Source organism: Stegodyphus dumicola, chromosome 5, assembly GCF_044657685.1.
Source record: "Stegodyphus dumicola isolate Sdum_Otavi_A_Nest chromosome 5, ASM4465768v1".
Lineage (NCBI taxonomy): Eukaryota > Metazoa > Arthropoda > Arachnida > Araneae > Eresidae > Stegodyphus > Stegodyphus dumicola.
This window is the reverse complement of record NC_140772.1, coordinates 232,034,040-232,100,170: the sequence shown is the minus strand read 5'-3', so window position 1 is coordinate 232,100,170 and position 66,131 is coordinate 232,034,040. Positions and strand designations below refer to the sequence as shown.

The 66,131-nt window shown below is 33.8% G+C and overlaps 1 protein-coding gene across 1 annotated transcript; it reads left to right on the top strand.

Moving 5' to 3' along the window:
* The first annotated feature begins 10,186 nt into the window (after positions 1 to 10,186).
* On the top strand, positions 10,187 to 34,875 carry LOC118189634 (frizzled-5-like). The gene has a single exon (XM_085817769.1). It carries the CDS (start codon positions 11,149 to 11,151, stop codon positions 12,955 to 12,957), a length of 1,809 nt encoding a protein of 602 aa, XP_085673895.1. The 5' UTR covers positions 10,187 to 11,148; the 3' UTR covers positions 12,958 to 34,875.
* Positions 34,876 to 66,131: the final 31,256 nt, after the last annotated feature.

The window sequence follows — 66,131 nt, the reverse complement described above, 5'->3', positions numbered from 1 at the left end:
CCTTTCAGTTGATGCCTTTAAATCTCTTTGTTGGTTAACGGAAAGAAGGAGGAAATCGTGTATTTAAGATGTTATTTCTGGCTTTTCAGTGTTTTAAGCAACTTGTAAACAATTGCTAACTTTAATTTTATCAATTAAAATAGCTGGCTCCTATGATCTGACGCCTTTGTTTGGGTTACAACTTGACCATTCCTACCTGTGAACTACCTCTTCCAGAATAATATAGTTATGTGTGAATGTTTAATCGAAAAAAAAAAAAAAAAAAAAAAAAAAATATCCAGCAAATAACGGATAGCTCTTGAAAATTTTAAGCTGCGCCCCCCCCCCCTGGTTAAGAGCTGCTGCGCCCGTTGCGAATGCCATTTTCACCTCGCCCCAGTTACGAAGCTGAGAAATACTGTCGCATTTCTTTGCACCCCTATTTTATGAAATTTTATAGAATTTTTCTAGGACGATAAATTCTATACATTTTCATTATCCGATTCATTTGTTTGAACACCGTGTTCTGCATTTAAGGAAGGCAGCTTTTAATTTCTTTCAAGAACGGAATTCTATAAAATAATCTCTTAAACTGATTTTGTAAGCAATCGCAATAAATAGGCTATTACGATAACTTTTTCAGAAAGCTGTAAAAATTATGTTTTGAAATAATCTACCATTAATTAGATGCAAAACTTTTTTTGGGGGTGGAGAGGGTTCTAGTAATTTTCTTTTCATTTCTGTCTTCTTAATAGGGAAAAGTCTAAGGAAATGAAACCAAATGCTAAATGACAGCTTCCATCTATTTTTTTATTAATCGGCTTTGCTTATTAAAAACATTAGCATTCTTATTTAAATTAGTAGCTTGGATAATTTTATTATTTCAGAATAATTAGTAGTTAAAATAAAACTACGGTTCTAAGAAGCAATCCCTTTTCTGGAGACGTTTTGTGGGAGGGAAATGCATCCTAGATGCGAAGAAATAGTATTAAAGATATAGTATTAAAGATATTTCATTTAACTGATGCAAGAGATGTATGCTAGTTTCAATTTTTATTTCATTAGTATTAATCTTTCTTAATGTTAAATTTAAATTTATGGAAAGAAATACATAGCTTTTGAAAGGCGGTGATATGGGCTATCCTTCTTCAGACCACATGATTTTGAAGTTACTGTTAGGCGTAAACGAAAGTTGAAATATTTCAGTTAATACAATTTTTTTCAAATGAATTTTTACGAATTTTGTGAAGAACATAATTACATTCTATATTGTGTGTTTCAATTTAAATTTTATATTACCTATAAGGTTGTTATATTTGATATTTCCATTTTATTTAATATGTAGCATCTCTGGTTGGCACTCCTCGGAAATTATTGCTGTTTATATTACAAAGTGACTATTGTTCATACTGAAGTTTGAACTATTGTTCATACTGAAATATTTAAATTTCAGTATGAACTATGCAATTCAGATTAAACACTTTGTTGCTTTTTCTCTTTAAACTGATTATCTATTGCATTAAAATAATAATGTAACTGTGTTTCTTATTTCTGATTGATTATTCCATGTCATGAGTGTTCAATAGTAATAAGAGTTAAATTGACTCTGTTCCATTTTATTTGACATTTGACTTCACTCAGCATTACATCGATGCTCTCATTGATTGAATTTCGAATATTATTATTGACGTAAGTATAAATTAGTAGTATGGGCAGTAACAGGTACAGGTAGAAGCTAGACCGGCACCTCCGTAGTACCACAGGCAATTGAGGTATTGCTGAGCTTAACTAACTGTTAAATTTTCGACCCCAATTTTGAGGGAGAACACCCCGGGGAGATCCGAGGTTCTCCCCTCCTCTTTTTTTACCATCAACCCCTTGAGAGGACTTTCCGACATATCTTATTTGTGGTATTAATAGTGTACACAAATCATACTGACAAGAGACTGTCCTTGAAAAGTTCAACAACCGATGCTTCCAAAAATCTAAATGTATGAACAAATGTCCTTTCTAATGTGTAATAAGCAAGTCTTTGGAGATCCCGTCCATCAGCATTGCGTAGAAAAATGAATTAAATTTAAAAAACTGAAATATATTTTAGTAATATATGGAGATGAATAAGCATTAGGTATGACAAATATCCAGTCCTAGTCTTTGGATATGTATAAGAACGTCTCTGATTTTGGCCCTAAGTTGTCTGTTTTTCATTGGGTATTTGTTAAATGGTATTAGATGGTTGTTAGGCTTAATCAGATGTTTACCGTCTGTTAGATTACAATAAAAAATGTAATGATCAGGCTCACCCCTTTCGCCACATATGCAGAGATCCGGGGAAACATACCTCTGTCACGGAAGTAGGTGGGGAAAGGACCATGCTCTGTGATATATTGATTCAGAACATGGCCATAGTGCAGTGTCTCTTCGTCAGTTCTTGGGAAGAAATCGTGGACTCTTCTGCCTAGCAATGCAGAATTTCATTCTTCTTGCCACTTTCAGTCGACAATTGTATTCAGTGTAAATTTTATATGGGACTTGGGCCACGGGATATGAATCACTTCACTGTTGATGTTAGTCGTTGCGTCCCTTGCAAGGAGATCAGCCGTCTCGTTGCCGTTGTTCCCGTTGTGGGCTTTCACCCAATTGAGGAAAAACTAGATTTCTGGGTGGGCACTTATTTACAGGAATATATAATTATAATAACATTATATAATATTTTAGCGCTAACTGTGCACTTACAAATACAATTTTATGCAGAAGGCTGAAATGCCTTAGAATTATATAACAATATATAAATTATATAACAATAATAACATTATATAACATTTTCGCGCTTACTCAGAAATACGATTTTATGCAGAAAGGCTGAAATATTTTAGAACCCCCTTTTATTCCAATAAAGTAATTACCTAAACTTTGCAATGCAATTCACCAGACTCGATACTTTAGGCTATATATTATCCTTACCATTGTTATTAATGAGAAAAATACGAAATAGACGAGGAAAATTGCAAACATTATAATTCAATAGACGTGTCTTTGAAATTTTTAAATATTTATAATATAAATTGAGCTTCGATATTTCTTCGGTCCATAGACACTTAAGTGCACTTTTTGCAAAGAAAGTTACTGTACACTGCAAAGTTACTGTTGCATATTAATACGTGTCTTTTGAATGATTGCTTCTCATTTTTATCAGTGTTAGTTACGATTAGAGACAAAGGATCAGTGTTGGTACACGATTTAAATGGAACATAACTCCCGTTTAATCCATAACTGAACTAGAACTAAACTATTAGAGAAAGAAATGCCGACATCCAATACCTAGATTAGGGAAAGACCCCCTGGAGAAGCAATTGGGCATAGCCTAATGGAGCAATTAGGATTGGTCGTAGCATTCGCGTGCTTACGACTTGCTACGATTATATCTTTTCCCAACACGGACTCGGAATAAAGGCCCGTTTCCACTGCTGCGTATGCGTTGCGGTGCGTATGCGTTTCTCCAATCAGCGAGCGAATTCACTTTGATTGACATCTGCAATCCGGTCGGTATGCGGTGACGGATGACATACGGATGGAGTTCAACAATGTTCAACTTCTATCCGTATGTCTGCGAATGCGTTGGGGTCACGTGGTGAAAAAGGAGCAATCAGGTGCAGTCACTAAAAATTATTGGCGGCAGAAGTAGCGATGAACGCTCGCTAATAAGGAAAGAATGTTTTGCTAAAAAATACTTATTTCTGAATTAACATTATAGCGAGAAATATGCGTGCTGAAAAAGACAGCAATCAGCTGAATTTAGTTAAAAAAAGATAAGAAAAACAAGATAACTGCAACTACAGTACTTGTTCGTTCAAGAAATTCAGTTCAAGGAAATCAGCGGCAAAAATTATAATTCCAAGTCCATGAAATAGCAAAATTTGTTCTGATAATCATATTTTAGTTCTGCATACTTATTTAGCTTTAATGAAAATAAATGTCTAACTATATCAAACTGCTATAGCAAATTAGATATGATTAAAAGATTTGCTATTTTTTCTTTTGAAACAGGTAAAAACTAAAAACGTTGATTATAAATTAAATTTGATAGCCTTTTAAATACTCCAGTTCATTGAAGAGTATGTTAAATTTGTATTTCCCTTTATAAATATATCTTTTTGGATAACATATATTTGTAAGCACATGAAATATACTTTTAGCAGCCCGTTTAACTTCAATCCGAACGCCACTTTAAAAGATAATGATTTTTGTAAAAATTGTACTAGAAGCTGAAGAACAAACTCTGGTAAATTTTTCAGACGATAGCACACTGAAATAGGACCAAAAAACTTAAGTTTTAAGAATTGATTTAGTTGATGATGTATATAAGCCAAAATATGCATGAGACTCACGTGCAATCCTAGCTTAGTGGTAAAGTTGAAGGTAAGGATGTTCATTTTTTTTTTTTTTGGAGTCGTGAGTTCGAATCCCATACGCTTTTTGCACCCTGTCTGCAACTTTCTTACCTTTTTATTCCAATTTGATCTATATTCGTGTTTTATAATTAATTTCTATTATTATATGCATTAAATATATTGTTTTATTTATGCTCTTATTTATTTAAATTTTTCCCGCAAAAAAGTTTGAAAATTATATAATACTAATTTAAAGCATATCCTGTACATATATACTTGAATTTAACAAACATTCTCTATTCGTAAAAAGCAAATTTAAAGTGAATTAAATTTAAATGAAATTTAATGCAAACAAAGAAATGATTAATTATTGCTGCGAACTAATCTACAATATCCTTTAAATTCTGAGAGCATATGTAAATCACGTGCAAGTATCAAAATCCATGAATAAATATACAATTCCAAAATTTATTAATCCTAAAAAATTTATAAAAATGCATTAGTGAATAATGGGATAGATTGTTAATCCTTAAAAAATTATAAAAATGCATAAGTGAATAATAGGATAGCTTATTAATCCTAAAAAATTTATAAAAATGTATAAATGAATAATAGGATAGATTTAATCCTAAAAAATTTATAAAAGTGCATAAGTGAATAATAGGATAAATAAATTTTTGGAATTATATATTTATTCATGGATTTTGATACTTGCACTTGATTTACATATGCTCTCAGAATTTAAATGATATTGTATATTAGTTCGCAGCAATAATTAATCCTTTATTTGTTTGCATTAAATTTCATTTAAATTTAATTAACTTTTAATTTGCTTTTTACGAATAGAAAATGTTTGTTAAATTCAAATTTCATTCCTTGCAGCAATGGCGCAAGAGAATTATTTAAATTTAATTTATTTTGAATTCCTGCAGATATATATATATATATTTTCGTTTCACTTTTATGTGAATGTATATACATGTGCTCAGACTTTGGGATGTTTACGACTCTAAACTTTCATTCCAATTAACATGAGACAGTATTAATGCCCTAAACATTTTTTTAACAAAAAATTACTATAATAATTGCTTTTAAATTCAGTCCTCTCCAGCAGAAGCGCAGAAATTAATTAATTAAATATTTCCATTTTCTTTACCTAATGTGTGTATATATAAAGAGAAAAATCTTATTTTTATAACTTCTATAAAAAGAGATATGAATTTAAAATGTTTAAATTAAAAATAATATTTTATGGATTATGCATAAAATATAACTGCCCATAGTGCATTTTAAAACAAACGAGATTTCTAATAAATTATCCAGCTATGACCCTGAAGTCAGCGGTATACAAGCATAGCAAATTTTGCGTAAATATCGTGAACCTTTCTTTACAGTTGCTCTGTACTTTTAAAGTACCAACTATTTTTTAATCCCTTTAACTTTTTTATTTTATTTATTTATTTGTTTACTTTTTCACTAACAGTACATTTTAGTTAGTAATATATATATTATTTCATAGTATTTAAGGCTTCTAGAAACACAATTTTTTTTTTTTTTTTTTTTTTAAATTTACTTAATCTTCTATGGAATTAGTGATGTTCATAATATGTATTATAACCTTACTTATGTAAAAATTGCTAGCGTACTTTACTTTCGCAGTTCATAAGCAGAAATAAAAATTTCCAATAACATGGAAATTTAGTAAACAAAACTTTTCTGCGTTTTACGTAAGGATCCATATCAAATCCAAAACAAACAATACTCGCTTAAGCGGGAAAAATTCAGATGTTCAGCGTCTTAACTCGCGAACTGTTTGTTTGGCGTCAAAATATTACAGTGACACCTAGCGGTGGAAAATGAAAATATTTTACGGATACGCAGCAGTGGAAACGCTTGTACGGATGCCGTAGGCGTGTCTTCAATTGACGCAACGCGTTCGTACGCAGTAGTGGAAACGAGCCTTAAGAGACGAAGAAATAAAGGATCGTTACGCTTGTAACTACAAAGTAGCCTGTCAATCATCCTCCACTGCACTCTCGGCAGGAACATGGCCAAAGAGTGTTTCCAGCCTTTATTAATAATATTTTAATTATAAATTCGACATTACCGAAGAGAAAAGGTCTGCTGTTTTCAAATTACCGCCTCAGATTAATCTCTCCTTTTGAATAGATGTATGCGAGGTGGATGAATCGATTTATTCGTGTCTTCCTCTTATTCATATTAATATTTGTTCAACCGTTCAGTGACTTACATTTCGCAAATGGTCGCCGAAATCTTTCGACATCACACCCTGTGACATTTGTATAAATAGTCCAACTAAAATAATTCTTCGAAGTATTACTAAAGTTATTGCAGCTTTTACTAATATAAAAAGATCTACCATGATAAATATAATTATTATAACTATGTTAAAATTATAATTAAATGACGTAGATCTCGTTTTAAATTTTTTTAAATAAACTTAACACTACAATCTCGTATTTTAGTTTCGGGTCTAGAACAGTTAAGCGACCCAGCGGCAAAATCTTTGGAACCGCGTTTAAATCCTAGTGAATACGTTGCTTGCATGAAATATTTCGTGATACACCCTGCACCACGTGTAACGCGAATATCAGCCAGTTTCTCTTAAAATGTATTCTACGAAGGCATTCTTCACCTTAATTAGATAGTGCTCACGATAGCTCACTCACGATCACTAGTGCTAACACTAGCTTACGAGTGCTTTGCCGGGTTTTAAAATAATACAGACCAGAATATCTAGACGAATGTACGGTGGACAAAATCTAGACTAGTGTACAATATATATGAAGTTTATATTTTCGAGACTGCCAACACAACTACATAGAAGGTAACTCAGAAAAAATGAAACTGATTTGCACATTTGGTGTAAAGTAACTGCTTATGTTAGAAGAACGAAGGAAATTATCAATGAGCAGATGAAATATAGATGAAATTTGTTGTGAAACTACTAAAATAAACATCGGTCTGACAGCTGTATTGGTCATCATCACTACCAGTAACTTTACACTTCGCGTCTCTGGCGTTGTGTGTGTACATTTCATCTCAATACCCGCAAGAGTTACGAGACAGCATCCGAACAGGTAGGACAGGAAGAAGTGGGCAGGACATAAAATTTGACCACTGGTTGTACTAGTATAGTCTCACTGCACGAACTGCATAACTCGGCCAGTGGTTTGGTGGGAAAAAAAAATAGGGAACCGATGCGACGGTTCCACAACTCCCTGTCCCTACCATTTAGCCTCTCCAGAGGTCTTTCAGCTTGCAAGTATTTTAAGTGCTCCCATGTCGCACAGGTACTATACACTTACAAACATTCACGTCTTCTCCGGGGTTCGGACCCCTGCTTAACAATAGTGGCAATAGCAGTGGATTTTCTGAAAAGTACACGGTAAGAATTTGATAACTTTGTGCATATATGGCATGGCACAGCTGACTCCTCAATAACAAATTTTTAAATATTTACAATGTAAATTCAGCTTTGATATTTCTTCGGTCCATACACCATACTTTGATATTCAGTTCCATAGACACTTAAGTGCACTTTTTGCAAAGAAAGTTACTGTACACTGCAAAGTTACTGTTGCATATTAATATGCAAAGTAGTATTTTAGGAATGATTCATTCGTTTCCTTGCAAAAATTAAAATTGACAAGTACTTTACTTGCTTTTATGAGAAAATATTTGTTCTAATAAAGCATAAAAATTTGGAAAAATGAATAAAGTAATTATTCAGATATGTTTTTCAGGTTTAATTTTAATGAAGGTGCTAGGAAGCCCAAACAAAGAAGTTACTTGTCGAATTATTATAAAAAATTCATAGATTAATTAAAATGTAATTTTAATTCATATTTTTATAGCGAACTCTGAAAAATTCTCATTCATATAAAACTTAAAAGAGATTTTATTAACAGATTTTATTGCAATGTAATGTTGCGCGCTTCCAACCTGCATGCAACAATAGTGGTGACTGCTAAGAACTGGAAAGTAGACAAAGTCTTGAGAAGGGTTTAAATCCCTTTTTATTCAACTTTAGAAATTACAAATGCGTGCTCTTGACGCTCACAAACTACGCCGACCCGGCGGTAAAATAAAAATAAGAAACTAAAAAAAGAATAATAACAAGTGACTAACTACGAGGCTCTCTAAACGTAACTAACCTCACCGCGTTCTAAGATACCGCTGATAATTCAGCAAACTTCTGAATATTACGTTGAAAGATTAACAAACTGCCGAGGCAAGCACACAGGCCGAAACGCGTGGTTCTTCAATTTCTAACTAGTCACCTCCACGCTCGTGAAGCAAGAAAGGACACTTTCGAACTCGTTTCCCTTCTATTTAACTCAGAATACTTCCGCTGACAATATGAATCCTTGCGCGTTCTACTAAAATTTACATACTCTGGCATTGGCAATTCCAGGGGAAGTAAGGCTTGAGAGGAAAGATAGTTTAAACTTAAAATAAATGTTAGTTAAAATAAATATAAACCCTACAGCATAAATTTCAATTTTTAGCTAACATATTGCATGTCAAAATAGGCAGGGCCGGATTTAGACTTCATGAGGCCCTAAGCTATTTGAAATATGGGGCCCTTATATTTTAATACTATATTTATACCATATTTAAATTTTTTTGGGGGGGTGGCCCTAAGATATAGCTTGTGTAGCTTCTACGCGAATCAGGTAACAAACACGATTAGGGAGCATTGCACTTTGCCCTTTTTCTTATATCTATAAATTTTATCTGCGTCTGATGTGCGCTATTTTATTTTTATTCCCCTTCTCTGTATTTATACCTAAAGTACAAATGAAAAATAATTAGATCAAGTGATATAGCATATTACGCACGCTTACGCAAAAATCTAATAATATTAAAACATATATATATTAAATATTTGCCGCCCAACCGATATAGCGGTTAGCGTCGATGACTGACGTGCCGAATGGCTCGGGGTGGAATCCCGGAGAAAGCATGGAAGTTTGTAAATGTACAGTGTCCGTGCAGCATGGAGCACTCTAACATAGCAGCATGGAGGCACTCTAAACATACGGCGAGCCGAAAGTCCTATCGAGAGATTGGCTGTAGATGAAGAGGGGTGGGAGACCCCTCGGACCCGTCCCCCCGGGGTGCTCTCCATGAAAATTGGGGGTGAAACTGAGCTAAATCGCACTGCACTTACAAGGTGTTCAAGGCTGTTGCCAACGGCAGGCATAAACTTGCACTTTTTGCCACGAGGAATTCTACAGGTCAGACAAGCGAGCATTAGCAACAACAACAGCAATTGATTTTTTTTAAATTTATTTTAAACTATCTGATAAGCATTTTTTTTTTTCCATAATTTTGAATTTCATAAAATTCTCAAACTTTCCAGACAGCATTCTGTTAAAAGAGAAATCTCTGTTAATCGCGTATTACATTTGGATTTAGAGCGAGTCGTTTCCACGAATACAGCATTTGGATTTAAAAAGAAAGCAATATTTGTAAAAATTTACAAATTGGCACTGATAGTTTCATTGCATCTTTAATGCATGATTTCTTTCAATAAAATTTCAAAAAATATCTGCGTCTTTTATGGGCCTAAAATAATTAGGATTTCCTCGAATTATGATGGTTTTTTAGCTCGTTAATTCCTACTATTTAACTTTTTTTAAAGCAAATGTTTATATAGTTTAATTATTTAAACTATTCCATGTAATGTGCTGTTATACAAATAAATGTAAAGGGTATTTATTGATAAACTGGCTGCATAAAATATTTAATGGCAAATGGCACCAACAGGGCTTACGAAATTTGTAATTCTAATCATTTATAGAAAGTAGTAATTTGAAGAGCGAACTGGGTAAAGCAAGTCTTCTAGGTTAATCTAAACCTCAATAATTTAAAACAAATAAGCAGAAAAGAAATTCTTGCAAGGAATTGACCGAATAATCGAGGATTGTGGCTGACCCCTTGAAGTCGGAGCAATCTGAGAGTAACAACCGACTTTAACACCTGCGAAGCCGCAATAATTGCGCTTTGCCGAATGGAAGAGCGCTTTTCCCAGTCGTCGCAAAAAACTGCTTTATTTGCTGCCGCTACGCTATATTGTCCTCACATTTTGTCACGTTTTTCTTCTCTCTCGCCAGGTGTCCCTCCTATCCGACGCTTCCATCCAGAGTTGTGACCTCATTGGATGCCGCTCCTCATGACGTCAGACGCAGAGCTCGCAGAAGCACACGCCAGCTTGGGATGCAGACTTCGTCTCCGAAGTGTCGCGACTGCTGTGCTGCAGGTAGTCTCGGAATCGGAAAAAAAACTAAAACGCCTCGGCGTGTCAGATCTCGGAATTCTGCTATTGAGAAATGATTTTAGTTATAACATGCATTTGATAGAATACAGCACTGCTTTGATTTAATGTGGACTAATTGTGGTGACTGAAATATCTTCATTAGTGACATTTTCCTTTTGCACATAGACATTCATTAATGCTATCATATAGTGCAGATACGGTTCAGATGGATTACCACTTTTGTGATTCACCGTACACGAAACTAAATGCTTCAAAAACAACAGGTTTCGGCTGATCGTCATTAATTAAGCCACATAACTGTCTCATATATGTTACTTTCATCGCGGAGCAAAATAGCAGTGCATTCATGATATGTGCAAATCGGACTAAATGAAATCCAGTGTTATTGAATTTACATACACTGTAGAAGTTAGAAAACAACTTGTGCTGTACAAACAGATTTGTTTGTGTAATTTCTTCAGGTAGGGAAAAATGGAGAGCTTTTTAACTCTGCATATTCTTCTTGTGCTTCTGTCTGTAGTTTCGGTATTGTGCCAGCAAGAACGTTGTGAAGAAATCACCATTCCAATGTGCCGTGGCATCGGTTACAATTACACTTCTATGCCAAATAAATTTCATCATGATACTCAGGACGAAGCAGGCTTAGAAGTTCACCAGTTTTGGCCACTAGTCGAGATACATTGCTCGGACGATCTTCTTTTCTTCTTGTGTTCCTTGTATGTCCCAATTTGCATCGAGGATTACCAGGGCCAGTTGCCTGCATGCTCTTCGGTATGCGATCGTGCTAGAGCAGGTTGTGCTCCTATCATGCACAAGTACGGATTTGTTTGGCCGGAGAGAATGAACTGTGATGACTTTCCTCGTTACGGCGATCAAGAGCATTTGTGCATGGACGCAAAAGAAGGTGCAGGTCCAGAGAATGGAGAGTACAGCAGCAAACAAGAAACAAAACCAGTGCGTAGGCCTCCTTCATATAGGGGTCGCAATTCGAAGTCAAGAGATAGGCATGATTCTGTATCTCCTGGAGGAAACGTTGGTCTTCCGCCGGGTGAAACTGTACCCGCGGGGGTTGACTCGGAGTGCAGTTGCGAGTGCCGTTTTCCTATGGTGCCACTAGTGGATGCAACTGACCGGAGATTGTATAATAATGTAGCGACAGGTGGAGTACCGCACTGCGCTAGGCCCTGCCGTGGTACGTTCTTTAGCAAAGATGAACAGACTTTCGCCGCTTTCTGGATTGGACTTTGGGCCATCTTTTGCTGCGTTTCAGCTAGCATGACAGTCTTAACTTTCCTTATAGATCCTACCCGATTCCGTTATCCCGAACGTCCTATCATTTTCCTGTCCGGTTGCTACCTCATGGTGTCCGTGGGTTACCTGGTAAGGCTGGGTCTCGGCCACGAGGCAGTGGCTTGTGACGGGCCTATAGTCCGGTATCACACGACAGGCCGCCCGCCAGCTTGTACCATTGTCTTCCTATTAATTTATTTTTTCGGAATGGCCAGTTCCCTCTGGTGGGTGATACTGACATTAACCTGGCTGCTGGCAGCAGGACTGAAGTGGGGAAATGAGGCTATTGCTGGATATTCGCAGTATTTTCACCTTGCAGCTTGGTTGGTGCCAACAGGTAAATCTATTGCTGTTTTGGCCATGGGGGCGGTTGATGGCGACCCAGTAGCGGGTGTATGCTCCGTTGGAAACCAGAACGTCGACTATTTGAGATGGTTTGTAATTATGCCTCTCTGCGCCTACTTGCTCTTGGGTACCTCTTTCCTCCTCGCAGGCTTCGTCTCACTGTTTCGTATCCGCAATGTGATCCGACAGCAAGCACGGGCCAAAGCGGACAAACTGGAGAAGCTGATGATCCGAATCGGTGTCTTCTCCGTCCTGTATACGGTACCAGCTACCATTGTGATCGGCTGCCACTTTTACGAGCAGCATTTCCGAGAAAGATGGGACCATCGCCATAATTGTCCCTGTGAATCGGACACAGCACGACCAGACTATTCGGTTTTCATGCTCAAATATTTCATGTGTTTAGTAGTAGGTATAACTTCTGGGTTCTGGATAACATCAGTGAAAACCCTGGAATCCTGGAGGCAACGACTGTGCCGACGACGTGGACAGCGTGGTGGCCCCGGCTCTACGTCACAAAGAACGGGGACGCCGGGAGGTGCCGATGCCCTGTATGGGCCTAGAACGTTTAAACCTCTCAGTCCAGCCAGCCATGTGGGGCACGTGCCCTCCAGTTGCAAACAGGTGCCCTTGTCGCACGTGTGACTGACGTTTTACTCACCGATACATGATGTTCTCTTCGAACTGCGACTGTGGGAGGTAAAGCTTTAGTTCCCTATGTCTTATGAAGACAGTCTATCGATTCTTGTGTATCTTTTGAATCTATGTTTTAGCATTTGTAGTTCTTTTTATGTACATATATACATACATACATATATATATGTTTATATATAAAAGGGAGTAACAAGTGGTATTAGAAGATTTTATAGAAGCCTGAAAGTTTTTTTTTTTTTCTTTCTTTTTAGTTTTTATGTACATTATTTGTAGCTATGGTTGCGTTTCAATATGTTTATTAATTCTTTATATGTTTGACTTAAAAATTTCTTTATTTCTATTTTGATTAAGTGCAATTTTGACCTTTTCTTTATCCCTCCTCTCCTTAATAGCTTGCAAGCAAGTGTTCCTGAAAAGTCGCTTGCTATCGAAATAAGAATTTTTGTAAACTTTGATATCGTTACCATCTTTAAACACAAGCTTTTTTAGCTGACCTGTTATCAGTTAGTATGCAATAGATTCCAATTCACGCAATCATAATCTTAAACTTCTTTTTGTTTGCATATAATATGTTCTTGCATGGAGTAAATATTACTCATTAGTCAAAACAATTTCAATGTTCTGCTGGGGCATTTTCCTTTTCCAAGTTTAATATTAAGCTAGGCTTTTAATTATTAAGCTAAAAATCCGAAAATTCAGACAAACTTTTTTTCTTCTTTTTTATTTCTAATTTTACACTATACTTATTACTATTACTACTTACACTATATTTATAATTACTACATAAAAAAAAAAAAAAAAAAAAATCTTGTAGCAGCTTTATACATCGTAATGAGTAGATTTCATGAAATTGTTTTAGAGATAAATTGCTTTTAATTCTCCTGAAAAGAGTTTATTTAACACTTATTAAAATATTATGAATTTCACATAACGTTAATCCTAATTTTTCATGTAGCATTTTAAGGATTTTTCACAGAATTCTTTAAAATATTCTTTTCTGGTTTTAAACATTGCGTAATTTATTCTTTTATCTTTCGAAGCAGTTTATAGATGTATTTCAGCTTTTATGAAATTAGAAAAACAATTCTGTACCTATCAAGGAATGAAAAGAAGAAAAAAAAAAGTTTATTCTTAAAGCTGGAGTGTAAGCATATGTTTCGAGGGCACCGCAATGGATTTTTATCTGAACGGTTATTAACCAATTAACTGCCATGATCCCCATATGGGGATTTGACTTACTAGCGGAAATTTGGTAACTTTAATTAGTTTGGCAACAATGGTTACTTTTTTCCATTGTTGTTTAAAGCTTTCTCTAGCTTTTGCATGAGTTGTTGAGTAATAGTTGTTAAATTAGTGAACTGGAGAGTATTATTGAGAAGAAGTGAAATTTTTGTGAGTTTTAAGATTTCAACATTTTCAAAACTCGGTAGGTCATATTATTGTATTGTTGTATTTATGTACTAATGGTTCTCTAATGGTTTTAGAATTATATTAAGAATTTAATATATATTAATATTTTAATTCTCTCTTAGAATTTAATACACTAACATTTTTTAATAAATATTTAATTCTCTTAGAATTTAATATACTAATATTCTTTAACAAAATATTAATGTTCTTCATATTTTATAATCCTAATTTTTCATGTAGTATTTTAAGTATATTCCACAAAAATTGTTTAAATATTCTTTTTGGTTTTAAACATGACCTAATTTATTCTTGCTTTCAAAGTAGTTTTTAGATGTATATAGTTTTAAATGTATAATTTTTAGGTAACTATTTATTGTCAACATGAATTTTATTTTCCGGTGAGGGCTACTCGAATGGCGATCTCCATTCCGAGCTCATGGCAGATTCCCTCTATATACCATTTATATTCCAATATACAGTCTCTATGTCAATCTAGACACCCAGAAATAAATGTAAATTGAGAGAAAAATTTGGCAGTTAATGGGTCAATATTATTATCAAAATTAGCATATTTTTTATAGATATTAACTTAACTATTCTGTACATTACAGTGCTGAAAGTTAATTTGTTGTTCATTGCATAAAATTGCATGCGCTGTTTAATATTGTTTTGCAGAAGAATTCAGTTTGAAGCCTGGGTATGTAAATATATCTTTAAACAAAATCATTTCTTTAAGGTATAAGTGCAGTTTTATTTTGAAATAAAACTAAGAAACTTTAGTGATTGGAAAGAAGTTTATTAACAGTTTTAATGTATTGAAAATGTATTTTAAACGTGTGCAGTTATAGAATTTAATATTATTTTCTGTGAAGTTTATTATATTTTATAAAGTTTATAAATCACAGAACTAGTCAGTAATTCATAAAACTTTTCATTCACGACGGCAAAAGGAAAAATTCTGAATGCCACTTGTTCCTCTTTTCATGCACAGATGATTTTATGAACGTAAAGTCTTGGGAAACAAGGATATAAAAACGCCATTTCTCTTTCATACATTAGATTTAGATTTAAGGACTGACTATCAGACTTGTGTATAATAAAGTTGTTCATCTTTTCTTGACTTATGCAAATGCGATGTTTAGGCGTCTCCAAGTGCCATAGTAAAGCGATTCAATTTTCGCCTGTACCTACACAAATTGTGACATACGTATGTCTTCTATTGTTTCCCAAGATTTTTACTAAACAAAAGAATATTAAGAGCAAGAATTTTGTGTCATAGTGAATCTAGAAATATCAGCAATTTCGCATATTACTCTATTGCTGTGTATCTCGGCACCTAACTTTATACGTATCTTCTATGGAAACACTCTAGAAGATGCTGAACTCTTCGGGACACAGTTCACGGATTTCACAAATCCCCCTACCCCTGCTTCCCAGTAATGGAAAAAAAAAAAGCGTATATGAAGTATTATCAGAGAATGATTTGCGGAATTTTTTTATAACATGAACAATTTCTTTTTTGAGATACACGTCTCTACATACTGGAAGTCAATACTAGCAATCGCATTATACATGATGCATTTGTGTAATTTAGAGTATTTAAAATCACATTGAATTAAAATGCATAATTATGATTTTTATGTTTTTTTCCGTCCCAGGCGACATTCATTATCCTCTTTCCCGTATGTGGAGACTGTGTTTAAGAAAGATTTCTGTTAATGAAATTTGTTTACAACCGTTTTACTCTTTTTGCATAACTATTTGTTTTAGTCAATTGTTTATTTTACTTCAATTATTATATTAGTAACTTTTTAATGATTTATTTTACTAAATTATTATTTTAATAAATAACACTAAATTATCATTAAAAATAATCAATTTTATAAATACAAAAAATTATATGTGAAAAATTAATGCTATGTCATAACATATTTTAAGAGTCGTAAATAACTGCTCAAAAATGGAAATTTTCAGTTTAAATATTTGAAAAATTTTACTTACCATATATATTTGATTCTAAAATGCTGTCAGTTGAAAGACGCACTTTTATTTACAGTACCACCGACAGGGAGGATAAAAGAAAGCGATAAGATACATATAGCAAATATTTTTGTTATAAAAAACGTTGATTTATTGAAAACAATAGTATATTAAATTATAATCAGAAAACTTTTCATAAATCATCTCCAAGGAACAGAAATTCAATTAAAACCATGAATAAAAAATTTTTTAGTCAATATTTTAATTAGAATTTAAAATTAGTATTTAAAAAACATGTATTGCTTTAAAAACATAAAAGTCTGTAATGAAAAATCCTTAATCACAAAAATCAAAAGTAAAGCAATACTGAAAATTATTTCGATAGAAAGTGCGTCTGAGAATCGAAGAAATATACACAGGATGTTCACACACTTTTGTAACGATTTTGCAAAGATTTATATTTAAACAAACCTTAGAATTTTACTTTTTAATATGTTCAAGCTGAAGCTCTTTTGTTGAACTATCATATTACATATTGATTTCCAAGATAAATGTCCTTTTCTTAAAACATCGAGGTTGGTTTTATTTCACTGCTCCTTCCCAATCTTCCAGAGTCCATCCAATGTTTTGGGTTCATAAAGAGCTTGTTTTAAAAAATCAGATGCACAGTAATCCATAGGAATCAGGGGACTTGGGTGGATGCATTTGAAGAGAATAGCTTATATTCCGGTTTCACTTAGTTTTAAATCAGATTTTATAATTTTGTTCACAGTTACTACAGATATATTTAAAGATTTGAGCTGGATTTTCCTTTAAAACACGAGATGCGAGTTCAGATTTAATAAGATTTATACGTACCTTGCATGTTGGGTATGCATTTTTTGCCTTTTCCCTCGTCAGATGTACACTTTGACGTTTCTTTCCTTTCATATTAATTATGTAACTCATTTTACGTGTAAAAATATTAAAAAACCATGATTTTTATATCTTTGTTTAATAATTGACTAAGAGTATTTCTCTTCGGACCGGCAAAAATGTAGCCTACGACCCATTGTTTATTTTTCAACAACATAAAAAAAAAAGAAAATTTTTTATACTGCAGACGAAAATTAAACCTCATTCCAATTAGATGCCAGTCACGTTTGTATTTTAAAATTAACATTTGAATTATTAAAAATCAAAATCTTTACAAAAATGTGTGAACACCCTATGTAGTATTGTGTCATACCTTCGTATACGAAGGCAGTAATTTTCCTTGTTAATAGATAGGCTAATAGATTTCATACAATCTCTGAAACTTTAAGTTAGTTCATGATGGCGGTATAATGGTTCCTAAAGAACTCCTTTAATAAAAAGCTGTCGAAAACTTATGCCGTACTTAATTGCGCTTCATGTCACTACGCGCATGCGCCAGCCACAAACAAAAGAGTGCCAAAACTCGTTTTCGCCTCTTTTGATCGGTCATAGTTTGATTAATATGCTCTGAATTCTGTACTATACTCAGCAAATCATTCTCTGTACGTACCGATGCACGCGCTGTACGTTTCCATGTTCTAACACTCATTTTTTGCTTAAAGAGAGCTCTTCGAAACCACGATATACGTATATTATTCATTTCGCAAGAAGAGATGTGTTAGTTGTTGTAAATAGACTTTTTTGCTACATATCTCCATCGTAGATATGAAGTCAGCATATGCCGTTGCTGTCTTTTTACATATCACGTCCTCTCTGTTGTCCATTCACTAGATGTTTGCTCACGATTTCTTTCGCTGTCCAGGGTGCTCCATGCGCGGGTTTGACCGCTAGACTCACCCTCGAAAGTCTATTTAAACCTTAATGCTGTCAACAGTAGTTTATAAAGCAATTCGGTTACTATTCTCAGGTCAACCTGTCTTTCCAATTTATAACAATAATGCTACTTTTACTGGAGGATTATAATCTAAATTTCCTGTAAATGACACTAGCACCGGGGGGGGGGAGGATAAAATGAAAAATAATACATTTAATGGAGAAATTTGAATTCGATACCCCCCCCGGTGGATGATAAACTGAAAATTTGTTAACTCTTAATCTGTAAATGTTATTTTAGTTACTTGGTGTTTTATTTATTTCGAGTAATTTTATCTAATCTCATGACTATTCCTGAATTTATCCATTTTAAAAAATAAAAAAATATTTTTATAAGTAATGAAAAATTATCAACGTTATCAGTCCTATAAGATATATCTGTTTTTTGCAAGCTTGAATTTAAAATATCCTAACAATATATTAAACTTCTATGACAAAAAAATACCCCCTAAAGAATATTTCAATAAAAATTTATTTGAATTCGTACAATCACTTTAACATGGAAAGAATTTTTGTTTCGTTAGCACTTTCGTATAGACAATCACTCACTTAACCGAAATGTATCAAAATTTCTCATATATTTGGTATTATTTTCTCACAAATATATAAATGATTGTATTTAAAGTTGTTTGAGTAATTCCCTTTCTCACATTTCAATAATTATTTTTACGGCCCTAAAAGTTTCTCAGTTGATGTTGTTCGGGGAAATCTAATCCCCTTTTTCATATTTCAATAAATATGTTTACAGTCCTAAAAATTTCTAAAATCCACGAAGCTAATAGTTTTTTTTTTTTTTTTTTTTTTTTAAGGTAAGCTGTAAAAGTTATAAATTTTCTACATATGAAATACAGTCTTATTCTTGTAATAGTCAGTACTTTTATTTAACTATTAAAACAGAATCTTGAAAAAATTAACAGTCTACTCTGTTTTTAACCCCCCTCCTCCCCCCTCCAAAAACACATTCAGTCAGTAATGATACTGAGCAGTCAAACAAAACTTTTGTTACACAAAGTATGTTATGTCACAAAGTATGTTATGTCAAACAAACTATGTAAACTTATGTTTGAAATTTATATGTATAGTATTTTAAGTCTACCATTTAATTATAAAAAATTTGGATGTTTTGATGCAACTATTTTCCAGCTCATTTGTAATGATATCATAAATGGTTTTTGAAATATGTCAGAAAGTTTAAGAAGGGTGAATATAGCATACTGAATTATTTGATCAACAAGAGTTTGTACACGTGCTTCCTCTTCTGGCAGGAATTCAAAATTATTTGCCATAAAAGCTTTTATAATGTTGAAGATACTAAATTTAACAATCACAAATTTTATTTCAAGTATTGTAATTTATATTTTCGAGTGTTTATATCTCGACACGATTCATCTCCAGTTAGTAACTACCAATGTAAGACTTTCGAATTTACGTCTAGAGGACAGCTCGTGCCGACGTATCAAAGAAACCAACCGAATTATGAAAAGCTTCGATGATGCCATACATTTCTATATATTTTGTACAAAGTGTTAACCGATGCTTGTGTATCGAGAAATGATTTGTTGTCTATTCATTGTAGTACGAGCTTTTTGTCTCACGTGTATTGTTAGCCGTTTTCTCATTCATTCTCTGTGTTGTACAGTCAAATGATTATTTAAGCTTGTTCCTGTACGTTTTAGTCATCAAAGAGATCTATTGAAATATATATATATATATATTATATTTACTTGTGAAATTATTTGGTCTGATATATATTGCTTAAGTTATTTCAGATTTTGTTTTTTATATTCTTCAGTGATTCAACAGATGAAACAGTTAAATATGTGTAATTATATAAATATAGCTGTGTGTATACTTATAAATATTGGTTAAATGTTTTGGTAAGTTCATGTTGTTGTAACAGTTCTTAGTGAGTTACAAATTTCGGCAATATTAAAAAAGAAAACAGTTTTACAAATCTGTTAAATTATTATTTTTTTTTCGTCCTTCACACATCGGTGCGAGTTTGCATCTATTTGTACAATGTAATTTATATGTGTTTTTCGTAACAATCATTTTTCGGACAATATTTACTAAATATGAGCTTTTTACATTTCATTAATTATACAAGACATTCAGAATTACAGTGACCCGAAATTTAGGCAAATGTTTGATAAAAACCACTTCTCATTATTTACAGTGTTAGGACATTGTTCATTGTTTTTTCCAGTTTCTTAAATCTTTCAGGATAATGTATGTGCTACAGTTGAAAGAAAACGCCCAACTGGTTAATACTTTTAAACCTGTTAAGTAAAATTCCTACGTATCGGAACTAATTATACGTCACTAATTAACAAATTTATAAATATGCTTGAGGCCATACTAAACCTATGTGAAATATGTTGTAGAATCATTAGGTTATTTTGATGCTGGAGACGTGAAAAATGAGCAGTGTGCTCGCCGGACTCGAACAAATACTCGACTCGATCTCTCGAATACGCGCCGAGTGTGCTACCGTTACACCAGGAAGGCATACAGAAAGGAGGAAGAAAATATCTCATATATTTCCTTTTTAAAGGGCGACTGAGGATTAAGGTACCAACCTCCAAATCCTGGTAGTGAAAAATCACCATCCACCACCTTTTAGTTCGGGCGCCACTGCAGAGTCATTAGATTTTTTATTTTTTGAAAACGAGCAGTACCCTTGCCGGGACTTGAACCTGGACCTCTAGAATACGCGCCGAGTGTGCTAACCGTCACACCACAAAGGAGGGGGAAGAAAACACCTTATAATGTGACAAAAAGTACCTAGTGAGTTCTGTTCTATTTCAATATAATAAAATTCGCTATGAGCTGCGTAATTCAGTTGTTACAAGTTTTCAAAATGTTTCATGGAATGACGAATAATCCTGTTTACCACGGCTTCTAAAGTTCATTTTACTCTCATTCCTTATAATAAAGATAAAATTTGTTAAGAGCTACAACTTAGGTATGGTAAATCTTCGAAGATTTGTTAAAAATTAAAAAGCGTAAGACTTAAAAAATCTTACAAATATTCTACAGTGAATTATAAACACAGCGAACAAATATTCTACATCTTTAAGGAATGCTTATTATTCTTTGTAAAGATAAAATTCTGGTTAACTGATTAGTCTTACGAAATAAAAGTTTCAGACATTTCTGCCGTCTTTCGTTTTACGTACATCCAAATTCAAGAAACCTTGTTAATGTATCAAAATGAAATACTTTCCTTTCTCGCATTGCAGTTATTAGAGATTAAATCAGGTTAATTGCACAATACTGCTTTCTTAATCATCTCGGAGTAATTATGTGTTGCTAATTTGCTCGCTGCTTTATTTATCAGAATGGCAACACATTAAAAAAATTTAAATCCCCTAGAGGAGTATACTAAGCGTTAGAAATATAATCCCCATGAAGCAGATAATTTCCCTTCCGTTTAGAATTAACATAAACTTTGATAATCCAGAACTTAACACAGCTGTTAGTATAATAACAAAAATGAACGAAGCGTCGCTATTTTGCGAGAAAACGTCTCACACCCCAATCTTTCCTAAAGTTTTATAGCATTCAAAATCTGGCTTAATTTATGACTCTCTACTACGCATGGAGTTTGAATTTTTCCTCAGACGCAATTTAAAGTCAGAATGCGAAGGTAGAAGAATCCATCACTTCCGAAAGAAGAGAAAGATTCTCACTTCGCTTCGAGCGTTCTCCTCCAAAACTTCTTTTTTGCAGAAGAGAATGTTATAGAGAGAAAATGTTCGCACAGCTCGCAGTATTTAAGGAAAAAAAAATAAAGAGAGGAAGAAAAGAAAATGAAGTTAAGCTGTTAGGACAAATAATTAGTTTGATAAAACGTCCGCTCTAAAAGACTTAAATAGCTAACGAGGTCTAGAGGGAATTACCTCCCGAAAGGTGGCAACGATCCAACAATCTTTCCGCGCCAAAAATAACTCGCTGACGTCATTTAAAAATATGGCCATTGCCTACCAGTGTTTTATTGGTGTATGTTGACACATTCCTTTTTGATCTGTTCTAAGATTTTTGCTTGACCTTAGTTAAGTAGATACAAATTGCTTAAACTCGATAATTGTTCAGTAAATTGTCAGTATTTTTCACGTTCACCGATAGGTCAAAAGCATATTCATTTTTTTTCCCGTCGCTAAGTAATGAAATGATTACACTGGAGCTGGCCAACTTTTTCTGGAGTTAACAATCCTCCATGCGCGACGCGATGCCACAATCTACTTTCCAGAGAGCAAGTCACCTTTTCTTCGTGAAATGCTGTATAAGTGAGAGGTCCTTAAAATTCTAAAATTTAATTCTGAATCTGTCTTAAAAATTCCACATTCACAGGCGCAGTAAAGATTATAATGGTGAGAATTCTGTGATGAGTTTATATTTTTTTATTAATTTAGTTATTGTTACTTGTTCTAAATAAAAGAATTCCTGTTATACTCGCATACCTTTATAATATACTAGCCGCTGTGCGGCCAATTCTTTATCTGGCTTTTAAATGTACCATAAAAATGCCTAAAAGGAACACCAAACATTAAATTTAAAAGCTTCACAGACCCCCCCCCCCCGCCCGAAAAAAAAGAGAGAGAGAGAGAGAGAGACAAATTTCAATAAAAATGTATTGCATATAAAAACTTACCCCGAAATAAGCAGTATCCCTTAATACAAATATTAATTATCCTAATAAATAAATTAACTTCACGTTGCCTTCTCTCCACAAATGTCCAGTATCCAAGAGAAACATTAAATTTAAAAACTGCACAGAATGATCGTCCTCATTTTTCCAAGTGGCAACAGTGCTGATTTTCAACAGTCAGGAGTTTTTGAAAAAATCGTTTCGAGGTGCACTGCCTCTATATACCAAATTTCGTAGCCCTGGGGTCTGTTAGCTTAAGAAACAAACACAAACAGACTCTTTCTTTTATTATATGTAGAGATTGAATAGTTTGGGCATAAATTTCACCGTCATCATAATCATCATCTCTTACAACCCACCATTTCGTTACAAATTTCAGTATTCCTTAATTTAACTGTTAATAGACTTCGACGAAATCACGAAACGTAACGGAACATTGAGTCATTCTTCATTTTCCTTATCAATATTCCAATATATATATAAGCTTCATAATTTTCTGATGAACTCACTTGTGCATCATCATTATCATTTGAACTCCTGAAACAGTCAGATATTGTATTCAGGACTGAAATTACTTTATCTGTTCGAGAAAAGTAAGAAGTAATCACATTAATTCTTTCCTAAAATGTGTCTCTGAATTACAATTTGACTGTATAATATCATGATCGAATATTTGTTGAGGAAAAACTGGACGTGAAAGTGTCTAGATAGAGATTTCCTATGAACCTTTCCTTATGTAGGGCATAAGAAAATCTTTTCCCAATTATTTGTCAAATTTCTTCTCTTGTTTTCCTCATCATTTTGTCAAATTCATTAAAAAAGTTGTAAAAGTGTGATTAATGTCATCCAAGCTTTTTTGTTATTAGCGTAAGAGCGTGGTAAGTTCTTCACCTTAATTTTTTTCCCCTATGACCTTACATTTATTTTCCCCGTTTGTTTAAGATGCTGAAAAATTCGGATTTTCATCTTAAAAATTTTTGCTAACGGGTGAATTAGTGAGCTAGCATTTTTGTGAACCGTTAAGTCAAAGCATATTTCAAATTTCACTTTTCCATACTGAATTCTAAATCGTTTTTTTAAATGCATTGCTTAATCTATAATTTTTTGATCGACTCCTTATTTTTCAAAATTCCTTTCAAGACCGATTCATGAGAAAATAACTTTTTTTTTTGTGTATGGTGATGCCATTGGACTCAAAAGGCATGTATTTTAAACGAGGTTGAAACGATTTTCTTTTACTCCTGTTTCTAAAATTTTAAAGCACTTAAAATAAAAACGAAAACCTACAAAAATATTTCATGTAATACAGTTAAAAACTACGCAACCCTATGTAAGTCCATCGCAAAAGAGGAGCAAAAATAAATTAATTAAATAGCAAAGTAATTAACTAAAATAGTAATTTATACTTAAAGTAATAAAATAATTAAAAATTAAAATAATTAAGTGGGTAAAATTAAAATTCAGCTAAATATAAAGAAATAAATGAAAATTTAATAAATAATGAAATTAATGGTAAACGGTAAAATAATAAAATACTGGACTTCGTTTTATTTGAGCCTCTGCCTGGAATTAAATTTCACTAAAAAAGCAAGAAATATCTCAATTAGGCTGCGGTTGAATTTAATTGCCTAAATCTAACGAACGTTTTCAAGAGCAGTCATAATAACAATAAAATTGCAATAAAAGAGTCTTCTTAATTTTTGAATTTATTTTTTTTTAATCTAATCTTTCTTGAATATTAAATTTTTTTAAAAATTCATACTATTAGCTAACACTCTCCCTGTATCTTGTTCAAATTTTCAGTCGTTAATAAAATACTTTTTATTCATCCACTCAAGTTCAAATACATTTTTTAAACTCATAGTGGATGGATAACACTTGATGCTAATACAGTTTTTTCACATATTAAATATAATTACAATTTAAAATTAATTTCACATATTTAAAATTTCGCATATTAAAATTTCACACATTATTTTACATATTAAGACTTACAAATAATAATCGTTTTATTAGGAATTCTCACGTACTGTCAAAATTAATTTTATAACAAATTATAAATAACAGTACATTACTGTGATCAATGGGATTGTAATATTTAACACAAGTAACTGGCGACAGTAAAACAGAGTTCTAAAGATTTTTTATAGTGCATGGTTGTATAGTTGTATAAAGCCGATGTAATGTCCCATTATGTTAAAATTATCATAAATTGACTTAATTTTTTTTTAAATCTGAAAGTTTTCAGATTTTAAAATACGTCCAAAAGTGGCCTTTTTTTTTAAAGTTTTGTCTGTTACCTTTATTTATTAAATATCATGTTCTTTGCACTTAAATCATAAAATTAAGTTCAACAGCAATGTCGCAAAATAATTTTAAAATGAGCATATCTTTAGAATTTCCGATAAACAGCTCCGCGCGCTAGAGATAAAAAGCTTTTGTTTCCCACGTACGAGTGTTGCCATCGCTCGCTTTTAAATCGTTGGGTTTGTTACTCAAAAACTCGTTAAAGTTTTATAAAATATGAATTCGATAATAAAACAAATTTCAAATTTGGTCTTCCACATTCCATGTTCGTAGGAGGATTACGTCATTTAAAATTCGATGGCTCTATGTACCGTTGTTTTATCACAATGCGAGAAATATGCATACATTTGCAAATTTTTCATTATTTAATTTCTTCAAATATAATGCAGGACTCTAACATTTGGTGGCAACAGTTTGAAAAGATTCGCCGTTTATAGTGATTCATCGCAAAACGAAAACAATACTCCTTCAGGGAAAGCCCCTTAGAACTAAAAACTTTATATTACTTGTTTTAATCTAAAATTTTCTTTTAGTTAAGTTTCTTTTGTGTATTATTGTAGTTGCAGTCACATCAAAACCTTAAAATTAAATCCCGCCTTCTTTTCCCTCCAGTGAATAGATCCTATTCAATCTCAACTATAAATCATTCTGCATTTTTGACGCTTCAGTTAGCTCTTTCCAGATTCCTTGGAAAGATGCTTCTTCCAAAAATAACGTGACATTGTCTGTAATTTTTGCCGTCCGCCGCAACGGCTAGACTAACGGAACATTAACTTTCTTCTTTATTCATTAAGAACATTATCTTTCATTAGGATATTCATTTTCATTAGAGGCTTAACCGTCTTCTTTATAATACCATTAAAGCTCTTCGCCAAGTGGCCGTTATACTTTGTCGTGACATGCTGTAAGATTTACAAATAGGAGTGCACATTTCTATACCATATATCTGATTTTTTCAACATCTAAACTAAGTAACAACCGGTACTGTCAAGAACATAATTTTTTGATGTTCAGATTCATTTTACTTAACAGTTAGGAGCTTCGTTTCATTTCTTTTTTTTTTTTTTTTTTCCTTTAAAGAACTGCGCAATTAAATTAACAACTACCATTGATATAGGTATCATAAATTCAGCTTCACTTGTACTTTAAAACAAAAAGATCATTATATTATTTCTGGATTACTAAAAACTATTATATTATTAATAAAAAAATCTGAAAGCTTTTATATTACCCCCAGAGGGACCTTTTTTTTAAAGTTTCTTGTGTCATCTTTATTTATTAAATATCGTGTTCATCCCACGTTATCGTGTTCTTCGTACCATAAAATTCAGTTCAACAGCAATATCGCAAAATAATTTTAAAATGAGCATATCTTCAAAATTTCCTATCGCTGGACATAAAAATGTCTAGGTACCGTTGTTTTATTACAATGCGAGAAACATACATACATTTATGCAGATTCTTCATTATTTAATTTCTTTAAATATAATACAGGATGATAATATTTGGTGACGACAATCTGAAAAATGATTCAGACTTTTAAAGTTTTCGACGGAAAATGCCAAAACGAACTTAATAGCACTTCTGGACTAACACCCTTTGGGCAAAAAATAAAAGATTATTATATTAAAGATTACATTATTACTACTAAAACTTTTCCATTCACCTTGAGTAGAAAGTTATGTTCGAAACATTTCTTGTAAAAGTATACACAGCTCGAAGCGTTTTAATGTTCATACTTTCGTACGAAATTTCTATACGAATTATTTTATATTTAAAATAAACGACGTTAAGAGTAATATAATTTGGTTATTATATATTATTATTAATAATAAAATTTCTATTCGAATTATTTTATATTTAAAATAACCGACAGTATTAAAAATAGCATCATTTTAGTTATATATATATTACTATTAATAATAAAATAATCATTTATAATAAAACTAAATTAAATTATTTCAATGAAAATTAACCTTCGTATATGTGATACTTTCCAGTCTTAAACCTGATGTATTAATTATAAGATTTTAAAAATATTAAATTCAATTTAAAGTATCCAGTAGCTTAAAGTACTTTAAAAAGCAATCGCATGACAGTAAATCGTCCAACTCTACTCATAGCTGACTTTTAATGTACAGAAAATTAATATTGCATAGGTGGAAAAACCGAACTTGTACTTTCCAGCTTTAAACCTAATGGTTTAATTATAAGACTTTAAAAATATTAGATTTAAATGTTAGATAAAAATATTAGATAATTTATTATGCAGCATAATAAAATAACTACTACTTCAGCGAAGTAGCTTTCATAAGAAGAGACACAGAGAAATAAATAAATGTTTTAACCATTCATTTCGTTTTAAATTAATGCAAAAATTGCTTTCTTAAATTTCGTAAATTTCAGGTAAAACAGAAAATGAGGTACCTTCTCTTTCTCGCTGCAGTATATATCAAACAAAATTCGAACACTCACAAACAACAACAACAATTAGATCAACATTAAAATTTTTATAACCTTTGAACATGATAATGAATCTGTTTTGAATAATTAAGATAATTTAGTAAAACATTAACCATTTTATCATTTTCTGAAGAGTTCATCAATGAAAATTGATTGGCGAGAAAAGATGACAGTTTCCGCCAGATGGCGAGGAAATGAATCATTCTTACTTTCGAACACTTTGTGAACTTCAGCGTAGGCTCACGCATCGCCTGAAAATGCTATTTCTGCGATCATGGATTATGAAGTCATCAAGACTTGCACCTCTTATTTGTGAAGTTTCTTTCTCAATCAAATGTCAAGATTCAGTCGTCAACGTTTAGATTTAAGCTTTCCACATACAACCAAATACTTTCATCCATAGAAAAGCTCCTGAAAAAGTTTCAACAGAAGTTTCTGGTACGTCACGTGTGATTCAGTTAAGTGAACATTAAAAAATCTATAATTTTCAGATTTTATATTACGCCCAAAGGGGCGTTTTTTTAACGTTTTGTGCGTTACGTTATAAAATTTCCGCACTTAAACCATAAAATTCAATTCAATAGCAATATCGCAACATATTTAAAAGAGCGTATCTTTACAATTTCCGATACACAGTCTAGCGCCTTGGAGATAAGAACGATTTTTTTCCCTACAGTCTTGTCATTGCTCACTTTGAAATCATTGAGTTTGTTAATCAAAAATTCCTTAATGTTTGACAAAATATGAAATAGATAATGAAACAAATTCCAAACCTGGGTTTCCAGATGCCCATATTCGAATGGAGGACTACGTTATTCAAAAATTTATGTCGGTAGGTACCGTTATTTTTTCACCGTGTGAGAAACATACATACATTGGTGCAGATTCTTCATTATTTAATTTCTTTCATTATAATACAGGGCTCTAATATTTTGTGGCAACAATTTGAAAATGAACCGATGCAAAATGCCTAAACGAAATTAATAGCCCATCTGGGCATATTACCCCTTTGGGCTAACAAGAGGAATAATACTTTTAATTTGAATATATCCCATCGTGTGTAAAAAGTTTTTTCCGAAAATATCGATAAACTAAGCTTTCTAAGCAGGAAATTAATACTTTTACCTATGTTTTCACTTTCTTTCGATGTAAAAATATCCAGTTTTAAATTAAGTAACTTTGGAAGTTTTTCTTCCTATCATTGCGTTTAAATCTTATTGAAGTTACACCAAACAAATGAAAGAAACGAAACTGAATATTTGTAGAGCTTGATAGTTACGTTACTCTGCTATATTTGCAAAACATGTATTGCTACAATTCTTAAATCAGGCAACTTTACGTTAGGACTTTCAAAGAGTCAAATAATGTAATGTAATGTAACAGAGTTAATAACAATGAATGAATAATTTGAATTACAAACTAATCGTAGTTTCATTTCAGCCTTCTTATTTATATTAAATGCGTTTCTTCTCTTCGCCCCCCCCCCCAATTTCAATTCCACCCATTTCCTTTTATTCATTCCAAAATAATCTCCTTCTTATGAAAAAAGATATTTACCTTCATTTTCTGCTTTTGTGGCTACTAAATAATTTTATTGATCTGAGAGAAAAGCTGTAAAATTGTCGTTCTCGCAAACGTTAGGGAAATAAATGATTTTCCATTCGTTGCAGCAGTCTATCGATCATTTCGGCCAAATGAAGAAAACCGAATTTAATTTACTCTGCACACAGTAAACTGGCGTCGTGATACTTTCGGAAATTAAATAAACTGCGAAAATTTAACTGAAAATAAATTAGTTTTATTCTCTTTCACGAAGTCGGTGACCTTCCGTAACGCATCGGAAATTTCCCCGTCGCGCCATCTAACGTGAAGTAAGCGAACTGTGTTTAAGAGGTCGTTAAAATTTTATTAGCTTTCATTGAGCAAAGGGGCTTCTTGATTTTACTCGTTCTAAATCAACTCCTCCCCCCATTCTTCCGCAATTAAGATCGTTTACACCGCACAATTAGGCTCGTTAACGTAACTCGAAACGAAAACTCTCAAATGAACGCTCGCCTCTGTTCTAATGGCAAAATGTTACCTGAAATCCGATTAAGCTGCTATTCGCTTGTCACATTTTCATTGTTTTTCGTTCAAAACCGCACTTCTTTCCTCGACGCATTATAAGCCATAATCATATTTCGTGAATACGAGTAGTGGCATAACACTATCCAGTCTTTTGTCTGTATAGATGATTTGCTGGACAATTTCTAAATCTAATTATTCGATCACGAGCAAGCACAGTAAAATGTTTTCGCTTTTCCCATTCCATGTATTTGTAAATTACCGAGGAAATAGGAAGCTTACGTAACTGAGACTGGAGACCTGACACTGGGAGTGTATGAATATTCTTGTTCTGTTCTGCCTATTCTTGTTCATTTGATTATATGTATGTTCTGAGAGAACACGAAATTAGACTAAATCGAATTCCATCTAGTCAGCAAGCCGCTTGGGCAGTTTCATTTAGCTGACAAAATGTCAAAGCTTCGAAAGAAACGAAACAATTTAAACATAAATTTCGTGTAAAATATTACTCAGGTTTCTGCGTGCAAATCGATGTTTAATTACCGAAAAAACCTAGCATAAATTTTAACGTAACTGAATATTTATGCAATTGAGGTAACGCATCCTAAATATCGCTTTTAGAAAGGGGAAAAAAATGGCTTCAAGTACAAATGCTCGGTTAAAGATTGGAAGTGTAATGACGTAGTTTTACTTTCTTATCTAGATGTCGGTATGTTACTGCTGCTAAAATAAAAAGTTAAATTAAAAATAAATAAATAAATAAATAAAGCTTTCAGATTTTACATTACGCCCAAAGTAGCGTTTTTTTAACGTTTTGCGTGTTACCTTTATTTATTAAATATCATGTTCTTCGCACTTAAAACATAAAATTCAATTCAACATCAATATCGCAAAATAATTTTAAAATGAGCCTATCTTTAGAATTTCCGATACACAATTTTGCGCGCTGGAGATGAAAATATTCTTTTTTTCGTACAGTGTTGCCATTCCTCGCTTTTAAATCGTTGAGTTTGTTAAGCAAAAATTCTTTAATGTCTGACAAAATATGAAATACATAATAAAACTAATTCCAAATTCGGCCTTCCAGATGCCCATATTTGGTGGAGCTTTACGTTATTCAAAATTAAATGTCTCCAGGTACCGTTGTTTTATCACAGTGCGAGAAATATACATACATTGATGCAGATTCTTCATTATTTAATTTCTTTAAATATAATACAGGGCTGTAACAGTCGGTGGCAACAGTTTGAAAAGTGAATCGACGCAAAATACCAAAACGGAATTAATAACCTTTCTGAGCTAACGCCCTCGGGGCTAAAAATTACTTACCTATTACCCTATCTCCTTAGAGAAACTATTGTAACCACCTGTTCCTAAATTGTACTTAATTAAATCTTCTCAGGTACGTGGGGGAGCTCCCGTTTCCTGTAATTATTTAATTGTAATCAAAATCTCATATTTTTAGAAGTTTCAAAGTTCGATATTCAAGCATCAAAAAGACATGTTATTGGTTATTGCTGGAAAGAGAAATGGAATATTTCGGAAAAAAGGAAAGATTATCTTAGCAAGGTGTCCACTACTAACTTCGAATACATGCTAGATAAATTTTAAAATTTTGGATGTATTGAAGACTGTTTGATTTTAAACGAAGTAAAATCTTTTTAGAAGGATACTTTCATTTCATCAGTCAAAATTTGATAGAAAATATTTATCGTGTTAATAAAGCAGTTACAATTTTGACGTTTTCTCGAAGTTAAAGCGAATATCTTAATTTCTACATAAGCAGTTTGTAAGGTATTTTCTCCCTCCTTTCCACGTGCCTTCGACGCGTATTCGGGAGGTCCAGAGTTCGAATCCCGGCGAAGGGAATGTCCATTTATTCAGCTTCCTGACATCGAAAAAATGCACAAAGCCTAGGGACATATAAACTTTTCTTATTACAAAAAAGGTAAAAAGAAAAAAAAAATGTTTCCTTATTTCATCAGCGTCAAACTATCAGTAGTCATATAACTTTCTAACTATTAAGGTCTAGACATAATGAGTTTATCAGAATTTTATTGATTCATGTGAGTAACCTATTTCAAGCCATATTTCAGGAAAGTATATGCTAAATGCAGAATGTAACACAGCTCGTTTCATTTGTGATTATTTTAGTTAATCGTTTGTGATTACTTCTTTGCATATAACGCAGGTATTAATATTTCAACGTAAATAATTTTATTTTCTAAAATCATTATTACTGAATTTTTAAACGTATTTGAAGAAACAGAATTTTAGCACTGTGTAATAACATGCTTTAAACTGGCCTATCAGCAACCTTTCAAATTTAAGCTGTTAAGAATATAAAGAGACTTACAAATGTATAGAAATTCTCTTCACTTAAAAATCAAACAAATTTTAAACGATGTAATGATTTTAAAATAAATTACATTGCTATTTTTTACACTTTATTATTAAAATTTCTACTTAATCAAAACGCCTGTTGTGGTAAGCTGAACAGATGAATTTTTTTTTAAAAAATGAGCTTTTGATATTATGTCTCTCGCAAAACTACATTTTAAGAATGTATATTGTGCCTAAATACATTTCGTTAAATGCATTTATTTTTTCAAACACTTTTAAGTAATATTTTTGATAGAACTGCACATAGCGCAGTTTAAATATTTAGTAATGTTTTTAAAGGCCTCCCCTTTGTTTTTAGTATATTTTCTTTCATGTGCCATTTTCTAAAGTTATTACATGTGTGGAGGACGAAGTGTTGTAATAGAAATAAATTTAGCCTCATTGAACAGATTCCTAATTCGGTTATCGTTATGCCTGTATATCATTAAGTCAAATTCTTCTTCAGTATTAGCAGCAAAATGTATCATTTGGAATTGTAAAAATGTTAATATATCTTTGCTAGGAATCATTTTAAAAATAGCTAATTTAGCTAAAGTACTTTTTTTTTTCTTATCTTTTAATGCTGCAGAGGACAGCGTGCAAAAGGTTACAGATTCTATTTCTTTGCTAGTTATAAATGATGTTTATATTTTCATTAAATTAAAAACCTATCACAGCAAACGATATAGATCTAACGTTTTGCCGCCGACTATAAGGACGAAAATGATTATTCTAATTGATGTTATTTTATGTTTTGTCATTAAGCAGATTTTAACGAATCACCAGGCATTACGAAAGGATTCAAAAACTGTTTGCTTAGATTAATTTCCATTGCTAAATCATCAATTAAATATAGTTTATTAATTTTGAAATTTGTTTATTATTTAGTCTGTATTGCACTAGAATGCAAAGGCATTTGCTATCTAGAATTCAAATATTAAACCGTTTAGTTGATGTTAATGAAACTATTATTATTCTTTGTGTCATTTTAGACTAGAAGATGTAATTTCAGCCAATTTCCTAACCTTCTGCCGTCAGCCATTATTAATCAGTTATCATTTTGCTTTTTCCTTGAAAAACAGGTAGAATATTTGAAACGTCATGGTATGTATACAAATAAATGTATCTTCAAAATCAAAGCACTGCGCTTTTCTTTGCACAGTTGTCGAAAGAAAAAATGGTGTAATATGAAGTGTAGTTCGATTTCTGCATGTGTTGTCATTACAGGGTATATCTTTTAATTATATTTCTTATGCAAAGTCAGATTGTCGTTACATGTTGTTTGTAGAGGTTACTGATATTCGAAACTGCCCCCTTGACATGCAAAATGTGGAGGAAAAAAATGGACGAGAGTTACACAAAAAAATTGTACATAGATACTTACAGAATCATTCAGAATTTTGATTCTGATTTGATCTGCAAAACTGAATAAATCGCAATCTTATTTTTTTAATATATACTGCATTATATTAACCCTTTCAGTCCCAATGGGTTATATAAATCCCAGTAGATATTTAAAGAAGCCTAGAGGGAATTAATTACACGCATCAGTTTACTACGTAGCTAATGTCTCACTGGTAGTAGGCATCATTTCTAACATCTCCACTACAAAATTGTCGCGAGCATCTTCTTATAAAGTCTTAGTGAATTTGTTTATTATGAGGCCAGCTACGTCTTTAGACTTTTTTAGTTCCTGTTTTGCATAAAATACGTGTAAAAAAATGTTAAGGTAACTTCGTTAACATTCGATTCCTGCTTATAGAATATATTTTGTTCATGTAACGATGGCGTATATTGAATATTTTTATAAAATTTGTTGATGGGTCTTATATGTCCCGGTGAAATATATTTGTCCCATTGGTATATTAAGTACAATAGAACTCCAATTATCCGAACCAATTGGGACCGGACCCCATTCGGATAATCAAAAATTCGGATAATTGGATTTTTTCCGAAGAAAAGGGTCTACGCACATTTTAATTAATTACTGTATGGTGGAAATGGAAGAAAAAACTATTTTTAAAGACAAAGTGGTTTTATTTAATTAAAATAAAAAAGTAGCACTTTTACGTACATGTTATAAGCCTACTGTAGAGTACTTACAAGTGCTGAAAGTCATTGCTTGCTGAACATGTCGGTCAAAGTCAGCTGTTTGACTATCTTCATCCGCTTTCGGGCAGCCAAGTCGCTCATTCACTGGACAATGAGAAGTTACATATAGCCACACTATTAATTTTTTTCTTAAATTCTGGAAGTGAAAGTCAGAGTTCGGATAATTGGAAATGTACTGTAATATGTAATTTTTTGTTTCAGTAATAAATCGCTGTGAGAACAGAAGAACCGCTGGATATTGCTGAAAACTATTTCTAATCTGGAGCAAACAAATAAATTGGGACTGAAAAGGTTAACATGGCATGAATTTTCAATGAAGTTCGAAAACTCTAAGCTCAAAAAAAAAAAAAAAAAAAAAAAAAAAAAAAAAAAAAAAAAAAAAACTTTTTTTAATTTCATGATCATTTAACTTTTTCAGAGTTTTATTTTTCATATATTAAAAGAAAACTCGAAATCTTTTATTTATTAATGCATAACATTAAAGAGTAATTACGTAATATTTTTGCATGATGGGCTGTGGTTTTGGAGATCAGCGACCGTTTCACTGATGTTTCCGAATGGTTTTGACCTCCGGAACGCCTTACACAGGGTATTTGATCATTATTGCTGCATCTCAGTCTATTCGACGTCTTTCTTTTTTGAGACTCCAGCTGTTACGCGCCCTTTGTGAAATAAAAACCATTTAACATCAATCAATGTCTCTTTCTTGTCTCCACATGCATTCATCTGTTGGATATTGCCATTCCGGACCACAGAAATATTTTTCCCGCGTTGCGAGTAAAGGATATAGGACGAAAGCCGAAATGCCAAAACAGACAGTGTGTGGGAAGTGGTAACAGATACTGAAATGTGTTATGTTATTGTTTCTTACGGTCATATTAAAGTAACATTGTATCTTTCATATGTTTTTACTTTAGAGCGAAATTCGTGGAGCTCAAAATGTGGAAAAAAGCAGAATTAGTTCTTGATAAAAAACGGGTAAGGAAGATCATAGCAATCGAAATGCAGCTAAATTTTATTAAATCATTTCTTATCTATATGTATAAAGAAGAATGTCTGTCTGTTTGTTTGTTTGCGATAAATTCAGACAATACTTTGACTATCATCACCAAACTTTCTACAGTTCTTTTCAGGGTCCTGGAAAAGACCGATGTCCACTTTTTTCAAATAAATAAATAAATAAAATATGAAAGGTTTCAGATTTTAAATTACAGCCAAAGTGGCGTATTTTCAACATTTTGTCTGTTTTGTGTGTTAAAATACATCAAGCTCAGAAAAAATATAAATATTCTCTAATTCACTTCCAAGTTCTATTAAATTATTTGCTAAATGCGAAATAACACAGTTTAAAACTTATAATTCAAAATGAAAATTCTATGAAACTGTTATGCAGTTTTTTAAATCATTGTGTTTTCTTTTACTTCAAGATTGATAAAAATTAATTAAGAAAAATCTGAAATTTTTCAGATTTTATATTACGCCCAAGTGAGAGTTTTTTTAACGTTTTGTGTGTTAACTTTATTTGTTAAATATCATGTTCTTCGCACTTAAACTATAAAATTCAATTCAACAGCAATATCCCCAAAAAAATTTAAAAACAGCACATCTTTAGAATATCCGATATACAGTCTCGCGAGCTGAGGATATATTTTTCCCTCGCACAGGGTTGCCATTGTTCGCGTTGAAATCTTTGAGCTCCTTAATCAAAAATTCGGTTAAGTTTTACAAAATATGAAATGGGTAATAAAAAACAAATTAAAAGTTCGGGCTTCCAGATGTCCATATTCGAGTGGAGGACTACCTTGTTCAAAATTTGACGTCTCTAGGTTTCGTTGTTTTTTCACAGTGCGAGAAACATACATACATTCATTGATGCAGATTCTTCCTTATTTAATTTCTTTAAATATAATTCAGGACTCTAATATTTGGGGGCCAACAATTTGAAAAGGAAAACGCCGTTCCTACTGAACCAACGCAAAATGCTAAAATGAAATTAATAGCCCTTCTGGGCAAACTGCCCCTTTGGGCTAACAGTTTCGAAAGATTTTCATTATTCGAAGTAATTCCTTCACTATTTCTTCTTAACAAATCAAACTGAACAAAAATAAAACTTTGTTACAATTATGTCCTAATTGATCAGGGTGAAACAGATCTTATTTGATATAAAGCACTTTAAAGAGTGGCCTATCATCTTGAAAACCTTCGAATTTGTCTACGTCGTAGTCGAGGACACAGCTTTTAAAGTCAATAAAGAATCTGTTTTCGGAAATATGACAGGATACCGAACATCATTGACATTCAAGTAAGATAAAAATTACTTTGTTGGAATAATTTATTCAGAGAATTACATACCAGTAAAAAATTATATATATGTATAAATAAAGATATACGCAAAGAAATAATAAATAAGTACGTAATAGCAATAAACTTCTGATAAAAATCTTACTTTGGATATTCTTTTAAGATAGGCCATTCAGCACCCAAAATAAAATGAGTACCCATTTTTTCTCAAATGTTCAATTTTTTGGTCTTATGGGTAGACCTGATGATACAGAAGCTAAGATTTCACATTCTAAGCTTCAGATTTCACATTTTGTACCGTTACACATGTTTGTCTGCTACTGCATAATTAGAAGAATATTGCCCGATGATAATATTCAACAAATATAAGTGTATTTTATTCCCGTTTTAAGCTTTTGTGTCTATTGTTTGAGTTTTGCTTCACACACCTGGCCAGTTAGTTTCACCTGTTTGTTAGAGCATCTCATACATAATCAATCAGATTCAGGCTGAGACACAGGGCTTGCCAGCTTTGTGTGGAAATGATTCCTTCTTGAAATTATATTATTTCTATTTCTAGGTCAGTTCTTTGATTAGGTATTATGTTCAGACTTTAGAACTCGCGAATGCCTGTTCTTCGTGTTCAAATAAAGGTATTTGTTAAAAATAATTAATAAAAAAATCTGAAAGCTTTCAGATTTTATATTAGGTTCAAACGGGCTAATTTTTAACGTTTTGTGCGTTACCTTTATTGATTAAACATCATGTTCTTTGCACTTAAGCCATGCAATTCAATTCAATGGCAAACCACAAAATAATTTTCCGATACACAGTCTCGCGCGCTGGAGGTATAAACGGTTTTTTTTTTTTTTTTTTTTTTTTTTTTTTTTTTTTTTTTTCTCGTAGAGTGTTGCCTTTACTAGCTTTGAAGTCGTTCAGTTTCTTCATCCAAAATTTATACATGCTTTACAAAATAAGAAATAGATCAGCGGTTCTCAACCTTTTGAGTAACGCGTACCATCTAATCAAAAATTGAAAACCTTTAGTACCACCACTATAAAATACTACTACCACCACCACTCTTAAACAAAGCTCAGATCGCACTAATTTACGAGCGTTAGAGAAAAAAACTCAATCAGGATGTTGGGGTTTTAATTTTTGAATTTAAAAGTTAAAAATACTTCTCTTCTTTGCGCACCACCAGTGGTACACGTACCACTAGTTGAGAACCCCTGAAATAGATAATAAAACTAATTCCAAATTTATGCTTCCAGATGGCCATTTTCAAGAGGAGATGTACGTTATTTTATCACAATGCGAGAAACATATATGCATTCATGCAGATTCTTCATTATATAATTTCTTTAAATATATTCATAATATCTGGTGGCTACAATTTGAAAAGTGAAACGCCACAAATTGCCAAAACGAAATTACTAGCTCTATAGAGTCTATGAAACATAAATTGTAGACCCTACGTAGAAGACTAAGTAGCGAATTCTTGCTGTGTCTTTGAAGAACAGTTACTTACAGAAGAAGCATTCGGTATTCACAATTGACCACTACTTGTGGCTAAACTCAATTGAACAGAGAATAAAAAATGTAAAATCACTTAGGATGGTTAAATGACTAGCTCCTTAGTTATCTAAATCGGATGCACGCAGCAAAGCCGAGCCTAGAATAGCAATATAATTTAAAGGGGTCTAGCACCAACAAGAGAGCTAATTTCAAACGTGCAGCATAACCTCGGAACTCACTCCGCTACTACTGCTCACGAACTCTTAAAACCGCAGGTTAAGTACTGCTTCTGAACACGCTTAGATTTTGCATACTACGTCATTATAAATTTACGTTCCTGCAGGAAACAGAGAGAAAGTCTTTACAACCACTCCTGGACTACCTCGGAACTCACTCCGCTACTACTGCTCACGAACTCTTAAAACCGCAGGTTAAGTACTGCTTCTGAACACGCTTAGATTTTGCATACTACGTCATTATAAATTTACGTTCCTGCAGGAAACAGAGAGAAAGTCTTTACAACCACTCCTGGACTAATGGCCTTTGCTTATGATTTTTATTATGGCTATCCTATTCTGTTATATAAGAACTCAGTTCTTTGTTAATGATAAGATAACGACACAAACCGCATCACATTTTAGGAATAACGCGGATAATGTATTATTTAAAGGCTCGTTAAATGAAACGACATTTCTTTTGCAGACACATTAGGTATTTTGTGGAAGCAGGCAGAAATGAAAAATTAGCAAACGCCTTCGCCGGGAATCGAATTACGGACCTCTGGAATACCGGCCCAGCGTGCAGAACCACTACACCACGAAGGCACGCTAGGAAAGCGGGAGAAATACCTTATAGTTCTTTAAAAATTTCTGTGATGGTTTCAAGCTTAAGATCTCTATGAAGAAGTTCATGATGAAGTTCGGATGTGAAAGTCAGCATCAATGATAATACGAAGAAATTTATTCTGCACTATTTGAAGTTGATGTAATTGATTAGGAGAGGCAGTATTCCAAGCTGGAGATGCATAACAAAGCATAGGTTGGATACAAGTTGTATAAATATGTCTCTTGGTTCTTAGGCTAAGGTTAGAAAATTTTTTAATTACTGGAAGAAATCTGTACATAATTCCAATTGCTTTATTTTTAACATTCTTAATATGGTTGAACCAAGTGAGATTATAGTTAAGAATCACTCCTAGGTATTTGGCTTTTGTAACTAATGGAACAGGCTCTTGAAAAAGGAAACGTTCTTTAAACTTTGTGCGTTTTTTTGTTTTTGCGAATTATTAAAAGTTTAGACTTACTGGCGTTAATTTTAACTCTCCAATTAGTGCACCAGTCTTCTATAGTGTAAATAAAATCTTGCATTATATCAATTACATGATTAGCGTTGCTAGATCGCCGTATCATTGGCGTAGCATGCAAGAAGAGAGTAGTTGTCAAGTTCAGGATGAGAAATATCCGAGATGTAAAACAGGTAAAGAACCGGTCCGTGGATGCTTGCCTGTGGGACACTAGATTTTATAGGTCTCAGAGTAGAGGTTTCATTGCTTAGTGAGACGAAAAACTTGCGATGTAGCAAAAAGGACTATATCAGGAGAATTAATTCTCTAGGCAATCCAAGGTTGATAAGCTTGAAAACAAGCCCCCCATACCAGACGCGGTCAAAGTGCCGTTGGGAATCTTGAATCGTCAGTTTCAATTAATGGTCCCAACTATAAAAGAATGTTTACCAATAAATCAGGTAGGCCATTGGCCGCTCATGAATTTTAAATAAATCAAAGGTGCATGTGCACCGCGTCCGAAGACGAAGGATGGTCTGGTGGCGAAAGCTTCGAGGTCAAGCTGTTTTTCATCATCAGAAGTTTAGGCTCTTCCTTACTTGAAGTTTTTACAGTGAATTCGTCGAGGCCAGTCACGAGAACTGCTGGAAAAGAGGAATTTTGCTGAGTTAAGCAAAATGAGATAAAAAGTCCTATATTTTCTTCATTTCATAAAATTCCCGATTAATTTTCTTCCTCAGCAACCTTCATGATATACATTGCAGCGCGGAATTCTGCTGCAAGTTTTTCGCTAGTACTTTTTGCTTTCCTGATAGTTTCCATATGCTTAATAATGTTGCTTATGAAATCTTGTATTTTACTGTCCTGTAACCATAGCATTGCTTCGTTTATTTCTGCTGGTATATTCTTAATTTTTCCTTGAACTTTTTCGCTGAAGAGCGGTTTTTCTATTCTTCTATTTTCTTTTTTGCTTTCTCCCGTTAATTTAGGAAAATCATTGGGTTGCACCGTTGGGTGCGAGGACGGAACCTTTTTATATCATTTATTTAGAATGCCATCTAGCGGCTGGTGTTTGAATTCCAACTATACAATCTATGACGAATATTGCTCGTATAGTTGCCTTCTGTCACCCTCTAAAGTTTTGCCCTCTTTTTCAGATTCACCCTGTTATACTTGTAGAAGTAATGCAAATACTTGGGCTCTATTTAGGGATTGATTTAATGTTCCTTGTTCAGCATACTTGGGCTCTATTTAGGGACTGATTTAATGTTCCTTGTTCAGCATCCCTAGCCCTTGTTCCTAGCATCTGAGTGCAATGTCATTGGATGCGCCCATCAAGGTAAGAACGAATAAGAAAGCACTGAATGTCTGTTTCCAAAATTGTAGTTATGTGACTTTTAATTTATTTAGGTAACCATAAACCTTTATTTATGTCATTAAATTTACCATTTATTATTTATAAGAGATAGAATATCTGAATACCAAAAGTCTCGATTTCTTCGAACCTTGAAAAGATTCGAAAATTTGAATCTTCCAGTGTCTTTGTCATTCAAGTTTAAAACTAAACAATCATTAAATGTTTTAGTAAAACTTTCTCGTTTCTAAAATTCCTTATAGAGATGAAATTCATACTGATCTTCCCGCACTTTATTTCAATTAAATCAAGAATTCGGTTCTGGTCAGTTAAAAAAACATCTTTGATAATATTAATAAATTTTATTTATTCTTTTGAAAGCACAAACATGACTCCTCCAGCTTCAAAATAACTACTAGTACCAATTTTTATATCAGATCTTTAGAACATCTTCTCATGTTGCCATTCCGGAAAAGCACAACTCTTTTCCTTTTATCATAATTCACGATCTTTACAGTTTTAATTCAAAACTTAAAGATTAGTTTTATTGACCTCCAATAGAAACGTTCATTAAAAAAAAAAAAAAAAGGAAAGCTACAACAATAATTTAATTTGACCAGGATCTCAGTATCATCTCATAATAGTTTGATACCAGAATCTTAATGTTTGGGGCAGAATTCAAGTTTCCCATGTTCCATATTAATCTACATTAATTCTTGAAGGAAGCCTTTAAATTTGTTTTTGCTTTAAAAAATTATTCAAAAAGAGGGAAGATCTTATTAAAATTATTTTTCTGTCACCAGATTATATTGAAAAAATTTACGAGATTATGTACTTCATTTATTAAATTTCATTTGCACCTTTCTAATAAATGCAGTTGAATTTTTTAAATTTGGATTTTTAAAATTAAAAAACTTTTAATATTAAGTTTTTTTCCCTTTGAAGTTTTCCCTTTATAGTTTTATATGAAGAATTCGACAATATGACTATTTTAGTATTGGAATTCTTGGAATTCGAGAAAATTTGGGATTCACCTCATCTCTAATAATTCCTCTTATAAAGAATAAAATTAATTTTTTAAGTAATTGTTTAAAATGATATAAATAATAAAATTAATTTGTTTAAATAGTTGGTTAAAATGAAAACCAGATCATTATTCCCCCCCCCCCAGAACTACCGCTTATAAACTAAGATTTTTTAATGAAAATTAAATCTTCAGGAACTTGCAGAAGCCCAGCATTTTTACAACAAAGGTGGCTTGCAAAAAATTAATTCAATCACTCACAAATGTCCTACCAGCGGCTGAGGTCCCTGAACGCTGATAGTTCGAATCCCGCGAACGTGCTGGCTGCATGGGCGTTTTCGTGGTTTTCCCCATGTGTAACGTGCTAATACCAGGGAGTTTCCCTTAGAAAGTCGTCCACGAAAGCATCCATCCCTTCCTTCCGTGTAGTGCCTTGGGGCAGAACACGAAAATCTTAATCCCTCACATATAAATAAGGATTTAAAAAAAAAAAAAGTCATAAACGATTTATGGACATTTAACATTGCAAACCTAAATACTTCTTGTTAGAGAGGCTCGAATATAAACAACAAAAAGAAGACAGAAGACCATCAATTGGAGCAGCAGCACCATCATTACAACTTTCGGCAATAGCTGCTTCATCGATGGATACCATCTACTCTCTGCTACACTAAGCCAAAGAAGTGGCTTTATGCTCAGCGGACATTTATTGAGAATTTTTTACATAAGTTTTTACATGAATAATGATATACAGTTTTACATTAGAGAATGTGTACAAAGAAACATATATACAGTTTTGAAATGTGTACAGATGCAGTTGAAAAGGGAAAAGAAAACAAATGGAACATCAAATGGTCCAAATTTTGAATGAAAGGTTGAACACGGGCCGGTAAATCAAAGCAATCCAATCACTTGGTTTTGCGCCATCCAAGAGCTCAAATAAGCTTCATCACCCCACAATTCTATCGATCCCTTTTTGATGAAGATATTTTCCTGCACCGCTTAATTAACTTGCTCTAAGTGCACAGCAAAATCGTCTTACCAATATCATCGCATTATGGCCAAAGTTTACAATAGGCGTGGCTACGCGTGATTGATGGCGGCTTGCCCTTTGATGTCCAGGATAAAAGAGATTGCATGCGGTGGAAAACATTTTCTGGAGATGGACCCGTTCCAAAATCTGTAGGTGGGGTTCTTTTCATGTAAAATGACTGCAAATTACTATTAACAGTAATCGCCGAACACAACGCTCGAGAACTACAGCCTTTGCTGTCTTACAAGGAAAGTTCCGTTTAATGAGATTGGGGAAGAAATCATAAATTAAGAACGTTACTTTCGCTCTGCCGCTTTCACGCAATTTGATAAATGACGTGATGCTGTTGTTTAAAGTAGTTACTATCATGTTGTTCGGTACATCTTTTCCAATGTGATGTATGCGCTTATGCAAAGATAGCCTAATGGAAATTTCACTAATACTATGTTCGAAATGTGCGGTTAATTGAATATACTCTAGAAATTTAAATATATAAAGAAGAATGTCTGTTCGTTTGTTCGCGATTAACTCGGCCACTATGTAGTCACCGTCACCAAACTTTCTACAATTCATTTCTGGGTCCTGAAAAAGATCAACGTCCACAAAAAAAAAAAAAAAAAAAAAAAAAAGCTAACATCAGAGATATTGATTAAAAATTCTTAAAACGCTAATTTTTGCTCTCCTTTTCTCGAGTGGCAACAGTCTCGCACATTGGAGATAAAAATCTGCTTTATTTCGAGACGGGTTGCCACTGCTCGCTTTCAAATCGTAGAGTTTCTTAATACAAAATCTGATGTGTACACCACATGACTTTCTTGTACGGAATATTAAATTATACGCATTTTTTCGTGCATTTCATTTAAACTTATGCGCCGACAGCGCATAAACCACAATAGAATAAATTCATTCTTTAAAATTCACTCGATTTGTTTACCATAGCGACACTCTGGCGCTAGGTTCACTTAACAGTATTATATTTCGTTCATATTATATCTCTGAATGCACAAAATTTATATCATTTGAAGAATTATCTAATCGTTGCCACATGTTCTATTCAAATACTATAACAAAGCAAAAGAAATTAAGCAAGCAAAACAAAAAAGAAACAGTTTTTCACAGACGATTGAGAATTTCTCATTCAATTAATTCACTTCTCACTTCGCGACAAGGCAAAAATACATAAAAACTCAAAATATCTGTATTAAGAATTACGAAGTAAATCTTAAACACTTATTTCCTCGAAAATATTCCAGAAAGGATTAAGCATGATTTAAATCGCAGTAATAAATGAAGGCGTTATCTTTGTTGTTGCGAAGCTAAGTTTCTCTAGATTGGCAACAAATCCCCTATCCTGCTGTTTCAAATGTAAACAAGCAATGGCCGCCATCAAAAAAATTATTAGGCTTAGCGGCACTTAAACAACTTTAAAATTGTTGATAACAGATTTACTAAAGGCATAAAAACCTTAACCGGAAGATAAGAACAACATAATTAAATCATTTTTAAAGCAAAAAATGTGCAATTTACAAGCATATAAGAGTAAAGAAACTGAGATCACTGAGCCGGGTAACAGAGTGGATATATATATAAATATATTTATATACGTTTGGTGCGGCCGATTGCAACCAAAATACGAGGTGCACATCTACATGTTATAGCAGCCCTATATACAAAATTTCAACGTTCTGAGGCTACTCGTTTTTCAGTTATGCGAGATACGTACGTACGCACGTACGTACGTACATACGTTCGTACGTTCGTACAGACGCCACGAAAAATTCTCTTCAGAATTCATTTTAAAGCAGTTTTATAGTTTTTTTGGAGGAAAAGAGTATTTTATTCTGTCCGTAAGTGATCACGCAAAAACATCATTAAATTGCATTCGATATCGGTCAAAATGGATATTTTCGTTGAAATATGCTGCCTGAAAGTTTTCGCGATTACAATACTTCCTTTTTACTTCGTACAAGGAAGTAAAAATGTCTAAGTTTTACAATGAAATAAAAATAGTATTGTCAAGCATGAAATACATTATTCTCGATTCCAAAAATCCGTAGAAAGCCATTTCGACTGTTCCCATCTTCGTACGACTTGAATCAGCCGAGATATTAATTAAAAACTCCGAAAACACTAACTTCCGCACTTGTTTTTCCGAATGGCAACAGTCTCGAGCTTTATTTCGAAAAGTATTATTGCTACTGCTACCTTTAAAATCGTAGAATTTGTTAGTCAAAAATTTGTAAGTTTTACAAAATTTTATATACATAAAGAAGAATGCCTGTTTGTGTGTGTGATTTGTGATCAATCATGTTCAATTTTTGGCCACATTCAATCGACTCAACTTGAATATAGGTGAAATATTGGGCGGAACTTATACTAAATCGAACTTAGCTTTTACGACCATTTGATCTGAAATATGAAAATCATTAAAAACTGTGTACCTTTGTTGTTGATATAATGAGAGAGAATTAGTTTATTTTTCTATCGACATTTTTTACGTGGATTACCTATGCATCCGACTGAAAAATGTGGACCTTATGAATCGGATTGTTACGTTATTTTCTTCCTTCTGACACCAGTTGTCGCGTTTTTCTCTTCCTTCACGTTCGTACGGGGTTCGTGTGGATTTGGAGTGAATAACGACGGCACTTGATGAAGTATCGAAACACACTTTATTTAGAAAATATTGTCAGGATAGCTCCAAAACACGTTTTACAGTCGTCGATGAACAACTATAAACACGCTAACACGATCAGCGACACAGCTTTCAGGTTATCAGGCTATCACGGTGGAGACAATTTCCTGCAAAACACCCGACTCTGCTTTCCGGAGTACAGGTCTCGACTTTGCTTGGTCGTTCTCGGAACTCTACGTACTTTCGAGACTTTCCACGCTACAACTCGCGATGCACTCGACGACACACGAACACAGCTCCCGACTCTTCGGTTCAGTCGTTCCCGGAGCTCAACACGCTCTCTCGACGATGCACTAACCGCGATACACTAACACACTCCTTCGGTGAACTCGACGACCCACTCGGCACTCGCTGCCCGGCTGTCAACTCGATCGACTCCGCAGGGATTGACTCGCTAGACGAGACACACTCTCGATGAGAGACACACACGAACTGACTGCGGACCAGCAGGGTTTATAAAGCTTTCGGCTTGTGTTCGGGAACATTCTGGGCTAAACTGGTAAGAATTCGTTCCAGAAAGTTCTCCATCCGTCAATATTAATCAGGACAGCTCCAAAACACTTTTACAGTCGTCGAAGATCTGCTATAAACACGCTGGAACAATCAGCGACACAGCATTCACACTGTCAGGCAATAACAGTGGAGACAGCTTCCTGCAAAGCACCCGACTCTGCTTTCCGGAGTACAGCCCCGACTCTGCTTGGTCGTTCTCGGAACTCCACGTACTCTCGAGACTCTCCACGCTACAACTCGCGATGCACTCGACGACACACGAGCATAGCTCCTGACTCTCGGTCCGGTCGTTTCCAGAGCTCAACACGCTCTCTCGACGATGCACTAACCGCGATACTCTACGAGATTCTTTTGGTGCATTCGACGACTCGCTCGGCACTCGTTGCCCGCCTGTCAAGTCGACCGACTCCGCACGGCTCGCTAGACGAGGCACACTCTCGGAGACACACACACTAACTGACTGCGGACCAGCAGGGTTTATATAGCTTTCGGCTTGTGTTCGAGAACATTCTGGGCTAAACCGGTAAGAACTCGTTCCAGAAAGTTCTCCATCCGTCCATGGGATATCGCCAATTTTGTCGCCAAATGTCGCCAAATGGGCGATTTATCGCTAAATGTGGCAACTCTGCATTTCCTTGCCATTTTATGGCAACCCTAAAACTGCTTTGCGGGGAAGCTATCTCACCGCGACATTTCGTAACAGTATTTTTATCATCATTATTAGAGAAGGATTACAGCGGTATCGTTCTCTCTGTTGTTAGTTGCATTACTTTCAATCTAACCTAACTGGCATTGGGGACTGGCAAAAAATAAATGACAGCATTGCCTAGCGTTAAATAATGGTATCTTATACCAAACATCTGCATGTTGAAACATAACCCAATTCAAGCCATAATCCTTTTGATTCCTTTGAATATTTAAGTTTAAAACAACTATTCGCTTAGCCATTGTAAATTATTTTAATTTAATGCTTGAAAAGCAAAAAATGTTTTTGAAAGTAGGAATACTATATGCTTTTTCTTCTGTTTCAAAACAACACACACATAAGAACCAAAAATCTAATCGTAAACAGTAAGGATTTTAGTGCATTATTTAATGATGGAAAAGCACACTCAAGGAGAGCTTCTAGATGGGATGTCTGATTATCTAATGACGGCAAATTTCCGGTGCTTACGTCACATTCACAGATATTATCTTCTTTGATAATCCAAAGATATTTCAAATAACCAGCTCGTTTAACCTCTGGGAATATAAAGCAGGACCAAATATTTAAGCATCCTTAAAATGAATTGCGAAGATGACGTGAGGTACTAATACTTGATAACGGCATCCATGCGAGCAATAACATTGTCATTGTGAACAGAAATAGTTATACACTCTATAACAAAAACATCGACGCACCAAGAAGGAATCATCCAATTGCTTTGAAATTTCGTATGCATAAATGTTTTGACCAAATTCGCAAATGATTGAAATTTGGTGTCCAGTGAATGAATACTGCGATTTCCAGCGCATCGGAACTGCGCATCCACCAAATGTATATAAGGAACTGTTCTTGGACTGTTGTTAAAAATTTCTGTTTCATTTCGATTTAGGATACCTTTCAATGGCTGAAAAAATGCCTCGACGCAGCTCATTGCAAGAACTGTCAGAGTTTGAAATAGGTCGTAGCATTGGATTGAAAGAAGCAGGTGGGAGAAATCGGAGAATCGCTCGTCATATGACTCGAAGCGTTGTGGCGATTAGAAGATGCTGGCAAGAATGGCAGATGGGTCATGATGGACAGAGTGACTATCAGACCAGCTGTCACAGCGCCTGATTCTTCGCTATCAATCATCTGACGTGCGACCCGCACGCGAGTGTCCACCATGACCATTCACAGACGGGTGATAAAGCGAAATCTACGCTCGTACCGACCGTTACGCCACCTGCCACTCACGCCTGCACACCGTCGAGCCACATTACAGTGGTGCGCGGTTCGATCAGGTTGGAATGATGCTGACCGGGAACGTTATAGTCTTTAGCGACGAATCCCGCTTCCAACTGTGTAGTGAGAATCATCGAAGATGTGTCTGGAGACGCCCAGAGCAGCTTACCCATCCTGCTTTCATTATTGCACGCCACACAGGCCCTCAACCAGGAGTTATGGTCTAGGGTGCTATCTCCCTTGATAGCCGAGCATTTTGGTCGTCATCAGAGGTACACTTACAGCACAGCGGTATGTCGACGACACTCTGAGACCTTTTTTGGAACTGTTCCTTTTGCAGTACCCTGGCTTTATTTTTCAGCAAGATAATGCCATACCCCATATGGTACGTACTGCTATGAACTGTCAACACTTCCTTGGGCAGCGGCATCGCCAGATCTCTCTCCCATGTCTGGGATATGATGGGAAGGCGTACTGCAGGGAATATTGATGACCTAGCCCGACAATTGGATCAAATTTGGCAAGAAATACCTTAAGAGACGATCCGGGAGCTTTAGCTTTATCAGTCTATGCCTTGCCATGTGGCAGCTTGCATCCAGGCTAGAGGTGTGTCAACACCTTATTGAGCTTGTTACTTTGTAACTAAGTAACTCTGAAATAAATCATTCAAATATCCTGAAATTCCAATCATTCTGTACATTCCAGATTGTTCTGTACATAGTCTTCCTATCCACTAGTTTTTGTCTCCATCAGGCAACTCCTTCGTGGTGCGATTTTTTTGTTATAGAGTATAAGTATATTTTGTTACACCTCAATCACTGTTCAGCGACTCCGAATTTCATCTAGAGTCTTATTTGCGCATTTACTCAAGATGTTTGTCGCCATGATCGGAAGTTTGTCATCGATCCAGTTAGACTAAGGTTTAATGATCGTCTGCAGCATTCAAAATATTCTTTCCTTTAAAATTACATTGAATAATAAAAAAATAGATCGAAGGCTATATTTTTGAACTGCCCGAAGAGAAAGACTCTTATTCACATTATTAAAAAAAGTTGTGAAAATCATGGTTTTTTTTAATATTTCTACACGTAAAATGAGTGACATAATTAATAGGAAAGGAAAGAAACGTCATAGTTTACTTCTGACTGGGAAAAAGGCACAAAATGTATACCCAACAAAGGTACGTACAGCTCTTATTAAGTCGCATCTCACGGTTTGAAGGAAAATCCAGACCCCAAAGAGCTAGTGCAAAATCTTTAAATATCTCTGTAGGAACTGTGAACAGAGTTATAAAATCTGATTTAAAGATAATAAAAAAAAACGTGATGTTTGTCGCCTAACGCCGCAGCATGTTTCTCGGCGTAAGACTGTGTGTAGGTTGCTCTATGAAAATTATTTGGCAGGTGAAAAATGTAAACATATCGTTGCATTTGACGAGGCTTGGATATACTTATCTAACTGAAATAGAAAAAGATCGATCTACTATCGAAAAAGAAGAGAAAAAGACTTAATATGTCGGTTCAGAGAAAACAAGGAAAGTTTTTCTGAAGATTTTACGGTTATGACTGGATTCTTTTGTATCGGAAAATTTAAAATAAGGAAAGTAGAAAAAAATGTCAAAATTAATTCGAATTACTATCAGAAATATATTTTAACATCTATTTTTAAAACATTAATTCCATCTCTGTAACGAAAGCAATCTCCACTGTTATAAGTTCCATCAAGATAAGGCTCCAAGGACATACCTCTAAATCTATTGCTCTATTGCTGAAAAAAAATGAGAAATGAAACCGGAATTGAAGCTATTATCTTTAAATACATTCCATCCAAGTCCCATGATATGTCTCCTATGGATTACTGTGCATTTGCACTTTTAGAACAAGCTTTTTATAAGCGGCATGCTCAAACATTCGATGGACTCTGGAAGATTGTGAAGGAGGAGTGGAATAAAATCAGCCTTGACGTTTTAAGAAAAGGACTTTTATCTTGGAAATCAAGATTTTATATCATAGTTCAACAAAAGGACTATCAAACTAAACATATTAGAGAATAAAATTCTAAGTTTTGTTTATTCATTATATCTTTGCAAAATCGATACAAAAAATGTGCGAATACACTTTGTATGTTTGCCCGTCTCTTAGTTCTTTTGTACGCGCAAGGTGTAATAGGAAGTTCACTCACAAGTTACAAAAATCTGTTGGTCTCTTTTTTGTTTTTTATCTAAGAGGAAAATGAGTTAGAGAACATTCTTGAAAGCACTTTAATATTCAGGCGCAGTTTCTAATAAAAGGCAGATTTACAGAAAGCGAGTGGCCGTTGGTTTGAAACAAAACAGAAACTTAACTAAAATCGGATGACTGCACGAGAATAAAAGATCTTTCAGCTCATATAAAAACATTGGTGCAATTGAGGCGAGAGTGAAAAGAAGTGTGAACCGTGTGGCAGGAAGACAAACGATTTTTCTGCCGTGAGACTTTATCCCAAACGGAACGAGGATTACTTCCAAGAAAAATGTTGCCAAAATCACCGATCGCCATAAATTCTACGCTGAGAAACAATGATTGTACTTTTTATGCCACTTCACGAAACCCACTTTTTACGAGCTTTTATTTACGCGCATCGAGTGCCATGGAACGCCTGAGTGACTCTCACCTCCGCTTAAACGCCTGAATTTGTAAAGTCTCTGTTAATGGGAGTGAATATTAATTTACGCAGCTTCGAGAACATTGACTTAATTTATTAGTGCTATAAAGCTGGTGGCGGAGAAAAGGACAGTATTATTCTATTGACCGAAAACAGCAAAGTGATATAAAAGATTCATTTCGAACACAAATAATGTCACCGTCAGAAAAAAAGTACCCTGAATGCTATCCAGATGTTTAACCTACCTCTTTACGCATATATAAAAGAAGACCATTAAATTAACAATCTAATTATTAACAAAGCGTTAAATTGTTGGCACTGCAGATTTGGGTTTGTTGACATTCGTATTATTCTCGAAATTAATGTGTGAAGTTTTTTATGCGCAAATGATTGAAACTATTAAAGGCTAAGACTAATAAACTATGCAACTTGTCGTGATTTTTATGTTTTCATTCTTTCTGCCGATAAAAATGTGTTTCTTTTCCATTCCCTCTAATGAAATATGTAAATGATGATAAATGAGTAATATTCAGACTTGTGTTATGTAATCTAAGAAAATGGTTCAGGAATTGCATTATAGAGCAAGAAAAATTATCACGTATTTAATAGTACGATTTTTCCCCCTTCTGAATTAACATGAGAATTTGAAATAAAAGCATACCTTGTATTTTAAACACGAAATTCAAATTTAAATAGGAATGACATTTATATAAGAAAATTATTTAATGACTATTTATAGCTGATATTCTCTACTGAGTACGTTTTAAAAAACATCTGAATTTATTTTTTTCTCCCTTCACGCAGTATAGTAATTATTTCATATATAAAGTCAATTTAAAAAATATTTTGCTTCAAAAGCAAAAAATTATACTATTATTTCTTATTTATTATGAATCGATACTTTTGGGCAATTTTTGTTTATATTAAATTTATTAACGTCGTAAACATGGGACTAAAAAATCTGATGCGGACACCACATGACTTCCTTGTACGGAATATCAAATTAAAAATTATCAAATTTGTTCACCTTTTTTTTTTTACTGCATTTCATTTAAATTTATTTCCTCAAATTTCATTAGACGTAGATTTCTCATTCAATTAATTCATTTCTCATTTTGCGACATACATAGAACCTCGAAATATCTTCATTAAAAATTGAAAAATATAGAAAAGCATAAAACACCAACTACAGTTAAAACAATTTAAAAAACAATTTTTTCAATTCATATTAGAGTTTCTACGCAAAAACAAGCAATTCGTCCAACGGGGACGAAAGCAGATTTTTCGGTGCACAAAATTGAAAGTTTACTTTTCGTCCAACTCGGCAAAACAGCACTGAAAGTGCAAAAAGACTTAATTCACTATTCTGCCAAGTTTCAAATGTAAACAAGTATGGCTGCTATGATAACAAAAATTAGGCTTAGCCGCACGTAAATAACTTTTAAATTGTTGATAATTCTACTACTATTGCATGCAGATTAACTAAAGTCATAAAAACCTTAATCAAAAGATAAGAACAACATAATTCAATCATTTTAAAGCAAAACATGCACAATTTACCAACATATAAGAATAAAAAAAATTAGATTACTGTATCGAGTAACAGAGTGAGTATATATATATATAATTTGGGTCCGATGCAACCAAAAGGAAGGTGCACAACTACATGTTATGGCAGTGCTATATACAGAATTTCAACGTTCTGAGGCTACTCAATTTTGAGTTATGCGAGATATGTACGTGCAGACGTTACGAAAAAATCTCTTTTGAATCCATTTTATTCCGTTTGGGAAAAAAGAGTCCCTTATTTTGTCCTTAGGTACAGATGTGACGTAAATACGTCGTTAAATTGCATTCGATAGTGCTCAAAACGAATATTTTCGTTAAAATATGATACATGGAATTTTTCGTGATTACAATACTTCCTTTCCTTCGTATAAGGAAGTAAAAAAAATGGAATACAAAATTACTTAGAAATTGCTTATGCCACTTTAGGTATTAGATATGAAACTATCCAAGTTTACGATTTATGCTTCGCATTTTGTAACACAATAATTTAAAATAAAAATAACGATTCAATGAGAGTTGGCTACAATAATTTGTAAATGCAGCTGTTGACAGCATCATTCGCGAGTTTAAAACAAATACATTCTTTAGTTTTATTTGTATTCAAATTTTTCCATTATCGTAGACTGATTACTGTCTAGCCAAGGACAAATTCTTTCTAGCCAAGGACAAATTATTATTGGCAAACTAATTATTAATCACCTTAAACTGTTCAGTTTTCTAATAAGTCCTCTTGCTAGAATAATTTGAATAAATCATCGTGACGTAACAGCATTTTACTCATCTCGAATATTGACTGATAAATAATAAATATTAACGATAAATGTAATAAAAAAATTAAAAAAACTTTAAAAATTTACTCTCCTAAATTTTAACAATACAAGAAATCTTCACAAATGTTTAATATGCCATCTGATAAAATATTTTGTGGCTATAAAAAAGGGACATAAGACAAAGGTACATATGTAAAACATTATAACAGAATTAAATATAATAATTAATAAGTATACAAAATTATAACTAAATAAGCTAGTATTTAAATACCTCCAGAAATCTGTACTGTAAGTATAAGTTATTTTATTGCTTTGTCCAAGGAATTTAAGAGCAAATTTCAAGGTATAAGAATATTAAGAAGTATCTGTTGCTTATAGAAAATTCCCGGTATGTAAAAATAGCAGATATTATAAAAGAAGCATTGCATTGCAGTAATTATACAACGTTGATAGATCAATTAAGCTTATAGAGCCATCAAGATTTTTTTTTTCTGTGGGAGACGTGAAAAATGGGCAATGCCCTCGCGAAGACTCAAATCTGGACACGCGCCGAGTGTGCTACCGTTACACCAGAAAGGAGGAAGATAATACCTTATATACTCGCCGTTTTAAAGGGCGACTGGGGATTAGGAGATCCAATCGCCAAATTCTGGTGGTGAAGAATCATCGTCCACCGCCTATTAGGTCGAACGCCACTGCAGAGGAATTAAGATTTTTTGAAGTAGGAAACACGAAAAATGAGCAATGTCGTCGCCGAGACTCGAACCTGGACCTCTCGAATACACGCCGAGTGTGCTACCATTACACCACGAAGGCATGCAGAAAGAAGGGAAAAAATACTTCATAGTATTTTAGTCCAAAGGGGCAATTTGCCCAATTTAATTTCGTTTTGGCATTTTGGGTTGATTCACTATAAACGCTGATTCACTTTTCAACTTGTTGCCACCAGCGATTAGAGCCCTCTATTATATTTAAAGAAATTAAATAATGAAGAATCTGCAGAAATGTATGTGCGTTTCTCGCGTTGTGATAAAACAACGATACCTAGAGACATCCAATTTCAAATAAAGTACGTCTCCACCCAAATATGGGCATCTGGAAGGCCGAATCTGGAATTTGTTTTATTACCTATTTCATATTTTGTCAAGCATTTATGAGTTTTGGATAAAGAAACTCAACGATTTCAAAGCGAGCTATGGCAACACTGTACGGGAAAAGCATTTTTATCTCCAGCGCGCGAGATTGTGCATCGGAAATTCTAAAGATAGGCTCATTTTAAAATTATTTTGCGATATTGCTGTTGAACTGAATTTTATGGCTTAAGTGCGAAGAACACGATATTTAATAAATAAAGGTAACACACAAAACGTTAAAAAATCCCCTTTGGTCGTTATAAAATAAATCGACGCATTTTTAATTTTTTGAGTATTTCATAAGGCAAATATTGAAAGCGCTTGAAATTAAGATATCATTATCTGAAAAAAAAATGTGGGCAGTAAAATGCGTTTAGCAGTTGAGTTATTTATTCGTGAACAGTCAAGTTAGAAATTCGTGCAATTCTCGTTTGAGAAGAATTGCTACCTGTAGCATTATTATTTAAAATAATATGAAAGCAGAAGTTATTATCTGTGTAATATCTTCTTTGACATCGGTACGACAGAAGATTTAGGAAAATTTCGAACCGATATCGACATCTGTGAGGGTATTGTAACGTCAAAGCACTTTTCAATTTTCGAAATTGCAATAAATTCGCAGAAGATATTTCATCAAGTGCCAAAATACAGTGCAGCTCGTGCAAGACGTGAGTGATGAATTCCGCTGATGTGTGTTTAACATATGGCATTTAAATATTAGAATAAATTTACCGTTGCTTAGCAGTATTTTTTACAAATACTGCATAAAAAAGAGATAATACCGTATTAAATATAAAAATACGCTACCAAAATTTGGGAAATTTTATAAGATTTAAATAGATTTATATATAATACAGAATGTATGATAACAGTAATACAGATGTGTATACAGACGGGTGATAACAGTCATACAGTAACGTATTACTGTTGTTGACTAATCTGAGTTTCCCAGGGTGAAAACTCAAATTATTCGCCTGATAGGCCGAGAACAAATGCTTCAAGTTTAAAATGTTTAAGGAAAGTGCATTTATTTGGGCTGCGAATATAATGCCCGTCAGGTTTAGCAAAGTTCCTCAAACGCAATGTTGCATTAGTTTTCTGCGCTACTCTAGAGGGAAAAAACACAACCGAAAGTAATTAATTTTGAAGCATTACTCCAAACAGAAATGAAACAGCTTAGAAATTCCTTCTTTGTCCTGTTGCGATTTAGACAATTTTCGTCGTTAAAATTAATTAATTATAAGTTTTTTCCCTCGAATAAATTATTTCCTTTTAATTCTGCGACACTTCATTTCAAATAAAATTGTTTTCTATATCGTGGCTAGATACCTTAATCTTTTACATCCTAAGTTCTGTTTTGCACTAAATAGGTATTCGTCGGTTATCGGAACCGGATTCAGAAATGTATGTATGCATGTATATAAGTACGTACGTGAGTCTGTATGTGTATGTATGTGTGTATATACATACACATATGTACGCACAGACATACACAAGTGTATACATACATTTCTGGATCCAGTCCCGATAACCGAAGAGTATCACTGAATATGTAATCCAGGGGTTCCCAACTTTTTTTGCCCCTAAGAACATATTCTAGAATACCTGCTGGACGGCAGGCACCATTTAAGTTTTCTAAGTGAATTTGTAGTTGGATAGAGTTAATAATACGTGCACATAAAAAAGCGATCGTTTTGAAATTTGGCATATTTAATATAAGCGATGATAACGAAACTGTGGTTTACGCACTTTGTTAAAATTATTTAAAAGAATGAAAGAAGGATATTTTTTCCTATCGTGCATCAATGAAAAAAAAAAGGAAAGTAAATAGGTTACTATAAATTAAGAATTGCCATTCTCGGGGCAAACTAAAAAAATTCGCCAAGATAAATTTTTAAATTTCTCCATGAAATTTTCACTAAAAACTACAAACTTTAATATCTAGGCATAATTTGGTGTAGTAAAATCGAAATATGGAAAAAAAAACTGTATGTTATTTCAGAAAATGTTGGATGTTAGAATATCTATGCTAGAACAATGCTACATATAAATCTAATATATATCGTAAGTCGCGCTATATCGAGACATGGAAAACGCAATTTGAATTTAATCAATCGGCCCAGTAGAAAGGAGAGGTAGAACTGTCCCATTTGTTTCGCAGTGTACCTAGATGCTGTTAATTTAAAAGAAATGACATATCTTATGAACTAAAAAATTTTCATAATCGGATAACATGAAAAGTTAGTCATTTTCGTCTTTCGTTATATCTTCAGGAACATCATGGAATTTTGCTTCATCTTCACAATCACTGTCACTCTGATCCATAAATAAACAATCATCATCCTCCGTTTTATCTTTCACCAACACCAAAGCTGCAGCCCGATTTCCATTTTCTTTCGCAGAATGAATATCTTTGCGTTTGAAACGAACACTGTATTTGTTTCGTTTCGCGGGAGCCACATTTACTACTAAAAAGAACACTAGTTCAACAGTATTTTAAATAAAGGAAATGCAATTTACTAAAGCTTTCTGTTTTTGCTTCAAATGACTACAGAAATAGAAAACACCTAACTTGTAATTCCACGAACTCATTCAGGTTGTAAATGCATTCTTACTCCAAGTTATATCCCCCTTTTATTGAAGCCCTAAAATAGCATGCTTTTGGACATTTGCATTGAATACAATCCGCCCTCTTTGCATAAATATTTACTCCATCAAGCACTTAACCGACACAGATATTGTTTCCCCAAGTGACCTCAAAGGATAAGAGCATTGGACATTTATCTTTTTTAGCTTTCTTCGTGAAGAACTGAGTGCGCATTATATAGCGAATATACCTAAAAACTAAAAAAAGTAGCTTGAAATTATAGATGCGCGTTATACACCGGAAAGTACCGCGTGCATTATACGCCGGAAAGTACGATATATACATCTCTTCTGTAAACTCTCAGGATCAGATTCTTTATATTAGAAATCAGCAAATTTTCGACTTTTTTTCTCTCCAGTTTGAAGTTTTCCAGTGTTACGCAGTCGAAAATTTCACGGCTGTTGGTATTTTTGTTACAGCGCAATGACGAAAAGATTCTCCGCTATTAACTCAAATCTATATCATTCGTTAGAAATTAATACAGATATGAGGTTTAATGCCCTACTTTTTAAGTTAAGAAATTATATATTGTAGTATGCTGTAAGATAAAACACTGGCTGAATAAAGGATAATTCCTTTGATATAAACAGCACTGAAACTGGAACTGGAACTACATATTTGTGCTTAGAAGTAAAGAAAGAAGCAAAAAAAAAAAAAAAAAAAAAAAAAAAAAGCGATTATGAATTTAAAAAAAAAAAAAAAATAGATTTTTATATTTCGCCCAACGGGGCGTTTTCTAATGTTTTCTGTGTTACCTTTATTAAATATCATTTTCTTCGCATCATAAAATTCATTTCAACAGCAATATCGCAGAATAATTTTTAAATTAGTATATCTTTAGAATTTCCCGATACACAGCCTCGCGCGCTGGAGATAATTTTTTTTTCCTTCGTACACTGTTGCCATTCCTCGCTTTAAAATCGTTGAGTTTGTTAAGCAAAAATTCTTTAAAGTTTTACAAAATATGAAATCGATAATAAAACAAATTCCAAATTTCAAATTTGGTCTTCCAGATGCCCATATTCGCAGTAGGATTACGTCATTCAAAATTGGATGACTCTAGGTACCGTTGTTTTATCCCAATCCGAGAAACATATATACATTTATCCAGATTCTTCATTATTTAATTTCTTTAAATATAACACAAGAGCGATAATATTTTGTGGCAGCAGTTTGAAAAGTGATAAGGACATTTGCATTGAATCGACGCAAAATGCCAAAACAAAATTAATAGCCCTTCTGAGCTAACGCTCCTTTGGGCTAAAAAAAAATAGTCGAGTAAATGCTTAATTAGTAGAATCTTCATATAGCGTTTAAAAATTTTAGGGATACGTAGTGTTTGAATTTCATGCAAAACCGTAAGTGCAGATAAAGGCGCAGCTGGAGGATTTCCCAGTCAGTTCAAAGAAAAAGTGATTCCAAATTGGTAGGTAGCTACAAAATAGAACTCGCGAATTTTCAACATCGATGAAATAGTGCAATTTTAGAAAAGAAAGATAGCACCAACATTTTATCCACGAACGAAAGGTATTTCTTAGATATGACACATAAGCAATAGCTTAACGGTTTTGCTGAAATTCGGGATTTAAAGCCTGAACCTCTTCTGCAGTTCGGAGCAGGAAATTAAAGAGATTTAGAGGGTTATATATAAGGCACATCGGGTCTAATTTGGAGATCCAGGAAGAAAGTATGGAATATAAAAGAATCGTTTGCAGAATGGTATGTTAATGATTTCTTCTGTCATTATTCCATTACAGTTAAAGAGTAAAACAAACATACATTTAAAAAAGTAGTTTAAAATTAATTAAAAAATTGCTTTAAATGATCCATCATGTTTGAAATTTCTAAGTTCAATAAAAATGGCCGGTTTCGCCTACGTTTAAGTTAATCCACAGCACTTTCTGTTATGAGCCGCCCAGACAGAGTCTGACTGCGATACCGAAGTGCCCGGGTTCGAATCCTGGAGAAGGCATGGATGTAAAATTGTTTGGAGGTAACGGTGGCCGCCTATTAGGTGCCTCCACAATGAAAGGGCCGCCTCTTCTGGCTTTAGGAGTGGCCAATGCCGTAATAGGCAAGCTCTCGCCTCGTTTCTCTTATAAAATCTCCCTACCAGTGGACGAGCTATTGAAGACTGCTGGATACTGGTAGTTTGTCTAGAGTACAACCTAGAGAAACGGACTGGCTGCATGATTGGTTTTCATGTTGAGGAACCTAGTGAACTTAGCGACTTATCGTTGAGTTCCAACAACTAAAGATGTAGAGTCAAGAAGGGTTAAAGTATCCTTTAATTCACTCAACTAAGGATAACAGTTCGCCCCTTTCTCGGACTTACAACAAAGCCTCCTCCTGCTTAAACTCAGAATGAGAACTAAAATTTAAATAACTAAAGGAGACCCAGCTAAAGCTAACACGTTGCTCTAACGTGGTTGGCCCTTAATTTAAACTAGCCGACATCAAAAGACACGTAACATACGACCGAGAGTAACAACTTCAAGAGAGACAAGGTAAACACCCGCTACTTGTGATTCCTAGCTCTCTCTCACGAAGTAATCTGAACCTTCCTTAAAGACGTCATTTGCATTCAAAGCGATTCTAAAAACTCACTCTGGTAGGAAATTGTAAATGAAAACAAGAATTGATAGGAAAGGAACTTTAAAATTAAAATGACTATTATAAATCCTCCTTATTAGGGGGAGCGAATAGAAAATTACGTTTGAACACTAAGTAGTCCCTTCCTGGCAATCGGCCTCACGAAATGGACGCTTTCGTCTCCCCTTTCTTGAGTAACGTGGATACAAGATAGTATTTTCATAAAACTTTCTCTATTCCTTCACAAAGAACCCCTCTCTTAGGCAGACAGTCCTTGTGCACTTTGTCATTACTCCATTATACGGATAAAAGAACGAAAAGTGATGATGATGTTATAATGAAAATGTTGAAGCTCTTAAAAAGATTTCAAAACACACACACAATGGGACTTTTTTTAACGTTTTGTGTGTTACCTTTATTTATGAAATATCATTGCTCTTCGCACTTAAACCATAAAATTCAATTCAACAGCAATATCGCAAAATAATTAAAAAGGAGTATATACTTAGAATTTCTGATACACAGTCTCGCTCGCTGCAGATAAAAATGTTTTATTCCGTACATTTTTGCCATAGCTCGCTTTGAAATCGTTGAGTTTCTTCACCAAAACTCATAAATGCTTCACAAAATATGAAATAGGTAATAAAACAAATTCCAGATGCCCATATTTGGGTGGAGACGTACTTTATTCGAAATTAGATGCCTCTAGGTACCGTTGTTTTATCACAATGCGAGAAACGCACATACATTTCTGCAGATTCTTCATTATTTAATTTCTTTAAATATAATAGAGGGCTCTAATAGCTGGTGGCAACAAGTTGAAAGTGATTCAGACTTTTAATGTTTTTGGCGCAAAATGCCAAAACGAAATTAATAGCCCTTCTGGGCTAAAAAAAAAAAAAAATTACGAAGAGGTTTTTGAAGCAATTGTGGATGGATATCCAAATTAAACCGAAAACAAATCATTTACAATATTCACGCATTTCATTTCAAAATTTCTTCAGATTAAAGTGCTTATTTTCACACCTTTTTTTTTTTTTTTTTTTTTTTTTTTTTTTTTTTTTTTCCGAAATGAGGAAATTTCTTGCCATGAAAATTATTTCGCATATTCTTCATTATTATTCTTGGTAATGAAGCACTGGTATTTAATTTAAATGACAGCTTAGAACATTCAGCCTATTATTTATACAGCTCAACACTCGGAAAGCAGTTTGATATCCGCAGCAACTCGTGTGAATTCTCTTCCATTTTTTAATTCAAACGAAAGGCGTTTGATAGCACCTTTCTTAATTAGGTTCTTCATTGTTATGCTACTTGCAGTATCTGGCTTCTTAATTCAATGAAATACCGTTGAAAATTACCTACGTCATTTAAAATTAACGATCTGCCTCCTGGTACCGCATTACATTATTTATTAACTAAATACTCCCCGTTTTATTGCACGGAAATCAATGAAAATTCAGTTGTGTCTAGAAAGTTACTTAATTCGAAATTTAAAAAATCTCATGTGTACACCATATGACTTCCTTGCACGGAATATTAAATTATACGCAATTCCCCCTGCATTTCATTTAAACTTATTGAATTGAATTAACTCTATTTCTTTGATAGCGCATAAACCACAATAGAATAAATGCACTTTGTAAAAATTCACCATATTTATTTACCACAACGATACTCCGGCGCTAGGTTCACTTAGCAGCGTTACATCTCATTCATTTTATAACTCAGAATGCGCAAAAATTATATCATCTGAAGAATTATCTAATCGTTGCCATATATTCTATTCAAATACCATAATAAATCTAAAACGATGTATAAAAAGAATTAGACAAATAAAAAAGAAACAGTTGTTTTTGCGAAGCTTAGTTTTTTAGATTGGCAACAAATCCACTATTCTGCTACGTTTCAAATGTAAACAAATATGGCTGCTATGGTAAAGAAATAGGCTTAGTTGCACTTCTTTACCAACTTACAACAACTTTAAAATTGTTGATAATTCTACAAATAGGCATAAAAACCTTAACCGGAAGATAAGAACATAATTCAATCATTTTTAAAGCAAAAAATGCACAAAGAATTAATAAAATTGAGCTCACAGAGCCGAGTAACAGAGTGAGTATATACATGAGCTCAAGGAAAAGCCGGAGCAGTGTCGACGCGTGCTTAGATCCATATTGAAGAATAATTTTAATTGCGTAGTATGCTAATAATGTTAACTTGGTAATATCTAAGGAACTTGGCAGTCGCGGCAGTTTTAATTCCATTTTTATTTGCAATTGATATTTGTGGCTACAACCACTTGGCACTCTAGTCGTGCCTTTCCACAGAAGATTTACATTTTTGATATTGTTGAGATAGAAAGCAAGCCAGCGAAATTACATCTTAGCAGAGTAGAGAGCAAAGGTGAAAGGCGTAGTTATGCAATATGGAAGCACGCGAAGAAAAAAGTTTTGGTTTGCAGTTAAGTGATTGGTCAAGAGGCATCTACATTAAGGGTTACGTAAGATCGCATGATTAATTTGAATGACGCAGTTTAGATTTAAGCTATGTTTTCAGGACAGAGAGATGAAGTTCCCAAATGAAATAGAAAATAAAAGAGGTTATAGTGAATTAAATTTAGAAGTTTGCTTTTATATTTTTCATCTTACATATAGGTATATTGTTGCGTTTTTCTTTCTTCTGACACCAGTTGTTACGTTATTTTCTTCCTTCACGTTCGTACGGGGTTTTTAGATTTGGAGTGAATAATGACGACACTGGATGAAGTATCGAAACACACTTTATTTATCAATATTAATCAGGACAGCTCCAAAACACTTTTACATTCGTCGAAGATCTGCTATAAACACGCTGGAACCATCAGCGACACAGCCTTCACACTGTCAGGCAATAACAGTGGAGACAGCTTCCGGCAAAGCACCCGACTCTGCTTTCCGGAGTACAGCTCCCGACTCTGCTTGGTCGTTCTCGGAACTCTACGTACTCTCGAGACTCTCCACGCTAGAACTCGCGATGCACTCGACGACACACGAGAACAGCTCCCGACTCTTCGGTTCAGTCGTTCAAGGAGCTCAACACGCTCTCTCGACGATGCACTAACCGCGATACACTAACAGAACTCCTTCGGTGAACTCGACGACCCACTCGGCACTCGCTGCCCGGCTGTCAACTCGATCGACTCCGCAGGGATTGACTCGTTAGACGAGACACACTCTCGATGAGAGACACACAATAACTGACTGCGGACCAGCAGGGTTTATAAAGCTTTCGGCTTGTGTTCGGGAACATTCTGGGCTAAACTGGTAATAATTCGTTCCAGAAGTTTCTCCATCCGTCCATGGTATATCGCCAATTTTGTCGCCAAATGTCGCCAAATGGGCGATTTCTCGTCAAATGTGGCAACTATGCCTTCCCTTGCCATTTTATGGCAACTCTAGAACTGCTTTGAGGGGAAGCCATCCTACCGGACCTGTACATTTCGTAACACTATATATATGCATTCAAAAGAATAGTAAAGTTAAATTAAATTAAATAATTCTCTTGCGCCATTGCTCTAAGGAATGAAATTGCTGCAAGGAATTGCTTGTTACGAATAGAGAATGTTTGTTAATTGCATTTTACGAATAGAGAATGTTTGTTAATTGCTTTTTACGAATAGAGAATGTTGCTTTTTACGAACACAGAATGTTTGTTAAATTTATATATATATATTTAATTTTGGTACGGTCGACTGCCACCAGAAAGGGAGGTGCGCAACTACATCCTATAGCTGTCCTATATATAAAATTTCAACGTTCGGAGGTTAGTCGTTTTTGAATTATGCGAGATACATACATACGCACGTACGTACGTACAGACTCCACGAAAAAATCTCTTCCGAATCCATTTTAAATCAGTTTTATAATTTTTTTGGGGGGAAAAGAGTCCTTTATTCTGTCCATACGTACAGATGTCACGCAAAAAAATCGTTAAATTGCATTCGATAGTGTCAAAATCGATATTTTCGCTGAAATATGGTACCTGTAATTTTTCGTGATTACAATATTTCCTTTACTTGGTACAAGGAAGTGAAAATGCAAGTCTATTAATAAATGCTGTTGAATTTAATATGGTTGCCATATGCAACTTCAGTTAGTCAAAAGTATATGTTCATTATGCAAGTATGCGAGATTATGGGTTTAAGTACTGCGGGCAATATTCAAAACTTAGCTAATAATGTAGTTACATTCTTTGTCAGAAAAGTTCCAGGACAGTTTATTTCTGAGTTTGCAGAACTAAAAAGGAACAAACGTTGTTTTTATGTTACCAAGTATGTATTCTTACACTCGACATGACTTTGGCCGTGTTTCCTACCAAACTTACTACGTGACAGGGCTGTGCTTAGCATTGTTGTTGGATTGTTGTTGCATTCGTTAAGGTGACACTACGGATGATGATTGTGCGCAAATGGTGAACATTAAGTTCTGCGTTAAGCTCGGGAAAACTCCTAGTGAAGCGCGGAACATGATTAAGCAAGCATAATGCGGGAGAGGCACTTTCAAAAAGTCATATTTTCGAGTGGCGCAAAAGATTTCGTGAAGCCAGAGATTCAGCGCAAGACGACACAAAAATTGTTAGGTAAAATATTTCTGTAAATACAATGAAAATCGTCTAAAAAATGTGAGAACAGCCTTAGTATTCACACAACAGATGAGGAAAGCCACAAAACTTCCAGCAGACTTTCATTGCACAGGGACTTGAACTCCTTTCGAACTATGACTGTTTCTGTGCAGCACCAGGAAAATTTTTTTGACGAACTGACTCGCTTATTGCTTGAAAACTGCGTGTTCATCAGAAATTTGGTAAACAATTAAGAAGATAGAATTACTCATATACTTGTATGTTTGTTGAGTATGAATTCTAACTATCCAAATATGTACATATAACATGTGGGCTGTTTTTTGGGATATAATCCAAAACTAAAATCCATTTGCAGGCAAGTAATTAACAACAGAATAACCATTTTCCAAGAACCAGCCAAGCTGTTAACCAAATACTCTTAAAAGTTATAATTCAATACCTTTTCTCAAAGCAGAATTTTATTTGTTCAAACAGTATAGAGTCATTAGGAATTTTTATTCTAGAGACGTGAAAAATGAGCAATGCCCTCGCCGGGACTCGAATCTGCACCTCTCGAATACGCGCCGAGTGTACTACCGTTACACCACTAAGACACGCAGAAAGGAGGGAGAAAATACCTTATATACTCCCCCTTTTAAAGGGGAGACTGGAGATTAGGGGACCCAGTCGCCAAATCCTGGTGGAGAAAAATATCATCCACCACCTTTTTTTAGTTCGGGCGCCACTGTAGAATCATTATAATTTTTTTTATTCTGGAGACGTGAAAAATAAGCAATGCCCTCGCCGGTACTGGAACCTGGATCTCTCGAATACGCGCCGAATGTGCTACCGTTGCACCACGAAGGCAAGCAGAAAGGAGAGAGAAAATACCTTACAAAAGTTTGCACGTTTTACACAAATTTTTTAACTCCAACAGACGAAATTCTGCAGTTAGAGTGTATGCAAAGTAACGCTCGGTCAGCATTATAAGGTTTGATTATTTGGTGTTTGAAATGCGTGCCATCATATTCCTCAATTACTGCTGCGAGTTACAATTTCTATTGTAACTCGTCTTTCTATTGTAATTATTCACGTCTACCTTGCTTTTGAATAACCTAAAAATATTTGAACTAGTTTATTAAATTTCGACGATGTAATAAAACCCAAGCATTTTTCTCCGAAAAGAACTTACTTTCAGACCTTCATTTTAATTAATTTCATGTTCATAAGACATAAAATCATTCCGAGTTCGTAACCTTGTACGAAACAACGAGTTTGCCGAGTCAAAATTGTTACTTGCAAACCGCGCTATAAAAAGATCTTTTCCCATTATTTAGATTTGTACATCATCGGCAGCTTCTCCTGAGAGTCTTTCCAGAGCAGAGGAATAGTTTGGAAACCTTAAATTCTCATCCCACAGGAGTAAACACGGAGCACCAGCTGCGTTCTTATCCAGCAAGAGCTTTTGATGACAGCCTGGAGGTCATCCGAAGAGGTCAGCCTCTATCGAGATGAGTCTTTGGCGGCGAAGAAGAGAAAGAAGAGCAGATAGGGCTGGGGAAGCAATGGATAAATTGACGACAAGAGGATCAGCAAAATACGAAGTGATTATTTCAATAAAACTTAAAGCAAAATGATTTATATGCGACTGACTTAAAACTCTGTTGACTACCTGGCAACCAACTGCGAAAATTTAAAAGCAATCTAGAATTAAAAAAAAAAAAAAAAAAAAAAAAAAAGAAAAAAGAAAAATTCTCAAAGCTTTCAGATTTCATATCACGTCCAAAGGAGAGTTTTTTTAGCGTTTTCTGTGTTACCTTTATTTATTAAATATCATGTTCTTCGCACTTAAATCATAAAATTAAATTCAACAGCAATATCGCAAAATAATTTTAAAAGAATATATATTTAGAATTTCCGATGCACAATCTCACGTGCTGTAGATAAAAATGTTTTTTTTTTTTTTTTTTTTTGGTACAGTGTTGCTATTGCTCGCTTAGAAAGTGAAAGTGCAGAAAGACTTAATTCACTGTTCTGGTAAGTTTCAAGTGTAAACAAATATGACTGCTTTGGTAAGAAAAATTAGGTTTAGCCGCACTTGAACAACTTTTAAATTGCTGATAATTCTACAACTATTGCATGCAGATTAACTAAAGGCATAAAAACCATAACCAGAACGTAAGAAAAAATAATTCAATTAATTTTAAAGCAAATAATGCACAATTTTTCAACATAGTATAAGAATAAAAAAAAACTGAGCTGACCGAGCCGAATAACAGAGTGGGTATATATGTTTATACTATTGGTGCGATCGATTGCAACTAAAAAGGGAGGTGCACAGCTATATGTTATAGCAGTCCTATATA

Excerpts from the sequence above, each read along its gene's own strand:
- LOC118189634 (XM_085817769.1), top strand. The coding sequence starts at position 11,149 with ATGGAGAGCTTTTTAACTCTGCATATTCTTCTTGTGCTTCTGTCTGTA.